Source organism: Sinohyriopsis cumingii, chromosome 1 (assembly GCF_028554795.1).
Source record: "Sinohyriopsis cumingii isolate HCF-2022 chromosome 1, ASM2855479v2, whole genome shotgun sequence".
NCBI lineage: Eukaryota > Metazoa > Mollusca > Bivalvia > Unionida > Unionidae > Sinohyriopsis > Sinohyriopsis cumingii.
In genome coordinates this window covers 170,769,022-170,829,969 of record NC_142961.1, presented here as the reverse complement: position 1 = coordinate 170,829,969, position 60,948 = coordinate 170,769,022, and the positions used below count along the sequence as shown (strand labels likewise).

The 60,948-nt window shown below is 36.9% G+C and overlaps 1 protein-coding gene across 1 annotated transcript; it reads left to right on the top strand.

Moving 5' to 3' along the window:
• The first annotated feature begins 22,511 nt into the window (after positions 1 to 22,511).
• On the top strand, positions 22,512 to 48,417 carry LOC149808378 (solute carrier organic anion transporter family member 4A1-like). The gene is made up of 13 exons (XM_089976395.1): positions 22,512 to 22,703; positions 30,293 to 30,393; positions 31,081 to 31,406; positions 32,528 to 32,749; positions 33,086 to 33,188; positions 33,997 to 34,118; positions 38,999 to 39,120; positions 39,878 to 40,016; positions 40,759 to 40,954; positions 42,404 to 42,557; positions 43,139 to 43,314; positions 44,271 to 44,335; positions 44,825 to 48,417. The coding sequence occupies exons 1-13, from the start codon at positions 22,521 to 22,523 to the stop codon at positions 45,049 to 45,051; spliced, it is 2,136 nt and encodes a 711-aa protein (XP_089832521.1). The 5' UTR covers positions 22,512 to 22,520; the 3' UTR covers positions 45,052 to 48,417.
• Positions 48,418 to 60,948: the final 12,531 nt, after the last annotated feature.

Below are 60,948 nucleotides of genomic sequence, written 5' to 3'. Positions count from 1 at the left end.
ACGAACGCTGACGAGGAAGGTGGAAACACTTACCACGTTCACCGCGAATTTGTACATCCTCACTATTTGCCTCTCAGCAAGTCTTATTTGGACACGGTCAACATTACTAAGAAGGAGATTTGGGACAAAATATTTCATTCACCAAAGGAAAAGTCACGGTGAAACTCCATTTTCGAAAACGGTTCTCTCACGACTCGTAAGTAAGTCATGTATCCAGTGTACCGAGGGGATGCTCGACAGCGAGGACACGGTTTAGGAGACATGTTAAAATCAGCCTTTCGTTCGGTGGACCCGGTGTTGAAACCGATGGTGACACGCGGATTGCACGCCTTGAAAGATGCGGCACTGACGCAAGGCAAAGAATTTCTCCAAAATGTCATCATCGACAAACAAAACCTAAAGAAGCCTTCATGAGGGCTGGCAAAAATGTCTTGATGCAAACGGGCAAAGACATTTTAGGCCGACGAGACACACCTATAAATGCCCTGCACGCTACCGAGTCAGGCATTCAGCAAGGACAAGGCAGAAAGAGACGACGAAGAAAACACCCTTTCACCAGACTTCAAGCGAGAAAGGCCAAGAAAAGAAGAACCGTTCGAGACTTAGACGTTTTCGATTATTGAGAAAGAACAGAACAAAATGATGCACCGAGAGTCTTGCGCCTGTTCCATGAAGGAACTGGATCTGTTTGCCATGCCCCCCACCATGATGACCATGCAAGAATCCCAATGGGTGGAATTTCACCCCGTCTCCTCATTGACCGATTCCGCTCCCATCGAGTTTGAAATCAAAGGACAGCCCGAAGATTACATCGATCTGAATAGCAGTTACTTGTACTTGAAGTCAAAGTTCAAGATAAGACTGGAAGTGATATAGACGGTAACGAGAAAGTAGCTCCCGTCAACAATTTCATGCATTCCTTGTTCAGTGGAGTGGACTTGTACTTGAATAACAAACTGGTCAGTATCAGCATGGATACTTACCCTTACCGTGCCTACCTGGAAAATCTCTTGACGTACGGAATAGACGCCAAGAACACTCATCTCAATGCCTGCGTGCTATGGGAACCTGACGAAGCGGGCGAATTTAATGAAAAAGAGCTTGAACCTGACCCCAAATCAAAAACAACCACCAATGAGGGATTTGTAGAACGAAGAAAGAGAATCCTTGGACCCAACCAAAGTTTAGAACTGATGGATCGTTTACATCTGGACATGTGGTTGCAAGAAAAGTATTTGCTGAACGGGGTGAATGTCCGCCTGAGACTGAATCGTAGCAGTGCCGCTTTCCATTTGTTGGCTGATGCTGATGCTACTAGTGGTGGCAATCCCAAAACCAAAATCGAGGAGGCCAGACTCTACGTACGCCGTGTGGAAGTGTTACCTAAAGTGGGAAACGACATCAGTCAGACGTTGAGCAGAACGACCGCCAAGTATCCCATACGACGCGTGGAAGTGAAAACCTTCACCATTCCTATGGGACAGCGATCCATGATCGAAGATCATCTGTTCCAAGGACAGTTACCCAAACGTTTAATCCTTGGTATGGTCGAGAATGAAGCCTTCAACGGAGCCTTCCTTAAAAATCCTTTCAACTTTCATCATTACAAAGTGTCCAAGATTGAAGTCAGTCGCGATGGCAAGACCTTGTGTACCCGACCTTTCGAACCCGACTTTGACAAGAAGAATTACTTGAGGTCGTACTTGTCCCTGTACGAAGCCACGGGACAGTTAGGAACCAACACCAGTCACGGCATTACGTACGACGATTATGACGGAGGCTATGCTTTGTGGGCTTTCGATATCACTCCAGACCAAGGCAGCGACGAGGGACATTTCCACCCTATAAAATCCGGCCAGATTCGTGTGGAACTTCAGTTTACAGAACCACTGAAAGAGACAGTGAACGTCATCCTGTATGCAGAATTCGATAATACCATAGAAATCAACAGTTTGAGAGAAGTCATTCTAGACTATTAGAAGCTATGGAAGACTGTTATCCCTCTTTACCTAGTGAAGAAACTTTGGACATGAAATGTGAGGAGACTGTGGAAGAAGTGATCATGATGAAGTCAAGATGGCCAGAACAAGAAGCCCATTTAGTCTCCTGTTTTGCCAAACACTTGGTGGAAAAAAATGACGGAATTGATCAAGAAAAATTGTTATGGATGTCAAAACGATCATCCCAGTCAAATTCAACACGATAAATGTCTGATGCTGAGTCAAGAAGAAAAATTGGACGAGTATCTGGACGAAGCTTGGAGTCTCATCTCGAACAAAGACGTGTTGCATCAGTGGTATAAAGACTTGCGTGAACATTCTTGTCCACCATTAACCACTCAAGAGATCCATCGTATCGAAGCTCTCCTGAATCAGAGTGAGGAAACAGAACGAATAACCGTTTATTCGTCAGACATTTTCAAGCAAAAAGTCAGGATCGAATTGACGACTTATTATTACCTGTGAAGAAGAAAAAAGCACACACAAATCAATGGATACCTGGGAACTTTATTACCTTTTGAACCACAGTTCGTATACAGCTTCTTGGAATCCTGTCGTCTGTGCTAAAGATGAACTCCCTCATCGCAAACCTAAAGACCATCAAGCTTACGTGATCAACACGGACGACAGTCATCTCCCAGGAACCCACTGGGTAGCCGTCTACTTTCCTCAAGAAGGATGTGTGGAATATTTCGATTCGTACGGATTGCCCCCTTTGGAAGACGATATCATTGACTTTATGAGACGAAATGCTCAGACTACCCGATTCAATAATGTGAAATTACAAGGCACAGATTCCTTGGTGTGTGGAAAATATTGTGTGTATTTTCTGCATCATCGCAGCCTGGGCTATTCCTTAGAACATTTAGTGACTCATTTTGATCCTCGTTCTTCTGCTAGAAACGATGTGAAAGTAGATCGATGGTTTTGTGACCATTATGCTTATCTTTTGTCTCAAGCTAGGAAACGTAGTGTCCATCAATGGCCTAATGATTTCCAACAGTGGAAATCACAATTTCATTCACAATGTTGTCAGCCCTGTTTAAAGTAGATTGTTAATTGAGAAAAAAATGTTTGTGATTTGAAAAAAAATTGTTTGATGTTATCATGTTGGCTTATTGTTAAAAATGTTAGAGTTGTTGTTTAGTGTTAAGTGATTTTTTGAATAAAAAATGTTGTGTTTTGAAAAAAATGCCTTTGTCGTTTGTTTAGCTATAAGAATGTTGGATTGATGCTCTTTCATTTCTTACTATCCCTCTCATGACACTCACTGAACGTTGCGGCTCGAAAACCGTGTGGGGGATGTTTTCCTTCACGTCCGCGCTTTGACTTTAAGAACCAGGGGCTGTTTCCAGTCTAACCATCCATTGTGGACTCATCCTCCTAAGAAGATGTGCTCCAAACTAGCTAAACTCAACGAAGCCTACGTGAATTTGCATAGGGTCAGACACAGTCTGATACCGAAGCCAGAAGAAATAGAGAATGTGAGAATGTTAAAAATCACTGAAGATCTGATAGAAGAGCTCTTCAGAGAAGAAATGAACAGGGAAAAAGAAGAATGGACAGAGAAGTACAGACTTCAGAGACAGCAGCAACAGCAGCACCAACAACAACAACAGCAGCAGCAACCTGAAGCTGACAGAGGCTTTGTCGATTGTCGTATCGACACCAAAGAGTTCTTCTTCTCTTTCCGAAGAAGCAGACCTATCGCCAGAAAGTCTATCCTCAGAGGACATCGCATTCTTAGAAACTAAAAAAGAATGCCATAGCAAACAAAAAATAACAGCCCTTTTCAGGGCTACCCAATACTCTAGAAAAGAAATAACTATTAATTTGCCAATGTGTAGGTAGAGTAGTGTGAATATAAACACTAACTCTTTTTTAAGATAGTGAGAGTGTATGTGTTTGTGTGTGTGTTTGTAAGTGCTCACGTACGTTGGTATGGATAGTAGATTAAAATCATGTTTTTTTGGTGTTTGAGGTGTATAATTGGGGTTAGATTGGATTGCTTTGCGTATGTGGATAGTCTATTGAAGTGATTTATAAAAAATTTTAAAATAGTGATGGGTAGCATAAAAAAGTGAGTGAGTGTTTCTTTTAGGTCCGCGCATTGTTGTTTTTGGTTATGATCTAGGTAAGATCAATTTTATGTTTTTAGAGGGATGTTTTCCATCACGTCCGCGCTTTCACTATAAATTGAAACTCGTTCGGCAGTCCAGCTACCCTTGTTGATTGATCAACACCAAAAATGAACACGAGACTGGAGAAACTGTTGGAACTTCATGTGCATCTGGGATATGCCAGGCGCATATTAAATGAACTGGCCGCGGAAGCCATTGTCGAGGAGGGAAGGATAAGAGAGGAGGAGGAGGAAAGAAGAAACAAAGAAGAGGAGGAGAGAAGATATAAAGAAGAAGAGGAAAGAAGATACAAAGAGGAGAGAAGAAACAAAGAAGAGGAGGAGGAAAAGGAGAGAAGAAGAAATTTCAGAATCCCAGAGAGCGAAAATTGGGATTCTGAAGCGACATATCCTGCCTCTGCTCTCTCCCCCCAAAAGGTAAAAAGTAACTGGGGGATAAGATGTGTATGTGGCGCCAGGCCTGGAAGGTGCCACCATTAACCAGGTGTCCATGAAGTTCCAAACAAAAAAACAGCCCTTTTCAGGGCTACCCAATACTCTAGAAAAGAAATAACTATTAATTTGCCAATGTGTAGGTAGAGTAGTGTGAATATAAACACTAACTCTTTTTTAAGATAGTGTGAGGGTATGTGTTTGTGTGTTTGAGTTTGTAAGAGTTCAGGTATGTTTGTGCGAATAGTAGATTATGGGTTTCTTTATTATTTCTTAGTAAATGTGGAGAGTATAGTTTGGGTTATAGTATATGAATGAAAAAGTAGGGGGATGTTTTCCTTCACGTCCGCGCGTTGTTTGGTCATGATCTAGGTAAGATCAATTTTATGTTTTTAGGGGGATGTTTTCCTTCACGTACGCGCTTTTCGTATAAGAACCCACAGTATTCGTCGTTCAAACCATTCTACAAAGAATAATCTAGACAAGATGACGCAAGTGACTGATTTATTTAATCAATTGAGGCATATCTATTTCTGGATAATAGATGCAGAATATGCTATAGAAAGGATACAAAAGGAATGGGAGTATGAAGATAAAGAACACTTGGTAACCAGTCAAGTCGAACTTATAAAGACAGCCAGACATATAATAGAAGGAATGATAGAAGATGAAGTCAACAAATCAAGAGGATTAATTGACCCACCTTATGTAAGAGTGGGGAGTTTGAAGGAAGCACTGGATTATGTCATCCAAGTCCGGTGCTTCCTAGAACATATAGTGTATTGGACGGAGTTGTCATATATGAAGAGGGGACTGAACAGGTTGAAAAAAGGAGAAGAAATAATGAAACAAGTGATGACCCAAGAAGTAGAAAACATAAAGGAAAGGTGGACTAAAGAAAGAAAGGAAGAACAGAATAAGAAGAAGAAATTAGAATTCGACCAACTGAATAACAACTGGATGAAAATACAGGCCAAGTTCCGAGCCATGGGTCACCCGGACTGGATACCAGAAACAGAATAGAAAAAGAAGAAAGGAATGATGGACAAAATAAGAGGATGGTGGAAAAAGTTAAGAAGTTAAAAGAAGAAGAAGAAGAAAAACCCAAAGGCCCTTTTCAGGGCCAGCCATATTTCTCGAAAAGAGATAGCCTTTCAATTGCCTACCCCTTTTTTAAAAAACTTTTTTTAAAAAAAAAATCCCATGTTCCATTCCCCTTGTCCCTAAACAAGCCCAAACTCTATTCCCCATGTTAAATTCCCCTTGTACGTAGAGTGACCCACGATTTATTCCCATGTTAAATTCCCCTTGTACGTAGAGTGTCCCACGATTTTTCGCCATGTTAAATTTCCATTGTACGTAGAGTGCCCCAGGGGTCTCTGTAATGCTAATTCCCATTGTACGTAGGGTGTCCCCCCTTACTACTTCCATGACATCTCTTCCAATGATTTTAACACTTAAAAATGTTTAAGTGATACAGATCTACCTTAGGAATAGGAATTCTTCTTTATTGACGACAAGAGCTCTTCGCAAACTCTTCCAATGCTCATATGGAGTTAATAGAATTTCAAGAGAATTTCAATAGCTTTAGCATAAGGACCAACGTTTCTCTTATGCCGGAAGAGTTTTGAGGTAATATGTCAACCGGCCCAATTTGGGAAGAGAATTGGAATACTTTTGTAAGAGTTACCAAACGGCATATGGGGATTGCTGTTGCACTGCTATAATTCTTCCAGTGCATTTCGCTCTTGAAGACGTAAACGAGATGCATATCTTCCTTTGGAATCTTACTTATTGTAACCTATTGGCAAGTGCTCTTCGCTAACTATATACATGTAAATGCTATTCAAGATTTACGAGTGTCAGTGAATTTTGGAAGAATATTAAAATGAGTCTAAACCTTTGCCACATACCTGAACTTTGCTGATTTGAAATTGCAACTGACTCCAATAGTTTTGAGATCATTGGAAACGAATTATCCAATATTTTACATGAATTAAGTGAAGCAAGCAAGAATTATATACCGTTATCGTTTTTAAGGGTTAATTATTATGCAGCAGCTCCACTGCATCTACTCCAATGATTTTGACACTTAAAAATGTTTAATTGATATAGATCTACATTAGGAATAATAAGAATTCGTCTCTAATGACTACAAAAGCTCTTCACAAACTCTTCCATTGCTCATCTGTAGTTAATAGCATTTCAAGACCATTTCAAAAGCTTTAGCGTAAGTACCAACGTTCGACCTATACCAGAAGAGTTTTAAGGTAATATCTTCACTGACACGATTTGGAAGAGAATTGGAATACTTTTGTGAGAGTTTCCAAACGGCATTTGGGGATTGCGGTTTCTCTGCTATAATTCTTCCAGTGCATTTAGCGCTTGAAGACGTGATCGAAATGAATATCGTCCTTTGGAATCTTTCTTCTTGTAACATATTGACAAATGGTCTTTGCAAACTATATAAATGCTCTTGAAGATTTACGAGCGTCAGGGAATTTCGGAAGAAAATTAGGATAAGTCCTAACTTTTGGCACATACCAGAACTGATTTGATTTGACATTTCATTTGACTCCAGTAGAGGAGATAATTTAAAATGTATTAGCCATTACTTTACAAGAATTACGTGGAGCAAGCAAGATTTATATACTTTTATCACATCGAAGGGTTAGAGATTGTGCTGTAATTACAGTATAACTTTTTCAATCAATTCAACACTTCCAAATGTTAACGAGATAAAGATCTTCCTTAGGAATAAGAATTCTTCTTAAATGACGACTAACGCTCTTCGCAAACTGTTCCAATGCTCTTCTGGATTTAAAAGCATTTCGAGATCATGTCAAAAGCTTCAGCATAAGGACCATTGTTCGTCTTATGCCAGAAGAGTTTTTAGGTAATATGGAAACTGACCCAATTTGCGAAGAGAATTGGAAGACTTTTGTAAGAGTTACCAAATGGTATTTGGGGACTGCTGTTGCTCTGCTATAATTCTTCCAGAGTAATCAGCTCTTGAAGACGTAAACCAGATGAAAATCTTCCTTTGGAATTTTACTTCTTGTAACCTAAAGGCAAGTGCTCTTCGCTAACTATATAAATGGTCTTAAAGATTTACGAGAGTTAGGGAATTCTGAAAGAAAATTAGGATAAGTCCTAACTTTTGTCACATGCAGGGACTGTTTTGATTTGACATGTCAACTGACTCCAATAGAGGAGCTCAATTTAAATCGTTTCTGAATTTCGTTACAAGAATTAAGTGAAGCAATCAAGATTTATATACGTTTATCGTCTTTAATGGTTAGAGATTTTGCTGTAGCTCCACTATAACTCTTCCAATCATTTGAACACTTGAAGATATTAGCGAGATACAGATATTCCTTAGGAATAAGAATTCTTCTTAAATGACGACTAAAGCTCTTTGCAAACTGTTCCAATGCTCTTCTGGATTTAAGAGCATTTCAAAAGATTCGCATAGGAAACAACGTTCATCTTGACTGAAGAGTTTTTAAGGTAATATGACAACTGACTCGGTTTGGGAAGAGAACTGGAAGACGTTTGTCAGATTTATCAGAGGGCATTTGGGGATTGTTTTTGCTCTTCTATAATTCTTCTAGTGCATTTATCTCTTGAAGACGTTATAGCCAAACATATTCCTATGGATTCTTACTTCTTGTTATCCTTTGGCAAATGCTCTTCGCTAACTATATAAATGCTCTACAAGATTTACGATCGTCAGGGAATTTTCTAAGAAAATTAGGACAAGACCAAACCTTTGTCACATACCTGAACTGTTTTGATTTGATATTTCAACTGACTACAATACGGGAGATACTTGGAAACATATTAATCAATGAGTCACAAGAATTAAGCTAGGAAAGCAAGAGTTGTATACCATTATCGTCTTTAAGGGTAAGTTATTATGCTGTAACTGCACTATAACTCTTCCAAACATTTTTACACTTGAAAATGTACACGGTACTCAGATCTTCGCTAGGAATAATACTTTTTCTTAAACTACGACTAAAGCGCTTCGGAAATCTCTTCCAATGCGCTTCTGGGATTAAGATCATTTCAGGAGCACTTCAAAATCTTTAGGATAGAAACCAATGTTCGTCTTATGCCTGAAGAGTTTGAGATAATATGTCAAGTGACCGAATTTGCGAAGCGAATCGAAAGACGTTTGTAAGGATTTCCAAAGAGCATTTGGGGATTGCTTTTGCTCTGCTGTAATTCTTTCAGTGCATTTAGCGCTTGATCACGTAAACTAGATGCATATTTTCCTTTTTAGTCTTACTTCTTTTAGCCTACTGGCAAATGCTCTTCGCTAAATATATAAATGTTATTTAACACTTACAAGCGTGAGGGAATTTTGGAAGAAAATTAGGATACGTCCTAATGTTTGTCACATAATTGATATATACTGATTTGATATTTCAAATGACGCCAATACGGGAGATCATTGGAAACATATTGGCAAATACCTTGATTTAATTAAGTCAAACAAGCAAGAATTATATACCGTTATCGTCTTTAAGGGTTAGTGTTTATGCCGTATCTCCACTATATCTCTTCCAATAATTTTAACTCTTTAAAATGATTGATTGATACAAATCTTCATTAGGAATAATAATTCTTCTTTATCTTTTACTAAAGCTTTTTGGAAACTCTTTCATTGCTCATCTGGAGTTAATAGAATTTCAAGAGCATTACAAATGCTTTAGCATAAGAACCAACGTTCGTCTTATGCTAGAAGAGTTTTTTTTATAGGTAATATCTCAACTCATCGCATTTGTAAACAGAATTGGAAGAGTTTTATAAGTATTTGGGGATTCCTATTGTTCTGCTATAATTCTTCCAGTGCATTTATCTCTTGAAGATGTAAACGAAATACATATATTCCTTTGGAATCTTACATCTTGTAACCAATTGGCAAATGCTTTTCGCTAACTGTATAAATCCTCTTCATGATGTACGAGCGTTATGGAATTTCGTCGAAGATTAAGATAAGTACTAACGTTTGTCACATACCTGAACTGTTTTGATTTGATATTTCAACTGACTCCAATAGAAGAGGTCATAGGAAACGTCTTAGCCAATACGTTACAAGAATTAAGTGAAGCAAGCAATATTTCTATACCGTTATCGTCTATACGTGTTTTAGATTATGCTGTAGCTCATGTATAACTCTTCTAATGATTTTAACACTTGAAAATGTGAACAGGACACAGATCGTTCTTAGGAATAGGGATTCTTCTCAAATGAAGAATAAAGATCTTCGCAAACTGATCCAATGGTCTTCTGGAGCTTAGAGCAATTGAAAACATTTAGCATAAGAAACAACGTTCGTCTTATGCCTGAAGATTTTGTTTTAGGTATTATGTCAACTGACCCGATTTGGGAAGAAAATTGAAAGACTTTTGTAAAAATTGCCAAAGGGCATTTTGGGATTGCTGTTGTTCTACTATAATTCGTACAGTGCATTTATCTCTTGAAGACGTAATCGCGTTACATATCTTCTTTTGCAATCTTACTTCTGTAACCGATTGGTAAATGCTCTTCGCTAGCTATACAAATGGTCTTCAAGATGTACGAGCGTTAGGGAATATTGGAAGAAAATTAGGATACGTCGTAACGTATGTAACATACCTGGACTGTTTTGATCTGATTTTTCAACTGACCCCAATAGAGGAAATCATTGGAAACGTAATAGCCAATACGTTGCAATAATTAAGAGAAGCAAAAAAGATTTATATACCTTAATCGTCTTTAAGGGTTAGAGGTCATGCTGTTGCTCCCCTATAACTATTCTAATCATTTTAACACTTGAAACTGTTAACGAGATATAGATTTTCTTTAGGAATAAGAAGTCTTCTTAAATGAAGACTGTAGCTCTTTACATATTGTTCCAATTCTGTTCTGGAGTTAGACGCATTTCAAGAGCATTTCAATAGCTTTAGCATAAGAACCAACGTTCGTCTTATGCCTGAAAAGTTTTGAGGTGATATAAAAACAGACCCAATTTGGGAAGAAAATTTGAAGACCTTTGTAAAAATTACCGAATAGCATTTGGGGTTTGGTGTTGCTCTGCTTTAATTCAACCAATGTATTTATCTCTTGAAGACGTAAACGCGATATATATCTTCCTTTGGAATCTCACTTACTGTAACCTTTTGACATATGCTCTTCTCTAACTACATAAATGGTCTTCAAGATTTACTAACGTTAGGGAATTTGGGAAGAAAATTAGGGACAGTCCAAACTTTTGTCACATACCTGAACTGTTTTGATTTGATATTTCAACTGACTTCAATAGGGGAGATAGTTGGAATTGTATTAGACAATGCGCTACAAAAATTAAGAGAAGCAAGCTATCTTGACTATTTGAAATGCTCTTAGTAAGAGGTCTGTCTATCAAGCATTTGGTGTTTGAAATGCTTTAAGTAAGTTGCTTCTTCTATCTCGTATCGGCTGTTTGAAATGCCCTTAGTAATAAATAGTTTTAGGTAGCACTGGCTGCTTGAAGTTCTCTTAGTAGAATGTATTTCTTTTTAATATTGTCTGTTTGAAATGCTCTTAGTAAGATATCTTTCGATATAGTATTGTCTGTTTGAAATCGTGTTTTTAAGATATCTTTCTGTAATGTATTTGGTGTTTAAATGCTTTGCAAACAGAAAATACTAGATCGAAAGAAATCTTGCTAAGAGCAGTTCATACAGCCAATACCAGATAAAAGGAATCTAACTGAAAGCATTTCAAACGAACAATTCTTGATTGAAAGTCATCTTACTAAGAGCATTTCAGATAGCCAATATTAGATAGAAAGACATCTTACTAAAACATTTCAAACAGACAACACTAGATTCAATAAACATCTTATTAAAAGTATTTCAATCAGCCCATACTCGAAATACATCGTACTAAGATGGTTGCAAACATCCAATATTAGATAGAAAGACATATTACCTAGACCATTTCAAACAGGCAATACTATATAGAAGAAGCATCTTACTAAAAGCCTTACAAACTCCAAATGCATGATAGAAGCATCTTACTAAAAGCCTTACAAATGCCAAATGCATGATAGAAAGACATCTTACTAAGTGCATTTCAACATGTCTATACTATAAAGAAAGACATCTTACTAAGAGCATTTCAAACAGCCAATACTACTAGATCGAAAGATAATTTACTACGAGCATTTCAAACAGCTAATACTAGATAGAAAAAGCAATTTAACAAAAACATTGCAAGATTCAAATTCTTGATAGAAACACATCTTACTAAGAGTTCATCAAATAGCTAATATTGGTCAACAGCTTTCTAAGAACATTTTAAATATCCAATAATAGATAGACGAAACATCTTACTTAAAGAATGTCAAATAGGAAGAAAGACATCTCACAAACCATATTTCATGCTGCCAATACTAGAAATAATTCATCTTACTACGAGCATATGAAACAGACAATAGTAGATCAAAAGGCATCTTACTAAAAACATTTAAAACAGTCAATACTAGATAGAAGAAGCACCTTACTAAGAGCATTTCTAACAGCCAATGATAGATATAATGACATCTTACTACGGGAATTCCAAACAGACAATACTAGATAGACGAAGCATCTTAATAAAAGCAGTTCAAAGCCAAGCGCTTGAGAGAAAGACATCTTACCAAGAGCATTTCAAACAGCCAATATTAGAAAGACAGACATGTTAATAAGAGCATTTCAAACTTACAATACTAAATAGAAGAAGCATATTACTAAGAGCATTTCAAGCATTAAATATTTGACAGAAAGACTTCGTACTAAGAGTATTTCAAGCATTAAATATTTGACAGAAAGACTTCGTACTAACAGTATTTCAAACATTAAATATTTGACAGAAAGACTTCGTACTAAGAGCATTTCAAGCATTAAATATTTGACAGAAAGACTTCGTACTAACAGTATTTCAAGCATTAAATATTTGACAGAAAGACTTCGTACTAAGAGCATTTCAAACATTAAATATTTGACAGAAAGACTTCGTACTAACAGTATTTCAAGCATTAAATATTTGACAGAAAGACTTCGTACTAAGAGTATTTCAAACATCAACTACTAGATAAAAAGATATCTAACTAAGAGCATTTCAAACAGTCAATACTAGATAGCAGAAATATCTTACTAAAAGCATTTCAAATATTAAATACTATACAGAATGACATCTTGCTACCTGCATTTCAGACAACAAATCTATATCGAAAAACATCTTACTACGAGCATTTAAAATAGCCAATACTAAAGACACATACATGCTACTAAGAGCACTTCCAGCAGCCAATACTAGTTATAAGAACATCTTGGTAAGAGCATTTCAAACAGCCATTACTAGAAAGAAGAAACATCTTAATGAAACCATTTCAAACACGAAATACTACAAAGAAAGACATCTTACTACTCGCATTTCAAACAGACAGTATCATATCCAACGTCATTACTAAGAGTGTTAAGAACAGCTTATACTAAATAGAAAGAGAACTTCAAGCAGCCAATACCAGATAGAAATAATTCTTGCAAGGAACATTTCAATCAGACAATACTATATCGAAAGACTTCTTACTAAGAGGATTTCAAACAGCCAATACTAGAGAGAAGTATATTACTAGAAGCATTTCAAACAGCCAAAACTAGAGCGACTGACAACTTACTAAGACCATTTCAAACAGCCGTAATTAGATAGAAAGACATTTAACTAAGAGCATTTCAAACAGTCAATACTAGACAGGAGAGACATCTTCCTAAAGGCATTTCATACAGCCAATATTAGATAGAATGATATCGTACTAAGCTGATTTCACACATACAATACCAGAGACTAAGAAATCTTACTAAGAGCATTGCAAGCAGCGAATGCTAGATAGAAAGACATCTTACTAAGAGCATTTCAAACTGCCAATACTGGACAAAAGAAACATCTTACTAAAATCATTTCAGACAAAAAGTACTATACAGAAAGGCATCTTATTACTAGCATTCCAAACAGACAATACTATATCGAAGGACATCGTACTAAGAGCATTTCAAAGATATAATACTAGATAGAAGAAGCGAAGTTCTAAAATCATTTCAAACGCCACATGCTTGATAGAAAGATGTCTTACTAAAATCATTTCAAACAGCCAATACTAGATAGAACGACCTGTTACAAAGAGCATTTCAAACAGCCAATAGTAGATAGAAAGAAAACTTCAAACTGACAATACTAGACATAAATACTTCTTACAAAAAGCATTTAAACCATCCAATACTACATCGAAAGACATCTTTATAAGAGCATTTCAAACAACCAATATTAGAATATTCATCTAACTAAAACCATTACAACAGCAAACTGCTTGACTGAAAGACATCTTAATAAGTGCATTTCAAACTGCCAATATTAGATAGAAAGACATTTTACTACCGGCATTTCAAACAGACAATACCAGATCGAAAAGCATCTTACTAAGAGCATTTTAAACTGACAAAACTAGATGGAAGCAGCATCTTACTAAAAGCATTTCAAACGACCAATACTAGATAGAATGACATCTTATCGCATTTCAGACAGCCATAGTAGATATAAATACATATTACTAAGAGCATTTAAAACATACAAAACTAGAAGAAGCATCTTACTAAAAGTATTTCAAACGCAAAATTCTTGATTGAAAGACATCTTACTAAGATCATTTCAAACAGACAAAACTATATCGAAATACGTCTTCCTAAGAGCATTTCAAACAACAAATGCTAGATAGAAAGACATCTTACTAAGAGCATTTCAAACTGTAAATACCAGAGAGAAATACATGTAACTAAGACCATTTCAAACAACCAATACTAGATGTCTTTATGTCTAGTATTGGCGGTTGTAAATGCTCTTGGTAAGATTTATTTATATCTAGTATTGGCTGCTTGAAGTTCTCTTAGTATAATGTGCTTCTAGTTAGTTGTGTCTGTTTGAAATGCTCTTTGTAAGATGTCTGTTAATCTGTCAGTCTTAGACCTGCCCTCGTTTTGAAAGTTTTTAGTCCTTGGCCTGTAGCTTTCTTTAATGCCCTCATATCGGCCGTTCCAGCAGCACCAAGTGCGGCTGCTTTGAGTGGCCATAAGCGCCGGTATAGATGCAAGAAATGAAATTATACCACCCGTCTTGGCTGTGTCTTTAATGGCACCCGCAAAAAGAAAAAGTCTAACACCGGTGTTTGATCGCTTGGCGTCATTGAAGTGCCTGAGTTGACGTTCTGTCAGTGACAATTTATTTTGGCTTTGCAACGTTGCTGATTTCAGCTATTTGTTTTTAATTCCACAATTCGTTTTCGATGCTGAGTGTAGCTTTTTAATCTGACCAGGAGTCAGATTAACATTAACGTGACAATATGATATTAGTGATTTAATTAATAATCGTTCAATGGATCACAAGTGATGTGGTTACATGTTTTCCGCTGGGGCATCAAATAATCTCATTCGTCCACCAACGCCTTCAAGCAGCATTGTTTTGTCTAACAGTATAATAGCGATTGCTCTATAACCATCAGCGGGCAGTCGTGCTACAGGAGCTCGGAAGTGTATATCAACGACTGATTGTCTGAACAAATCCAAGTGTTCCGGTGAGAAATGATATAATGTTCTATCTTGCAATACCATGTATCGTCGTAGCAACGTCAACTCTTTTGAGAAATGACTCAAAATTCTTTCCGTTACTCATGTATGTGGCACTGTTAAATAACGCCATGACGCCAATATTAACAAAACCAACTCTATCACCGTATCGTGTATTACCTACTTTTAAAATTCTACCTTCTACCTCAAAGAATGCCTCAGCGGGGAAGAAATGTCTGCTCGTATCCTGAACTTGTAATTCGATTCTTTCACGTGCATCGTGTACACGCGCATCATACGAATAATACTGATAATCACGCACTGATTCATCCTTAAGCACAGGTGCGTCCATGTCCAATGTTGGATAAGATGCACGCTTGAACATTTTATTATATTTGCTGTACACAAAGACAACTTCCCGCTATTAGACTTACAGTTATGTTCCGAGTTTTTCATCAGCTAATTCTTTCAACCGTTCATTTGCAGCTTGATTTATTATTTTACTGACGTTTGCAGACATAACTTCGGTGCTGGGCAATTTTACTAGCTCTAGTTTTACTGGTGGCGATCTGCAAATTAATCGTGCTAGTCTATCCTTTATTGCTGAGAATGCTTTACTAGCAACATCACCAACAGTACCACTACCTTTTATCATGAACAACGTCAATAGCTTTCATTCCCAGTACATCTGCAGTTGGTATTGCTAATGGGGCTATACTTCGGAATAGACAATGAACAACATCTCCGAGTCCATCTAAGTAGGTAAATTTATATGTTGGTAATCGTGAATTTATCACCCTGACTAGTACAAATCCATACGGACCATTATGTACCATCATCTTATATCCTTGTCAATTATCTAATTGAATCAATCACTGCAGTAATCAACAATTTCGTCAGTGAGGAACTGATAAACATTAATTTTCATGATGCCGCCTGTAAATCATCTCTGACAAACAGCAGCTGCTTCATTAATGATTTCTGGGGAATTATTGCCGGTTCTTCTTCCGCTAATAAGAATTTCCAGTCTATCAACATCGGCAAGGACGTTACGGGGCATGAGGTAATAAGGCCACTTCCTCGAGTAGCAATACAACTTCCGGCTGCTCCTTCTTCCTCCTTTCCTGAGACGTTGTCTGCTTTTTTATTCCTTGCTCATGACGATGATTTTCTTTCTGCTTTTGCTTGTTCAAGATGCTTCTTCATTTCTTCTTCTTTTCGTTCTCTTTCTTGCTTTGTTCGTTCAATAAACTCATCTACTGCCTGGTTAAAAAAGTTAAGCTAATTAACAGCTTCCTGATATCTGATCTGCGAAAGATCAAAAGCGACACTATGTACATCCCTAACATAATCAGCAGATTTTAGAGTTTTAACATGTTCGGGTTTTAAATACCTATCTCTATCACGATATCCATGCCGGGGTGGTGGTCGCACTTGCAGTTGTTTCTTGACAGAATCACGGACGGTGAGATATTTGTTAATTGCATCTAATTGCTGTTGAGCTAGTTTAGATGTGCGAGATTCCATAGTTAGCGCAGAATCACTCATTATTATTAATTTACAAATGATTTAATTACGCCACCTGACCGCGTTTGTTTTTCACACACAAAGGGTGACGACCAACAGGGTAATGAACGAGGACACACACAAAGGTCAATAACAAAATTGCGCTAAGCCGCTATGTAGCCCCGGTTTAGTGTTATTGATGCTTGTGTGTCATTTTCATAGGAAGGGTTAATTTCACAAATAGACTCTCCTAAAAATAGTCTGTTCACCCTCCCTGCTACTGCTGGTCAAACCAGATTTGATTCCTGGCTGGCTCTCAAGCATCGGTACGGCTTTCATAGGCACTAGGTGGATCACCTATCTTTATCTTCTCCAGAAAGGCTAAGCCAGTTTGTATCAGACTTTGTACGAATGTTTCATAGGAGGACACGCTCAAGCAGAAAAATGCTCGAGAGGATTCATCTACCAACAAGGTGACTTCCATAGCAACCAGGTAAAGAAAACTCAATTCTCAAGTTCTTCTCCAGAATAGTTAAGCCAAATTTGATCAGATTTGGTGAGAACTTAGTTACATGACTTTCGTTCCAAATCATACATATATCCCAACACAATATCTTGTTTTTGCCGAAGTTGTTCAAAATTGAAATACAGCTAAACAACATCTCATGTCCTTACTTTTGAGGGGTAAAATTAATTTGAATTACTTTGTAATACTTACCTGATATTACAGCATTCATTCGGAAAATATAGTGATAACAATATTTTCAAGATAACCATTTTGGCAGGTCCAATAAGCTGTTTAGGTTTAAAAATACTCATAGTGATACGACCATTTAATGGGGTGTATTAATAACAACATTTCCAACATGGCCGCAATGATCGGCATGTTGCACATTAGAGCAACATCGTAAGAAGTCTTTTAGTGAAAGCCCCACGATGATATGACTATCCATTCAGGAGGATTAGCAATACATTTTTTTTAAGACGGCCACTGTGATGGTCATATTGGATTTTCGATCGGCACAATTTCAGATATCGTAAGAAGTTTTCTGGTGAAAGTCACACGATGATATGACTATCTGTTCAGAGGGATTAGCAATAATAAAAATTGTAAGACGGCCACAGTGGTGGTTGTATTGGATATCTCACCCGATTCCAACTTTCGTCTCCGTCACTGTGCTGTAAAAGTGGCACTCGTTGGTTTCTAGGTTTGTATTCCTCACATGATTAAATCGTTTGTTTAATTTCTCCTGCCATTCCTGGGCAAAACATCTTTCCTCTAGCTCGCCTCATCATACGATCGTAGCGTAAATGAGCGCTGTGGAGAGGATTTTTCATATCCTTTTTCAATGATTTGGGAATTCCAATTGCCTCTCCTTTGACAATTATGCTATCTTGAACGCTAAGGGTATTCTACATATCAATTAAGAGTTTAACGGGTTTTTTTTGTTCTGAGTTTATCGTGGTATAATCTGTCAGTTGCCGACTCACACAGCAAATAACGCCCTAAGGGCGTTGTGTAAGCTGTGTGAGTCGGCAACTGACAGTTTATACCACGATAAACTCAGAAAAAAACAACATTAAACTCTTAAAATTGAAATTTAAATTATTCGTTATGTTATTCTGTTTGCACCATTAAAACAGAAATCTTAACTGAGCGTAGTAATACATGTTTGGGGTTTTCTGTTACGTAACTATTTTGGCACTTGGGATTGTCCTGCTTGATCGTAATAAGGTCATCATAATACCAGTCCTTCAACCAATGGAAGCCAAATTTATTCAATTTATAAAAAAAATTGTTAGAATGTTGTTTTCCTTTAATGTTTACTTCGTGTCTGCCTTACATGGCAGTGTTTATCTTATGTTGTACACGTGACTCTATATATAGAAGTGGGTATTCTTAGAAAAGTAGTTCTCCTTACAGTTCATAAGAAATAAACTCAATTTATTTTGACATTCTGACCAATGGAAATTTTACTTTCCTTTACCAGCTACTGATATTGCAATTATACTATGGTAAAGCTGAGTACGGCATTTTGTCTCTAGTTTCAGGCCAGCCCTCAGTAATGACTTCCATAAGTAAATGTATATCAGCGTCTTCCAAAGTTGCTTTCTTGACTTTTTGCAATCTCGCATCTGGGAAGTTGTCGAACATAATGTTCGGGATCCTTGGTCTTTCATATTCTATGTCGACAGCTTCTAGATAATTTCAACCTACGGTATCAGCGAAAACAATATTTATTCCTTTCACAACTCTAAATTGGATGTCATATCGAAACAGTTTAATCATGATATCTTGTAATCGTTTTGGGGCTTTGCTTGAAGGCTTCTTTAGTATCGCATCTAACGATTTGTGATAATTTTTTATTATGATCTTACTTCCGTGAGTATATTGGTCGTAACGTTCTAAACCATAAGGCATTGAAAGAGCCTCCTTTTCAATTTGCGCCCACTTTTTTTTCAAACGGTTGCAGTGCCCTCGATGCAAATTCACCATCCCGAAGTAAGATAGCACCCAGTCCATTCTTGCTACTGTCTACTTGCACGTTAAAATATGCCAGCACTGGTGCTTCGGTCATACTATTCTTAATTTTTTGAAAGCGGCCTCGCATTCTTCAGACCAATTCCAGATCGAATCTTTACGTGCGAGTTGACGAATCGGTTTCAGTTCATTTGCATGGTTTGGAAGAAATTTTGCCATATACTACACCATGTCACATTTCCTCTTCAAGTCAGAACTATCAGTTGGTGTGGGCATTTCGTATATTGCCTTGATCTAAGTATGATCTGCTTTGACTCCTTCACTGGTGATTTTTTGACTATGAAAAACGATTTCTACTTTCTTGTCATCATTTAACATGATATTCCGTTCGATGCATCCTTTGTACACGCTTGCAATTATCTCTCGTTGTCAAGTTTTGTTTCTTGTTCAGAGCTTCCACATCCAGCAACAATTATATCATCTGCAATAGTGAAAACACCATCCAAATTGTCAAAAGTTTAAGTGTGTTTTCTTTTAAATGTTAAGTATATTTTGCTTTGTTTGTTTGTTAGTTTTATTTTATTTCATTACAAGCTATTTTAGTGTAACATTGTATGTTGGACTTTACTTTGTCCAAAATTAAGTCCATCTTAGCTTGACCCTAACTGATTTTTTAATTTTTTTAAAATTATTGTGAACAACTAATGCATAGCTAAATTGTTCTCTATATGTATGGGTTTAAAATCAGTAATATTATTAATAGAAGAAGTAAATATGTTTATTTGGGTCAAAGTTTTGAAATTTCCTAAGTGAATCATACATAATCCATATTATTGTTTTGAAAACATCAGGATCATTCTAGAATGTTATTTTCCATTAGATAATGTTTTTTTTAAATTATTATTATTGTTTTTTAATTAAAGAAAACGCAAATTGTGACATGTGACATAATCTTGCAGCTGTTAGGACTTGGTCATTCGTGCTTTAAGTTCTAGCAGAATCAAGTTGTATGTTGTGTCCATTTTTAAAAAAATATTTCTGGCTGGAATCTTTTTCTTCAAATTACTGAATTATAGTGATTATTTTCTCTGGAAATACAAACGTGCTCTGATAAAATTCTTGGATAAAGACATTCACTGGAATTTATACTGAATTCAAACCTGGAATTATGTTACTGTGATTCAACAAAAGACTGTTTACACATCAACACTCTATAAATTATCACAGATATGTCATGGTCTTAAATTTTCGGATTTATTCTGGACTTGTACTGAATTTTATTCAGGACTTTAAATTACTAGGACTTGTCTGTAATTCTTCGATTATTTAGGGATTTAATTCGCAATGCCGTAAGTTCTTTTTTCTCATTTTCACTTTGCATTCTAGGGCAACTAATTATTTGTTAAATTTTACAAAGCAATATTTTCGCTGAAAATTCGCTGTCGATTGTAAGAGTTACTTCCCCTAGATCATCGTGTTTTGTTGTGTCGACCAAAGCAGTAAATCTGTCACTGTTAACTGCAATAAATCCAATTTGCTGAATGGTTTTGTATGCTAGGAAGGGCCGACAAGAGGGAGGGGCAACTGGAGATATATCCCGATCAACACTTTTTAATTTTATAAAAGATTTCTTTTTTTAAAACAAGAACTAGGAATGGCCCTGTTGTTTCTTACCCCATGGTCCGTGATTTTCAGATCAGCTTCTCTAAGTGGTTTCATGTGTGACTTATTCCACATTTTTACGGTTAGTGTTGTCGGCTTGAATGTTCTTTACGAACATACTTCTTTCAGATAGTGCTCATGTCGGCGCCGCTATCTAACTGGAAACACACTTCACAATTGTTGACATTCATTAATGCAGAAATTTTACTTTTCTGACTGGTTTATATGTTATTAAGACAATTTGTTTGTTCTTCGTGCGTTCTATTAGCACTAAATAAATGGATTTCATTTTGAAATTATTTTCCCCTTTGCACAGGTCACATGTTTTGCCACAGGCCGGACCATTTTCCTTCTTCAACTCGTGTTTGCGTTCCCAGAAATTGCATTCCTTAAATGAAACGCTATCTTTACCCTAAATGGTGAGGACGGTTTATTTCGAAGTTTGCCAATCCCAGGTTAACTGTCAATATCTCTTTCCCTTTTGCTTCTGGTTTGTACTTTATTTCCATGGTTACTTTATTCATAGTCTCTCTGCCTGAGCCGTCTTTCGCCAGTTGTTTTGTTCAGGGTTAACTTGTCTTCTCTGGTTAAACATTCCTGGTTTTCTCGTAACTGTGAAAACTATTTTATGTCTTATCATTTTATCCTTCCAGTTAGGAAGCTGTCTAAAAGTTCTTGGTACGGTACATTCCAGAACCTAACTGATTCCAGAACCTGAGGTTTTTCAAGTACCTTGTCGGGTTGTTGTTTTTTCGTCATCTGCGTCCCATACAAAATGATCACAAATATCCAAAATATGCTGTCCTCGAATATGCAAAATTACTGCCATTTGTACCTCATCATCTTTATTAGTTGCTCAACTTGCAGTTAGGTAAATCTGCACTTGTTTGTTTCCAGTGCTTAAAGTTTTCTGATACGTTACCGTTGGTTACATTTAATATTAGCGGTAAGCGGAATGTGTGTAGGAGACCGTCGGCCATGTTATCGTTAGTTTTCCCGTCACTAGAACATTAGTGTGATGAAGGGTGCAAAATGCGTAACTTCTTAAATCTTTTACCTATAAAACTTCAGAATTATCGATACGTCCTTAGTTGGTCACCGCTGCCACCATGTTGATATATTGTCCACTAGTAGGAGACATGCCAATCAGCTGCTTACCAGGCAGATAAATTCAGACGTGTTCTGATTGGCTAGATGCAGGTCAAATTTCAGCAACGACGTTATTTCGTCTCGTCTGTCAGTGGATTAAGACATGACGAATGCTATGCTCAGGATTTTTGAGAAACTAAATCATATTCCTTTTGATTTGATGCAGGTATATCTCGATGAAAGGTCGTTCAAGTTTGCTGGACCGGCTAGTAAGCGGCTACCTCATGCCGACACCAAATGGAGTTGGCGAATTACAACTTTTCGATAGGGAATGGACACTGACCCTACACCCCAACATAAACGTCCAAATATACAAAATGGGCTGATAAAGGTCAGAGGAAACTCGGACTAACGTGTTATCGGCAATACAACTTTATTAAGTCATGGCGTACGTACAACACATTACATCATAATCCAATAACAGAAATCAGTGAGCCTAATATGCTCTGTTTAAAAATATACTACATTAATATTTTTATTCAATAGGGGATGTGTAACAGATACAAAGCCAGATTACCTCTATGCATCGCGTAATGGGAAAGAACATGTTTGATACGGAGTACGAATATATCATATGCCATATTAAACTTGTTCTTCCTGCCAACTCAGAACAAAACATTTATTTGGTTTTGTATATGTACTACGTCTGTTTGGAATTCACACCCTGTGAGATACAAGAAACAACCAGTATGGAAGAAGTAGAGGTAAGAAACTTGATGATTCTCAACCGTAAGCGTGGAGCATAAATTGTACGGTATTTGAACATTAAGCGTGGTGCATTAGTAATGCAGTATTTCAACTGTAAGCGTAGTACAATAGTAACATTTCATGACGTACCAGACATATGTGATACTTTGTGGTTAATGGGAAATTAACATCACGGCCTCTATCTCCATACAAAGAGAACACTTAATGGGAATAGTGACTCCACTGTCTTTCTTTGCAGGGAAATATGGGCTGAGTTGGGATATTAGCATTATGACCCCAGTGTCATGTTTTCAGTGGACCGCCGAAATCAATGGGAAATTAACACTATGACTCAACGCTGTCTTTTTTGCAGTAGAATATGTGGGGTCAATGGGTTATTAAAATTAAGACCACATACTTTAATGTTTCCAATGAAGATGCAGTCAATAGGTCATTTACACTTTGACACCATAGTGTCATTTTTCAATGGAATATGGCGTCAATGGGATATTAACAGTATGACTCCATAGTGTTTTTGAAGGGAAATATCGCGTCTTTGGGATATTGACATTATGACCCCGTTGTGTCATTTTTCAAGGGAATATGTTAGGTCAAAGGGATATTAGCATTATGAAACAATAGTGTCGTTTCTGCAATTAAATATTTGGAGAATGTGATATTAAAATCATGACCCCTTAGTATTAGTGTGAATTGTTCAATGAAATATAGGTATCACTGGGATATTAACATTATGACCTCATGGTGTCATTTTGCAATGGAACATGGGCTAAATGGTATGTTAACATTATCACGCCACAATATATGGGTCAATGGAATATTATCATTATGACCACGTAGTGTCACTGTTACATTGAAATATGTGGTCACTGAGATATTTAAATTATGACTCAACCGTGTAATTTTTCATTGGAATATGGGGTCACTGGGATGTTAAAATTATGACCCAATAAAGTCGTTTTTGCAAGAAAATATGGGGTCACGGGGATATTAATATTATGACCCCATATTATCATCGGTGCAATGAAATAAGGGACCAGAGGGCTAATAACTTTATGACCCAAAATAAGTCATTTTCGCACGGAAATAAGGGGTTTATTGTTTTATAACATTATGGCAATCAGCACTGAAACATATTAGTGTAATTTTTTATATGGAATATTGAGTCAACGGGAAATTAACATTATGACCCAATACTGTCTTTCTTTGCACTGGAATTTGGGGTTAATGCGATATTAACATTGTGTCCACAGTGCCTATTTTACAAGGGCATGTGTGGTAAATGGATCAGCAGACAAATGGCTTTTGGATTACTGGCCTTTTCCAACTCTGAACCCTCTTTCAGAGAAAAAGTTCTTTGGGACATTTTTTGTTGGATTATTGCGCATTGTCAGTCCATATCGTAGATATTTTTTTATTATAGCAGATGGTATTGTATCTTCTAGCAGGGTAAAGATATATATCTTTTATTTTTGTGCGAATAATGTCTTTTTAGATTGCCGTTTTAGATTCCTTTACGAATAACAATTTTAAATATACATTTTTGTATTACGACATACTGTCATTCATACATAATGATAAATAGTAAATACACTGTCAAAACAATACCCAATAGACGATTCATTTCCAACAATGCTTGAAAATAAGTTATGGTGGTTACAGTATCTGAGTCAATGATTTTCCAAGCTTATATCCTTTGGTAGAAAATGCGGAGTGAATGAGTTCCATCCCCAGAAATTTAAACAAGAGGTTTCTGGGTGAGTTGGGTTATTATTTAAAGCTTTTTGTTTTAAACTTTCACGTTTTCAAAATTGTTAACGCTTATGGAAGACTTGTTTGTTTATTAACCGTTGTTTTCCTGCTCATACAGATTGCCAGGTTCTTAACCGAGAACTGAACAAAAATTCAAAAGATATGCGCTCCCCCGTACCTCGCGTTAAAAAACATTCTGGTTGTGCAGTATGTTACCATACGTGTACTAGTTTCCCGTCAACATACCATAACTTCAAAGGTTTGAAAATCTACTATTTACAAAATATCATTAAGTAGGTAGAACGTATTGGAATGTGTTCAAAGTAAAACAAAGGCTTTATGTTGTAACAATGTTCGATAATACTTAACATTTCTCCGATATATGGCCTTTCTCTCTCTCTCTCTCTCTCTCTCTCTCTCTCAATATGGAGGTAAATCATACGAAATTCGATCGCGCGCTTTAAAGTGAAGGTCGGTGCGACACAGCAATAACGAGTATATACATTTCGACTTTGAAGTCAGGTTGGATACAGCTAGCAGCGAACAAATCAATATAGGACATGCGTTTCGCTTGAAGGTAAATTAGATTCAAGACAACTAGGGCGAAACTAAATCTGCTGTTCGTTGCATAGTTTGCATTTGATGTAGACAGCTGGTTTTAACCTGGAGATTTATGAATCTTGCAGTTTATAGGAGTTGATGATTATTCCACTGTATGAAAAATAAGCTCGTTGTAAGGTTTATTAGTATTCTTCTGTTGGAGTGGGATGTTACGTTATCTTCTTTAAACTGTAAAACTAAATGCATTGAAGCTGTGCATCGTACATCGAGTGTCTGTATGTCAAGAAAAGAACATTTATTGTCTATTTCTGTGGTTCTGTGGAGTAAATGGGAGGTAATTTTGGTCCAGACAATTACTGTTTTTATATGTGTAAATGAATGGAGGCAACAAATAAATTAATGGATTTAAGAACAAATGAAAAATTCTTGGATCTTTACAACTAATCAAAGAATGAGACAGGGCTATAATATGCTCACTCAAACACACACACACACACACACACAGATCTTTAAAACTAATCAAAGAATGAGAGATATACTCCCCTACACAGAGAGACAGACAGACAGACAGACACACACACACACACACACACATGGAAACAAATACTCATTCTTGCAAACCAAGATGAGACGAGAGAACGAATGATTTGGCGATTGTGGTCCTAAAATTAAGATATATAGAGAGAGCCTATTCCAACCGTTAGTGAAAATCGCACCCTATTACCCATGAATCATTTTCGCATCAAAATTGCCAGTAAGTTGACTTGGAACAACAATAGTCCTGATTTTTGAAGCCTTGCACTTCACTGCTTTGGTTACAGAGATTATATGGGTGGTATGGATACGTACCGGTAGTTTTGTTTTTAACGAGATGGTAGAGAAGTTAGAGGAGGATTGGGGTAGTAGGAGGATTTACCTTGATTACAAAGGTTTCACTTATACGTCGTCGTCTTTATTTACTTCCTACCCCTTGTGAGAGCAAAAGTAAGTGCTTGTCAGTACATGAGTAAGTTGATTACTCAAACGGTGTGGATTTGGTCGGGATATTGTGTGTGTATTCCAACCCTTTTGCTTGATTCGTAGGCTTATGTGGTTGGAATATTGTGTATGTAATTTCAACCCTTTGGCTTGGTTTGTATGTGTTTGTGGTTGGGATATTGTGTATATATTCAACCCTTTGGCTTGGTTTGTATGTGTTTGTGGTTGGGATATTGTGTATATATTCAACCCTTTGGCTTGGTTTGTATGTGTTTGTGGTTGGGATATTGTGTATATAGTCCAACCTTTGGCTTGGTTTTTAGGTGTTTGTGGTTGGGGGTATTATGTATGTATTCCAACTCTTTTGCTTGGTTCGTAGGTGTTTGTGGTTGGGATATTATGTGTATATTCCAATCCTTTTGTTTGGTTCGTTGGTGTTTGTGGTTGGGATATTGTGTGTGTATTCCAACCATTTTGCTTGGTTAGTAGGTCTTTGCACCAGTAAGTAGATGATTGGGTACTGATCACTCCATCTTTGCTAGCCAATGTTCTGATATATTGACTACATAGACCCTGGCAGATCGATTCGATATTTCAATGCTTTGGGTCTATGAATTTCATTTCAATTTTAAGCCACTGCATCCGATCAAACTTAAGTTGTTCAAATTTTCCTATACAAATGCAGTAACCTTTTTATTATATGCTTATTTTCTTATTCAACCTGAGGTTTAAATATACAAACAAATATACACTACAAGAAACAAAGTAACTGCATTATGATGTATTACAAACTAAATACACAAGCGCAGATTCATCAGTACATAACAACAACATTATTAATCCGCACATAACTCCGCCCAGACACATTTGAACTTAGTCGTGCGCTAGACATAACTTTCAAAAGAAAATGGCGTGTTGGTCTAATTAAAATTGAAATTTGGAGTCTTATTGTGAATGAATACGCAATGCCACTTTTCCATTTGATCTGGAATGAATAGATTTTGCTATTTTTGTCGATTTTACGAAATTTCGTGATTATGAACAGGATTTATTTGTGCCAATTCTACATGAAATACATCGGATTGAAGCAGCGACGGAGAAGCGTGTTGATATCTGCAAGTGTGTTTCTGTGCTGTCATCGAATGTTTGAAATCATAATGTGGGGAAAGTATGAAGTATTTCAATTGCAATTATCACACAGATGCTATGGAATTTAATGTTTATTTCATTTTGAGTGCAGTAAGGAGGATGTAATAATTGCACTTGGAATATAGTCGAAATTAAAGTATAATTTCGAAATGTGTAATCATGCTTGAGAACTCATGACATGGTTCATGTTATTCGGATTTGTAGAACTAAGAAAGTACATTTTGATGAAAATCAGGATGTAAAACTGTAAATATATTTTTTGCCATTCTTATTCCCAGCTAACGAAGACAGTTTATGCCTTGTCACTTACATGTTATTTGTAGGTAATCAGCAATTTTATGAATTCTGGCGCCTATCGCCCGCCTAAATCCGAAATATTGTATCAATAAAGTTAACGCGGAATGTGCCAAAGCAGCTGGCATATGTCAGTCCACAAAACATCTGCTTTAGTTCATTCAGAAACAAACTGAATCAACCAAGACGTAAAGGACTTACTACGTGAGTGTCATGATTGGTTTACAAATCAAAAATGATGGCGTCTGTGCAACAAGATAAGCGGGTTGGATTTGGATTTACAACAGAACACTTATGAATGACTTGAATGACACTTATGAATGACTTGAATGGGAAAAGAATTATGATTAATACGTGCGTGTATAAGATCCAAATATTGGACAAATTAACATAATCCTACTCTAAGTAATGTACCTCATTCTGAACCATAGCTGCTTCTGAATCAACCAAGACGTAAAGGACTTACTACGTGAGTGTCATGATTGGTTTACAAATCAAAAATGATGGCGTCTGTGCAACAAGATAAGCGGGTTGGATTTGGATTTACAACAGAACACTTATGAATGACTTGAATGACACTTATGAATGACTTGAATGGGAAAAGAATTATGATTAATACGTGCGTGTATAAGATCCAAATATTGGACAAATTAACATAATCCTACTCTAAGTAATGTACCTCATTCTGAACCATAGCTGCTTCTGAGACAGCTGAAATATTGCGAATTCGTTAAAATCTAATTCCAAATCTCTTCACCTTTATTATGCGAAATTTTTAAAATCTAATCCAGATCTCTTCACCTGTCTTGTTTCCCGTAAACTGTGATCGATACTTCACTGCCACACTGATTTATGAGTATGGGTCGCTCGAAGGGACTGGAGCTCTAATGGCTGAAAAAAATCTCCAGGAATCTTTGATAAGTCGGTTTCCTCTTTTCATTCATGAGTGCAGAAACCATCTCTTATATATATATATATATATATATATATATATATATATATATATATATATATATATATATATATATATATATATATAAAGACTGATTTTCAAATTGGCCGCTTTGTCGGCCATTTTGACGTCAGAAGGCATCATTGTACGTTAAGGACCAATTAGACATCGTCAAAAGTCTGTCGATATGACGATAGATTTAGTAAAATCAGCAATAATATGATTTTCAAGATGGATGCCATTTAGAAACAAAGAAGGCACAAGAAGTCTTCTGGTGAAAACCCCATCTGTATGACTTTTCATTTAATAGGAACAGCGATAACAAGATTTTAAGATGGCGGCCATAGCGTAAACAAATCTCTGCTACGAGACGGATGACGGACAACAAGCATCTCATAAGATCTTCATTGTCAACAATTATGTATATGAATGTCGTCTCTTGTAAAAGTGAAATTCGTGCTGATTTTTGTCATAAAGGTAGCATGTATGATAAAGCAAATATGCACTCCCTTGCACTTTACATTTCTCTTGTATCTAAAAGTCAGCAAAAATTACACTCCGTAAGTTGTGCAAGTCGCTGAACTATCGGATTCCTAAAATTCTCTTTGACTGGGTAAGCTATAAGCTTCACACGTTTTCTGAAACGAATAAGCTGATGCGGCAGAATTGTCATTCTGATGACGTACTCATGTACGGTCGGTTAAGTAGAGAAGAGATGTGAGCCTCGTTCTGATTCGAAATGAACGAACACTGTCATCTTAACGTATATCCATACTTGGCCGTTTCGATGCGTTCAAAATTGCGTATAAATTAAGAACAAGCTTGCTTAGAATTAGTTCGTACGCTCAGAATCAGAAAGTGTCTGTCTCTCCTTGCACGTAAGAATCGTCTGTGTTCGTAAACCTCTTTAAAGAATAGGTACCTATTAATGTTTGAGATTTTAACGGTAAAGTTAATATTTTTGCAACATTTGTTCTGAGTTCATTATTTTTAATGTTTTAATGTAATGGAATATTTAATTACTTTAAAGAATTTACATTCATATTCATTTATATTTATGTTAAATATTATTGAAAATGACAAATTCTCTACCAACTTCATGTTTAGATTTAATGTGGAAATACAATATTCTTTAAGTAATAGAGAATAATGTTTAGTAACCTATTCCAAATTTGTATCTTATTTTAAATTTAATAAAATACATTTCTTCGAAATGATTGTTTCATTAATGGCAACTATTGAATTTTATACTCTTGACTATAACGAATTTAATCGAGATTTAATTATCTGTATTATATTCTAAACTGCAAAAATTATCCAAATGTATAAAGTTCGTAAGCTCGAAGGAAAATTGTAATCTTATAAGTATTTCGTGCATTTTAAATATAAAAGCTTTATAGATGTATCTCTACAGTGTAGTATTATATATATATTTCAATTATTTAAATAAAATTCGTTCGTTCAGAATCAGAAAGAGTCTGTCTCTCATTGCAGTCGATTCCTACGTACCTCTCGCATCGTCATTTCCCCACGACGTAGCCGTATCTACACCGTTATGAGGATCACCCTTTGTTAAGACAGCATGAACTCTTTCTTCTCTCTCTCTCACCATTGGCAAAAACATTTCTTATTTTATTAGTAATTCCTTCTCATAGAAAGAAATGAGACGAAGGTTATGACATAAAATCCTTTATCATAGCATAATTTAATAGCGGTGAATGAAAGTAAACTGCATCCAAGCAAATAAAATGAAATTATCAACAAGTATTTGAGGAAGCATTCGTTTCAGCACGTTACCAGGTACACAATCGTCAGTATTCGGGAGTTATGTTGTTTATTTATAGATACATTCTATACGTCAAGCAGAATTTACGTGAACACGACTATTTTTTTAAAATAAAGGTATCGGTTTCTCTCACTGGAACGACGCCTGTAGAAGAGTATGGACACACGGTAAAGTTTCAAGAGGATGGACAATATGGATGCTTTTCCCTAAAACCCAGGTAAATGACTTTATGAACTACTGCATCTTTGAATGTATGGATTGTACAGAGGATGTCTGACAACATGTATTGTTTCTTCTGCATTTATGAGTTTGTAAGTTTTATGAAAACCTCCTATTCTTAAATAAACTATCATCAACTGCCAACTAGCAGAACATTATTTGTTGAGACTTTTTTAAAACCTGCATATTTGTTTCGTGAAAATAATGGGATAATTAACAGTTTGCGATATTAGCAAACGACCGAGACAGTAACAACATTATTCCACAACGAGGTGTGATGAAGCTGTTATCAATGCAGCTCCTGTGTTTGTTGGCATTACCATGTCAGCCAAATTATAAATCGCACATTAGTAAAAATTCTGAACATGAAAATAAAAATGAATATGCTGCACGTGCATCTATATAGGACGATCCTTCCGACAGTCTTTTCAGTAAACGATATTTATCGAAATGTACTTTGACTGTCTCCTTTGCCCGTATAAAAAGTTATGAAGGAAAACCATCTTAACATCCACTATAATTCAAATGATCTTGCGGAGATCTTCCTATAAGAAATCTTTTACCGTATTGTAGAAATTAATTTGTGAATTATGTCTTTCTATAATTTCTTTATGCATCCGAATACTTTTTTGGATCAGGAAAAGTCAGAAGCATGTGGTGCTAATTCCATTAAAATGATTTTCAGATATCTACAGTTCTTCAACACTATCAGGTGGCACGTGTTTTGGCAATGTGTTTTCAACTTTTTCGAGGGCTTTCAAGTGAATGGAATAATAAACGCCATACTTCCCGCACTGGAGAAAAGATACGCTTTGTCAAGCTTTCAGTCTGGACTTATTACCAGCAGCAACGAGTTCGGTGCCTTTTTGTGTTATTTCTTCATTGGATATTTCGGGGAACAAAGGCATAAGCCGAGGATCCTAGGAACCGGTATAGTTCTGATGTCGATTGGATGTTTGATCTTCTCTCTTCCACAGTTTATTGGCGGCAAATATGAGTATATTGTTTCCGGTAAGGATGTTCCTCTTTGATATTCACCTGGGAGAGGTCTTTCTCATTCCAGTCCTGTCATTGCTAAGGTTTTCCATGCTCATAGTGTCGAATGGTCAAGCACGAAACATGCCAATATCACAGCGAAGCACAAATTTATGTCTAACTTGCTATCGTCATTAGGAATTATCTTTTCAGTATACGATACTGTGCCTCCCCCATTTGCAAGTATGTTTTGTGGGGTGCTTTTTTGTTGTTATCTCTTACTTTAACCAGACGCAATGCATGAATCGCCATCCATTTTAAATGCAAAAAATTTAGCCTCTCTCTCTCTCTCTCTCTCTCTCTCTCTCTCTCTCTCTCTATATATATATATATATATATATATATATATATATATATATATATATATATATATATATATATATATATATATATATATATATATATATATATATATAAGTGTGTGTGAGAGAGATTTGGATTTTTAACGTGGCTTAAAAAAAATGTTCAGTCATATCGTTACGATGTCTGCAGTGTGACAGTGATGCTTAGCACTGGGGCACGATGTCGCAGGCATTGATCATGTCCCACCTATATACATGATATATGTTGGCAGTCAGCTTGATGACGGACAATACATTTCAAATGTCTGACAACCCTGCATTGTGTTTGTAATCACTTAACGTCTCACCGTTTTGACATTTATAGTATTATTCCGGAGTTTTATATGAATCGGTACATATTAAAGTGTAACTGACATAAGGCAACAGGTTAAGGTCCATTCGGCAGGCGGCCCCACCCTTAATAAATGTGGCAGAAACAACAATATAATTTCCTACAGTATGTTCTGTTCAAAATGATATGGTTAAAAGTTTGGCCTGGAAACGCGTTAATTTCGGGAGTTTCGCAGGGCTTCGCACTATGGCCCACTGCTTCGCACTATGGCCCACTTCTGCGGTTCCCTCTCCCTTGGACATTTCTTTTCGCAGTCCCCCACACACCCGAAACCGCGCTAGCTTAGTCGTTAGAATGTCGGAATCGTAATCTAAGGGTCGCGGGTTCGATATCCGCACTGTTTGGTACCTCGGTGTGTCACTCCCATGTCTCACTTAAAGTAATAATTCTCTTTCCAATTACAGACATATCAAATGCGTCTGACAACCTATGCAACAGACAGAGTTACGTCAACTTATCGAAACGTGAATCTAATATGGGTGAAGCACATAATTCAAATACTGCCATGTATTCCTTGTTTCTGATTGGTCAAATTTTAACTGGAGTCGGGGCTTCACCAATGTTCACGCTCGGCTTAACTTACATAGACGAAAACTGCAAGTCGAAAGTGACGTCACTGTACTTCAGTAAGTAGAATTAGCAGGCTATTCTGTGCCTGCATGCATTATTTTATTCATGCAAATCGCATATTTACGTTTGATTTCTTTCTCTTTTCGCCATTGATCTGTAATGTATTAATTATCCTAGTCGTAATTGACCTAACGATCCTAATATATTATAAAACTGTTTAGCAGAGATAATTTCAATCGGATTAAAAGTAAACAATTAATACATCATCAAAATTGCAAGACCGTCAATAAAAGAGAAAGAACCTGTAAGGTAAATTAGAGGTCAATATTTATATTTATCCATATTTACGTGCATCAGAGCGCAAAACTTAAATAATAATATTACTGTTACAGGTTGGACGTTCTGTTTTGCCGCAATTGGCGTTGCTGTTGGTTACATCGTCGGCGGTCAGGTACTGAGCCTTTTCGTTGACATTAACAGAGTTGACCCATCCAGGTAACTATTTATTGTAGCAAAGAAATTAATAATAGACAGCTTCAGAGCATTTTTGCGATGCCTATTATCTTCAACGGGATGCAAGAAAAGAACTGGTGCATAAAAAGAATGAGGATATTGTTCAGCATGCATTTGCACGTGGATATATAAACAAGTATGCGCTCATGCGCGTGCACGTGTGTGTAATGTTAATATACAGTTTGAATACAGTCTGTCGCATGCAAACGTTTGCTTGAGAACTAGGAAAGAGTCTGAGCTCGAGGGTTTGAAGTCCTTTCCAAGCTCTCCAGCAAAATGTTTACTCATAGCAAACAGCGTAAATAAACTGCATACCATGCCCTAAAAATGATATTGTAAACACGAAACAAACAAACAAAACAAAAATGTACTCAAACAGATGACGTCACACAAACGCTTAACATCAAACAAACCTAATAAACCCAGTAATATAATAACTTGTGATTGTGTGTATATGTGTCAATCAAAAGGTTGTTATTTTTATTGTCAGTATTATATATCTAGAGATTGGTATCTAATATCTGAATTTTTTTATACCAAAATAACGGAATTTACAATCTGGGGAATGAGACTCAAATTTCTTTTTGTCTTCATGGTTCTATTCCGAATGAGTTATGGGATACAAAACTTGTTTCTCTTACCTTTATCTATAACAAAAGACTCACACACTCAGTATAGACTAACTGAAATTTATCGTTCAACAACGTAAAGGAAATCATAATCTACTAAATAGAGAGCATTTTAATATTTCTATAACTGTTTGACCTAATGAAAGCCTGACCCATTTCAGTGTCCATTTAACCTCCATGGATCCCCAGTGGGTTGGAGCTTGGTGGATTGGTACAACCATTTCTATCGGAGCTTTTCTGCTCGTAGCCTTTCCAATCCTTGGTTATCCGAAAAGACTTCCAGGTACGATATTTTAGCTTGCTTTACAGCCTGAAATGCTGCATATCCTCTTCATTATTCGCAATGAATTCATAGTGAGAGGTCTTTAGACAAATGTTAATGTAATCGTGAGATAGTTTTTAAATAAAATTATTTTCTCTATCGATTGACAGTAAAAGCTTTGCGATGATGCAATGGGAAATAATTTGTGTTCAATATTTTCTAAAAAGATCGAGAGAATAGTAATTTTCTTGTGGGTATATTACGTATCCACAAGGCATTGGACTACATTGTAAAGTCCATTATCAAACTTTCGGACGACTGGAAATAGTTGGGATGAATCGGATAATGACTTGAGTGAACAGTGGCATTTCTAGAATGGCTTTCAATTTATTAAGCCTTTGCTCTAACGTATAAATGCATGATGAGCGGAGCCAAAGAGTCGGTCAGTACACATGCAACATCTGGATAAGCGATGTGTCGGGGAGTAATATTGTTTATTCGTACATATTATACATGTTTGAGGGGCATGGTGTAGGTTATGATAAACATAGAATTCCAACAATCTGGATTCCAGGCACATTGTACTGCTTTTGTGTGAAAAATTTAAAACCAAATTTGCAAGATGTTGCAGTGTCATGTTCCTTACATTTCTGATAAATTCTTCATGCCGATGCTCTGTTTTGGCGAATATTCACCTGCTTTCAACAGGTATTTTGGAAAGTGGTAGTCCTGGTATGTTTCTACTGGTAGTTTCACCTTAAGCACTAATAACGTTTCTCCTGCAAATACATTAAATGGTTATATTACATTAAGATAACTTTCTTTGTTATTCTGAATCCAGCTCTCCCTGAAAGAAGGAAAAACATTTTTCTATCTACGAAGGGAAGCAACTCTTATAAGTTATCTCCCATTCAAACCCCAATATCGCTAATGGTATATCAATTTTACACTTTTGTTCCGCGTGCTAGGATATCCTCCACACAATCCAATTAATTCTATAAAGTTATATACAATAAAGTTTAGTCGTCCACGTTTCTTTTTCAGTAACACATTAAGTAAAACATTTTATGCATACAACATTTTGGTCATATTCGGTGAGTTTATTTCAATTATATGTATGTAGTAAAGGACACTTAGGAAACGTGTCTGCTCTGTACTAGTTGCTTTTAATCACACACGTGTAAGGTGTCTGAAATGTGGACAGAGAATGCATGGTCTATTCTCCTTAGAAAACAGTTCAAGGCCAAAAAAAGAGCAATATCTATTTCTTCTCAACATGAGGTACTGAGCCTACGTACCACTTCATAATCTCTGACAGGTCTCATTGGGAAGCCGAGATACCCCCTCAACCACACCCCAACCCCAAGAGTATTCCAAAGACAACGTCAGATCATAATGTAGTTGGAATGAGAGACGATTACAACTAAGAGTTTTAATCGAGACGATTACAACTTAGAGTTGTAATCGTTCATGCTTTCTTTAATAAATAAGGCTTTCTCGTCGAGATTGTCGACAACAGAACAGAAAAGTTTTAGATCCGCTCACGAAACGTTTTATTTCTAAGTCAAATAACACACTACCTATGGGGACTGAGGATAATGATTCGTACCTATATCCTCCCGTAAGGTGTGAATATGTAATACTCCGTTCGTGCACGATAATGTTTTTGCCAGACGTGTGTATGTATTATTCAACTTGTACGGACATAGGGATGCAAGGTGTATACCATGTGGTCAGTCATCAGCTAGACGAAGGAGATGAAATGGAAATGCCTGAATTATCCGATAAGGCAATGGAACGGACCGAATTGAGCTTTAAGGCAGCTATAGAAGAAATATATCGTATACTATCTGCCTCCGAAGGTACGCTTTCACTTACCGTCTTTCCTATATTCAAGGTCTCTGTTGATGTCGATAATGACAAGGATAGTCCATCAGTTATAATATTGCCTCAGCCTTCATTTCCGTCAGCCACTTGCCAGCTAGCGTCTCATCTTATTTGTATAAGTCGCCCTCGGATGGAGAAATTAAAGAATTGCATTGTGTAGCCCAAACCATATTCAAAAGTGTACGTGTGCAAGATATACGACAATGGTTGCTAGGATAGTCGACGTGCACGTTACACGAGGCATCGGCTATGTAAAGAATCAGAAGTCTCAAACATGCCGTTAAACACTGCATCCCCTTCTCCAATATCATCTCTGCAAGAACTACAAAAGAAACTTCCAAAGTGAGTGTGTTCCGGAAAATGTGTTTCTAAAAATCCGATTGTGTTTTACTGTCAGGTCCTTTTGGTGTAACGTATCACTGGAGCAGCTTATGGAAACTTGAGTTTTCATCAAGGAGATACATAACAGTGGACTATTTTATTTAACAGTTGTATTTGCTATCTTACTTCCAATCCTTCGTTGACTTATGCTAACAATATAAACAATAGCGGTAGACCACCAACTCCAGTCAAAACAAACCTCTGGAACCCTAGAAAAATTACCTTTTGACACTGATTGACATAAACACAAGAACCATCGAACTGTAAGAAATCAATTTTTAGTGTACCCAGTGACAGTTCGATGGATGTGTTTTCTAACAATAAATTATTTTGTTTGACGGCCAAATTATCTTGATTTGTAAACTGGATAACGAAGTTCCTTGGTAGGACGGCTTTGACTGAACTCAATTTTTCAAAACAAATCTTAAACATCGTTGGATTTGCTCCTACTAGGAAAAGAACCCCTTGGTCACCAAGTCATACCTATAAATTTACTTCACACTCCTATCGAATGCATTGACTCATCCTCTATGCCACAGCAAGGACAAAGCAGAACGACATGTTAAAAACGTTTCATTTTTGAATAATAGTTAATTGACTCTGAAAGTCAAAGTCTTCAAAAGCACAAAGACCAATCCAGGCTCCGATGTCAGAGCGACTCCCATTAATATTATTATGCATTTGTTGATCAGCGGAAAGAAATTTTGCTTGAACAGTAAAGTGGCTAGAAAATGTATGTTTACTTATAGAATCTCCTGAAGTACGGAGAAGAAGCCAAGAGCACACATTATTGGCGTGGAAGCCTGGCATGTTAGGTGCATTGAACGACATAGAGTTGACAGAAGATGGAAAATTGAACGACCGACAGAAGAAGAAAAAAAAAAAGAATGGCGGAGTTTATAACTGATGAATTGTTAACACTTTGACATGTGGTTAAAAGACAAATGTCGCTTGGACTATGTAGATGTAAGCTGAGACAGAATTGATGTAATACCGTGTCCCATTTGATGACTAACGCTAAAGAGTATTAAACTAACATCAAAGATACTAGATTCTAAGTGCGACGTGTGGTAGCCGTACCAAAATTAGCAGTGACATCAGTCAAACGCTGACTCCAACAGTGGGAGAGGCCCATCACGCAATTTAGGATATAGTGCTGGAGCTGGAGGTGCAGTAGCAGCAACAACAATGTAAACACCCAGAGCAATTCTTAGTCCCTCAAGGGGAGAGCTTGGAGCTAAATGCTGATTCGCCCAATTTTAGGCTATCGATTTCAATTAATCCATCCGGTGCAGATGGATGTTGACGAACGAAGCCATCCAGTTATCTCAGAAACATAAATAATACTTAATCACTGCCAATAGTATATTTATGCGTGTAGGTTTGATTGTTTGTTTGCATGCATTCAACAACAACAACAAGCACCGATCCGGTGGTCTAGTGGTTAGAGCATCCGCCTCGTATGGGGGAGGTCATGGATTCGATCCTCGACCGAGTCATACCAAAGACTTATAAAAATAGTCCTAACAGCTGCCTCGCTTGGCGCTCAGACTGGTCGGCCAGGTGTCAGGATAATGTGAGTGGGTGGGACATCATGCTACATGTCTGCGGCATGATGCCCCAGTGCTAGACATCACTGTAAACTGCCACACTGCAGACATCGTAGTGATATGACTGAAAAATTGTTAAAGCTACGTAAAAAAATCCAAATCACACACATACCCTTTTCAGGAACGATAGTATGTTTGTATATGAGTATGCACTCCTACCCTTTTTCCTCCTTACACTCCATGCATGATAGCGTATAAATATTTGTTAGTGCACAATGTGTGTGAATATTCCTACTCTTTTCTCATCAACACAGTCGTGGATTTCTATTGAAAATAATTACTACCTTGTTTTGTGCCTGATTTATCTTTTGTTCCGTACACTCCATGCATGATAATACGTAATTATTTTTTGGTGTTAGTCTGTGTATATTCCTACCCTTTTTCTCTTCTTACACTTCTCTTTATGGCTTATAAGGATGGTAGAGGTTGTATGTTTGTTTTTATGGAAGTGGTATGAAAGTTATAGAGGGAAAGTGATAATAAAAGAACTTTTTAATTTGTGTACGTAATGGATTTAACTTCTATCTTATTCGTGTTGTTTTACACCGTAACCTTGTGTGAGTTAGTGTAGGTGATGGTCAGGAAGACTTTGTGTTGGTCAGTAAGTGATGTTCAAGGTTAGTAAGTGCAGTGCTTATACATAAAGGTACGCATTACGTTAAATTCTCATAAGCGACATTGAGCTGTACTCAGATTACTCCAGAGGAATTTTTAAAACTAAATTTCCCTTGTACCATGGTGTCGTTTTTGTACTTTAGGGCCAGATAAAACCGTATTTGTATGAAGGGAAATGTCATTTAAGGATCAATGTTACATTCCGTTTACACACCAAGTGTGATACTAATGTTACACCTTTGTACTAATGTTAAATTCCCGTTGTTCCCCAATGATCATATTATAATAAAGGCACAATGTTAATTTCGCCGTGTACCCCACGTGCCATATATGTACCCATGTGATGTCGTATACTAACTACATTACCACCAAAAGCTGAAATTCATCCGTCAGATTGTGTATTTTCAGGATATCAACAGCTGCAGCAGATGCGCCAGTCAGAGGCACACACGGGTACCGACAACGGGGTTGTGACACAAGCCGGTTTTGGAAAATCCATCAAAGACTTTCCTAAGGCTCTTCTAATATTGGTATGATTGAACGACATGTAATTAATAGTATTTATGAATTAAAGATACTTTCGGGTATTACTATTCGAACCGTGTTAATGTTTCCTGTTTAACTCTCTTAACGTTGTTTATTACAGTTCAGAAGGTTCTCTTGAAATCTTTTCAGACCCGAGCCTTGACTATTTGTAGTTGCCTTAACATTTGTCAGTGCGGAGCCTTTTGGTAATGTCAATTCAGCTTCCAATAATAATTACACGATAGTTTATCAAAGCAACAAATAGTGAGAAATGGAAATTAAGTTGTTAATATATTATTATATTGTACCCCATCCCATTGTGTTGTATAAAAATATGGTAGAGTAGGTTTAAACTTAACCAGTAAATACTTGAAGCCAAGCACGAATTTTATTTCTACCCAAATCGACCACATTAGTCATTGTATATTGCAGATTGGTAAATGCACATACAATTGGTACATTTAGTTTTATGAGATGGGTACCACATAAGTTAACTAAACAATTTATTTAATTTTTCGGAGTACGCAAAAACAACTTCCTACCATCATATACTTTTCAGGTCAAAACTTCAACTATGGAAAAAGATATGCTAAGTAATATACTTGTATTTTGATAAATGAGTCAAAGACTCATTTTCCCTTATTACTAGATATGAACGTCATAAGAATACCCGACACAAGAAGTTAAAACCATTTAACTAAATTTAATGTTGATTGTGGTAATGCCTAACACACACCTGTAGATTCTCGTATCGTTATCCAGTTGCGGAATACCCCATTTTTGCTAGTTTCCCTCGCTGGCACGATGGAAGTCCTGGTCATCGAAGGGCTGGCCACATTCGGGATGAAGATTTTGCATCAGAGATTTAATGTGGACCTTCCTACTGCTGGCATGGCCTTTGGTAATATAAACCTATTTTTTAATTTTATTAAATAAGTAAATAAATAAATAAAACTAAAAGGTTGTTCAACGCTAAATGGTCTTTAATAACTTTAAAAATACATAAAAGTCGTTGAATCGAATAATCACTCTTGAAACTCATTTTGGTATTTTATATTCAAACCTGATACGAACGAGGAGTTTAGTCGTCAAACAATGAAATCAAAAACCGCATAAAAGATTTCGAAATAGTAGGAAACAAATTACAGGCCAACAGGGCCTGCCTTTGTCAAACTGGTTCGATTTGACCCAATCAGGCTGCGCGCTCACAGGGGCCGCACGGATTAGTAATTTTTAAAAATATATCTATAGAGAAAAAGTAACTTTAAAGCGATGGGAGAAAATTTTAAGTTCAATGTCATATAAAACTTGTTTAAAATTTTATGTTAATATGCCGTGGTCACAGGGGGCCCCGAGCGTAAATCGGGGGGGGGGGGGGGGGGCCAAAATGATCCAAACCGGGCCCGCATTTGCTAAGGCCGTTCCAGAGGCCAAACGATAAAACTGAAGGGTATTATGAAACCAATTTCGGGACATCATCTTAATCAATATAGCAAAGCTATACATATTAAACGAGAAACGTGATTACTAAGTGATAATTTGAGCATGCGAAATGAAGCGATTAGCTGGATATAATATCCATTGTGCATGCTATATTACAATTTGATATCAAATATAAATAATGTAGTTTATCTTTTGCTCAGGGATCGTGACATTCATTGGCTCTAGTGGGGGAATGTTGCTAGGTGGATATCTGGTGAAGCGGTTCCAACTAAAGTATCGCGGGATAATGCGGATGTGCGGCAGTTTTATGGTGATCTCACTGCTGTTGTCTCCAACCTTCCTATTGTACTGCCCCTCTCCGTCTATTCCTGGAGTATCTGTACTCTATCCCGGACAGTAAGTTATCTATCACAAGGCAATACACTGTTTTAAGTCTTGGTGTGAACTAACAAAACGCTTCTGGTGTGTTTTATAACAATAAACACCGCCCTCCTTCATTGATTTGAATAATATACTTGCAACATCCATGCATATTTTCTAACTTCAGAATATCATTTCCTTCAGGAATTTTGTGTTATATCGTTTCTGCAGGAATTTTTCTGTTTTTATTTCTATTCGTATTTCTTAACAACTATGCACGTTACGTAGATTAATGGACTTTAGAAGATAACTAAGGGCCTGTTGGTACATGGTGTTATGGGTATATTGCCATTTTTAAGCACACGATATATAGCATTTAGTATATTTTTTATATATGGAAGAACCCGGGAAATAGCCTTTAATAACCACCGACCCAGGGGAAGCTTTTCGAGACATTAACGTTGGCCAATCCCGAGACTAAGGATTCACTGGACAGTTTATCTGGCGAATTTTCATCCGACAATGACCAATTGCAGAAAAATGAGAATTTTACACTTAAGATTAAAATTTAAAAAATAATGATTTTTTTTTTTGTAGAAAGCATGCATGTGAGATTTTGACTTCGACAATCAGGTTAATTCCTTGAACAACTGGTGGCTTTTATACTAAACCAATTCTGCCACCAACCCCTCTTTTTATATTCATTTTGACAGCAAAGCGCTGTTTTGAATATTTTCATGTAACAAGGCAACTTAAAGAATAAGTATGCATGAATAAAGTTCACTAGTACTATAACAAATCAACAAACTTTTCATCACTCCTCAACTATCTCGAATTTTATATATTTACCTCTGTAGCAGACACACTTAAGTACGTAAGCCTAGTCAGCTGCTCATTTGCAGCCCAAGTTACGCATTTGATCTCCAATGCTAGTCTAACTGTGACAGGCAGTCACCAAGCAAGCCATTCCATTTTCAAGCCTAACTCAAAGTAAATCTAAATCATTTTACAGATTTAGCTTCTGTATGAATTTATAAATGCTAGGTTTATGATAATTAGGTTAATGTCTTGTACCTTAAACATTAGGACTATCCAGTGAGACCCAAAACTCACAAGGACAGAGGTAAGATGTCAGTCGTCTTTACTAGCGATCGCATTAGGCCACTCAGCCACATAGACAATAAAGAACATATGCCACAAAATATGCTTATTAGACTGAAATTTCCAATTCGGTATTTGTTTCTTGACAATTTTATTAAAATTATTATTTAAAATATTTTGTCTTTGATTTCTGTCCCAGACCTTGCCAGTCATTACTGAATGTGTAATGTTACGCAACTCTTCCTACAGGGTTCAAAAGGAAAACTAAAGATATTAGGATGATATAGGGAAAAATTGATATGGGAACAGTGATGTTTTTATTTCTTTGGTTGTTTTGTTTTGGTTTGTTATTTCTGCTGACTAAAACGTTTTCACTCTATAAAGAAACACTTACGAGGGATTGTCGTCTACATGCAATGAGGAATGCGGCTGTACCACCGCTAGTTTTGAACCGGTATGTTCTGGCAGGGAAGAGATGATGTTCTTCAATCCATGCTTCGCTGGTTGTAGTCTGGTGATGCAGGCGAATGGAAGTAAGGTAGTTGAAATTCATATAACATTCTTGCCTACTGTTTATAGCTGCAAAAATGTAGAATCTACACACATTTATTATTGTCGTAAACAAGAAAAAAATATACATCACAAAATATGTTGCTCGTTTGACTGAAACTCTGTGCTTGGTATTTGTTTAATGATACCATTTTTTAAACAATATTTTGTGTTTAAATTTTGCCCCTGACATCCTCGAAAGTTAAGTGTTTACTATGGTACAACGCATGTTCGTAAGAGATACATCGTGTACATTCAGATCTTCAATGGAGACTTTATGTGGGTCAGAATTTGTCCTTTGAGTTATCGGTTGCTAGGATATTCTAGATACAAAGCTTAATGAAATTTTATGTTGGGTCATGTAGAAATCATTCAAGTGATGCCATTGATGTAGAAATCATTCAAGTGATGCCATTGATGTAGAAATCATTCAAGTGATGCCATTGATTCGAGTTATTGATGTTCATTTTATCGTAGTAAATGTAGAAATCATTCAAGTGATGCCACTGATTCGAGTTATTGATGTTCTTTTATCGGATTACAGTTACAACGTTCTTTTTATACTTCCAGATGTTCAGGGACTGTACATGCTACAGTGAAATGTATACCAATATAACAAACCCCTACATGATGAGTGGGGTGTGTACAAATCCATGTGACTGGTTGTACGTGTACTGTGTACTAATATTTTTTATTATGATCATAACCTTCGCTACAATGTCACCAGGGACTACAGCTACATTCAGGCAAGCATATAATAGTGCTGGAAATTTAATCGAACTTTTCTATGAACAAAAATCCCAATATCTTGGTTAGCATTTGCAAAATAAAATGTGTATGTCAGACATGTCTATCCACCTTTGAAATTTTTAGAAGCCAGGAACAATATTTTTTGTAAGTTATGTCTAAATCGCGTACTTGACCTTAACGCATAATTAGAAGTCAAATGTTTCCTCTGATGGTAAAAGAAATTACCGTTTTTTTATTCTATGAAATAAAGAATATCTTTTGTAATCTTACTTACAAATATTTCAAAGAATGCTGTACGATTATCCAATGTAATGAATAGATTTAAATGACAAGGTTGAGCAAAATGGCAAATGATGCATGTTGCATTAAGGTACAGAAAATGGTTTCCTACGAATCTCACACACAATGCAAGTTGCTTTAAAGTAGAGGAAACCGTTTTCTACCAATCTCACACACGATGCAAGTTGAATTATCGTCCTACCAATCTCATACACGATGCAAGTGGAATTATCGTACATGAAATGGTTTCCTACCAATTTCACACACGATGCAAGTTATAATATGGTAGAGGAAACAATTTCCCGCTCATTCATTTTCTATATCCATTTTACTATGAACCTATTCACTTTTGTATGTTGCATTTATTACATAATTTTATGATATCATTCTAGTGTGTTTTTATCTAAATAACCATTTTATTCAAAGAACGTTTTAAGGGAATTAGGTAACAGACAGAACTTAGTTTTGTCCTTTGGCTAATTAAAAGATTATTGTATGTGTGTATGAAATAACAATACACCCGAGTCAATTAAATAAAATATTATAAAAATTTATTGAATATGTCATGCATTTCATTTTCCGTCATATAGCTTCATTAGTCGACTTTCTTAGTATCCATGAGAGAGAGGAGTTTTAATTTTATCATGGATATCTTGTCAATTTTCTGTTAAAGGTGTGTACCAAATGAACAGAGATCAGTGGCCATAGGAATAAGTGTTTTGATTGTGCGATTACTGGGTAAGAAATATTTTTGATAGAAATATTACAACAGTGTTTCTTTGGCATGTCATGATATTTGACACACGAACATTTTCAATGTTTTTTTTATTATAATTTTTTTTTATAACCGCAATATCTCGCAATACAATAGATAATCTTTTCCTCGATACATTCAAGTTGTCACATTACAATAAGCTCCAAATATCAACGTGCACAATCTATATGTATGAAGTTAAGTTCTAGTCAAAGTTTTTGCCATATCGTATTCAGCGTTAAATGTTTACTTCGATATATTCAACATTAGATTCAGATCTACTGCTGTTAGTATGACGACAATAATTATTGTGCAAAATGTATGGTCGCATGCACAGTTATTGTGGGAATGTATTATTTTAAAGAGACACGCATTGCTGATATAAAGATGTAGTAATTTCGCCAAAAAATAGGAAACGAAGAGCCTTGTTGTTTTTAATACAGTAAGAATATTGATGCATTTAATATTTTCAGGTAAAACTCCTGGTCCAGTTTTACTGGGAACCATCATTGATAGCACGTGCCAGGTCTGGGAAAGCAAGAATGGAGGTGACATCGGCGCGTGCTGGGTATACAACAGTTTCGATATGGGCGTTAGATTAATGATCTGGTGGATTGCTCTCAAAGCCACAGGAGCAATTCTTTTTTTAATAGCATCATTTATACATAAACCACCTGGAGAAAATGTACAGGATGATTAGAAAAATACATTCCAAGAGTAATACCGATCGATAATCTGTTTTGATGAAGGAACTACATTGAGAGGGTATTAAACAATTTTTTCTGATAGACGTTCATATAAATAAAGGTGACACACTCTTATCTGTTGAAATTGCATCGAGCACTTTGATAAAACATACTGTAAAGTAAAAGAAACATGAGGACGGAAACCGACCAATGGTCTATGGTACGGTGTTGCAGGAAACACTCAGAGAAAGGATTGAAGTTGTGGAAAATACTAATTTGTTTCTTATTTGTTCCATTTCTAATTATAACAAAAGTAAAACAGAAGAACGCATTTTAAAGATGTTTTTCTTTTAGTACTTCAGGTTAGGATTTCTGTTATCAGTAAGTTTACTGGGGATTGATATGTATGAATGTGATAGCTGGGTAGATTGGTAATTACTATACATTCGCAGTCTAAACTATTTTTAAACAGAATTTGATGCTTTAGAATATAGATACACATTAGAATATGGATTCCTGATGAGCTGTTAAAGAAAAGATTTCAAATATGCATGCTAGAATGACTCACCTACCCCACAAGGCACGATATTTGGTGGTCACAATTTTAGAAAAATCATACTTTTATTCGAATTTAATATGGAACATTGGTAACTACATCTGTAGCACATTCATTATGTTTATAATTTCTTTTTACCTCACCTGTGCCCCACCCCTCCAAAAATAAAATTCGAGCTTATGGAATGACACTGACATATTTGATCATACTTGGCAGAAACGTTCCTTATGACATGTTCTTCAACAATAATTTGTTCATGGTGGTCACCATAAGAACGGTGCGTTTTCTATACCAACCATATAGAAACCGTTTCTGTAAAGTCTTTAGAATAGCAGTGTTCACTTTGATCAGAGATGTTATAAATGTTTCTTAGGACCAGCTGTATCAAAACTGTGCCAAGAACGTCTCTCCCAACAACGGCGTAACTTACTAAGGAACCATGTGGAAACATATTTTTGATTTCTGAAGAACGGATTAGCCAATTATGATCAAAATTGTTCATGAATATTTCTTAGAGTACGGTCTATAAAGAAACGTGTCCTGGGTGGCTCAAATAGTAAGGTGTCTTTCTTATCAACCATATGCAAAGCCCATTGTCAATTTCTTTAGAACGCCTTATCCAAGTTTGATTAATCACGGTAGTAATGTTTCTTTTGCCATGCTTGAAAAAAATTGTGTTAGGGCTGGCCACCCAAGAAACGGTATAACATAATCAGCAGTCATGTCGTGCAGAAACTATGTTCCACTCTTCTTTAATAGGACTGAGTGAGTTTTGATCAAAGTAGTAAGAAATGTTTCTTGGGACATGCTTGCTCAAAACTTTGTTTAAGATGGTTCCCATAGCAACCATATTGAAATCTGTTTTCGACTTCTTCTACCAGAATTGTTCATTTACAGATGTCTGTCAGCAGTTTATCTAAGCCTGACCCTAATTTTAACATTTCCGTAGTTTATCAGCCTAATACTGACAGCTGTACTGTCTAACATCAACAGTTTTGAAGAATCACAGAATATGCCGATAGTCATATCTGATACAGATGATGAGTAATATTTAGCTTATTTCACATTCTTTCTATACCAACCACAGTCTGCATTAATACTTTTACAGATGCTTACATTGGATGCAGTATAACATTCTTAGTGATACAGTGCATTTACGTTCCTGATAAATTATTACGTCTCTAAAACGATGGGGTTTTGTTGACAAATTTTAACAGACCGTTCAAATCATTACTTTTAACCGTTGCTTACATTTCTTGTGGAATTTCTAGGAGAAACTATGGTGAAATCATTGCAGAAAATATGTCTGTTCTCCAGATGGACTAAGCCAACATCAATACGAACTTGCTAGGAATATTTCTTGGACTAAGTTCTATCAAATTTGTCTATGGTGGTTATACTATCATTCTTGTCGCTTCGGCGGTAACCATGTGGAAAACCAATTTTCAATTTTTTCATATAGACGAGTAAATTTTTGACCAATCTTTCAATAGTTGCTTCAAATGAAATTTTCTGTAAGAATCGGCACTGGGATGGCTTTCTCTGTCCACATTTTGGCTCCATAAGAACCACACAAAAAAAATCTGTTTGGAACTTGTTCATGTTAACGGGTAAGCTATTTAGAGTAAACTGGGTAGGAATGTCTTTGGTTATCCCATATCAAGTGTTTGTGCAGGCTGGCTTCCTTAGCGACATCGTTACTTTCATATCAACCGGCTGAAAAAGATTATAAACATCCATAGCACGATTGAGCTAAACCTGATTAAACTTTATAGGACAGTTAATTTAACATGTCTAACAGGATTTGTTTCCCGCTTGCCAACAGTGTAGTTTCTAATTTATTCGGTGGAAAACCTATTTAACTTCTCCAAATAGGATGAACCAATTCTGATCTAAGTTTGTAGGAATTGTTCATAGGACACATTGAAGCAGAATATGTTCTAGATGATTCTCCGACCAATAATATGGTTTCCATAGCAACCAGATGACGATAAATCTATATGGACTTTTTACCCAAATGGCTGAGCCAATTTTTAACAGACAGTATTAGGACACGCTCTATCTGACTTTCTGGTCTAAACTTTACTATGGTGCAACTTCTGTAACAATTAGGTAGAAAATCTGTCTTCGACTTCTTCGATCGAGTCTTATCATGACAATACAGTATATACTTCTGCTGACTGTACTCAGAATTGAAATTCATTTAAACACTATCTCAAATATATAGTTTTGTAGGGTTGGAGGCTGGCAGTTACCTGGCCACCATAAGGATCGGTCGCACTAAACTTAAAAAGAACACATTTAAGGTTTTATAAGCGATATATTTGGAACCTGTGTGATACATTTAAAAAATTTCCGTGAGCTCAGAAAATGTTTTACAAGCAAATCTTTTTTGATACGTTTAAATGTTGCATAGCAATGCATAACAATTCTATAGCTGAAAATTTTGAAAACTGTATTTTCTTATGAAATTTTCAAAGCTATTTTTTAAAAATAAAAATCTCCTTAAATATATTTATTAATTTAGAATTGTTTAGATGTGTGATTCTTTTTTAAAAAAGGGTTCTAAAATGAATAATAATTGTGTATTAGAGGTTTCAAAATGTTTTGGATATATACATTGTGTGTGAACATTCTAAAAATTGTCTGGTGACAGATTCGTTTACATGTACGTGGACAGGTGCTTATAATTTTAAAACCTTTTATGTGATTTACGTGTTACATAAACCAGACAAATAGCATGTAGTAATTAACATGCATGTACGCCCTTTATATCTGAGAATGATACTCGTGGGTAAATTTATGTACATAACCTATCAATTAACACGTGTTGGTCTTTCTTTGTAATTAGGTTTTGATATGGTTTTTCAGTTCTGAAGATCTCTTGTGTTCTATTTTGTAATACAGGATTATAAGATATCATGTGCTCTGTTTTGTAATACAGGTTTATAACATCTTTTTTTCCCCATTTTAGACAACGTCTTAAAGATATATTAATAAATGATTAGAATTCATCTGTAAAGGCATATCACAATAATAAGTCTTATGATATATTTTCCGTTCGGTTTTATACATCCATTTCTTTACCTACAAGATGCATTAAGCAGACTCCGTTGTTCCGCTTATGATTTGGCTATAGAGAAAGGACGGCATAATGGTACCCCCACTCCGCCAAATCAACATATATTTATGTTATGCGATAAAAGCCAAATAGAAGATGCATATCACTTTGTTGTAAAATGCCCCTTTATGCAGATCTTAGAAACAGATTCATACCAGATATGATTTACCAAAAAAAAACATCTGAAGAAATTTTATTTTTTCTGATGAAGTCTAAGAACCACTCATAATATCTCAACTTGCATAATCGTCTTTTCATCATTCCACACAAGAGATCAAATGTACACTTAACTCTATTATTTTTCTACTATTCTTCCGTTTCATATTCCAACATATTTCTATTTTTTTCTTTCCTTTCCACCTCACTGTGTTAAATTTATTTGTAATTTGGCGCCCTGCATCGTGGCAATATTGCTGTATAATTGCCATATTATGGACCTTTTGACCAGCATTGGCAATAAACTATTTTTATTGTCATTCTCATTGTCATACAGAAGATTTATCTGAGAAAACCTCAGGCTGATACCCTCATCCATTCAGCATGAGAACTGATAACAAGATTTTCTTCAAGATGCCAGCTGTGGCGACCATACTGGGTGTCCGAGGGGCACCATTATCACTAAAGATCAACAAGACCAGATGACGAATGTATGTATAAAAGATTCATGGCAATCCTTCACGTAGTTTAGGACGAGTTGCTACAAGACACGTGCTAACGGACGGACGGCAGACAGCACGCCATCTGGTCCGTCATCAGAAGAGCAAATAACTAGTGTCAATGTGTGTGTATATGAATGTTGTGCACTTGTAAGAGTGACTTTTAAAAAAATCATTGTGTTGTAATAACACTCTGAGGGGGCATGCTTTCGAAACGTTTATAGAAATATTAAATGTACGTTAATAGCATTAAATCAAAGTTAACTGCATCAAAGAAAATAAGATAAAAGTTGTCAACGGGTAATTGAGGAAGCAATTGTTTCAGTACGTAACCTAGTACTCACCTTGTCACTGCATATAAAGACTAACCAAGGTTGCTTTCATTCGGTAAAGTTTCAAGGTGTATGAATAATATATAACAGAGAGAGAGAATTACAAATATACACCAAACAAAACGGAAAGGGCTATCGCTGGATAATACCGGAGAATGCTTGATAATACTAGGCATAATTAATATTCAATACAAATAATACTATCATACAGGTTAGAAAATTTTAATTCATGCTCTAGGGAAGATCTGAACCCAGGTCCCCGGGGTAAACTGCACACACACATCGCCTTGCTGCATGCACGATATATACCATGTCAAAAGTTTCACAGATTGATACTTTGATTGAATGGATTTATAACAATATATAATGCGGCAATGAAATTGCCAGGGCAAGGTGTGTTTGTGATGTAAGAAGATAGATTATATCACTATCTCGCCTTAGTGCCTCATGTCGTTTCGTCAAAGAGAACAAAAAGATGTATACTTTTCAAATGAATATTCACAGCGCCTTGATAAATTAAACAAGTTAGGGATCGTGTTTGAAAAAAAACGACGGAAACTCGGCGAAGTAGATAACAAGAAGCGAGAAAAGTAATTGTGTGATATTGTGCAAGTTAAAGTGAAGTCTCTGACGTTAAGCAAACCCAGTGACGCCGACATTGAAATGAGCAAACAATCAACTAAAACTGTCACCTACGTCCGACTTTCATGTGGTATATGAATTGGGCTACAGTACCGCAGAAACGAAGCAGAGCAGCCAAATGGGAAAATGCTCCGAAGCTGTTTCTGAGTCCATTGAAGCAAAATTGACAGCTGAAATATAACCTACTCCAAGACATTTGGTATTATTGAATACAAGCGTACAAAGTCTGAAAATATTAGAGCTGGTGTAATACCCAGTGATGTGTCATTTGAACTTAGTTGAGCTGAGACCGTCTTGATGGAAATTCTCTCTATGTTAATTTGACAAAGATTCCAGAAGTAAAAATCCTGTAGGGCCCCGAGTGGCCGAGTGGTCTAAAGCGCTCACCGTTACGGATCACTGCCATCTCACCTCTGCGTGGGTTCGAGTCTCGGATTCGGCTAATGTGGGTATGTGAGAAAGCTTGCCAGTAGCTCCTCGTGGGTCGGTGGTTCTTTCCGGGGTTTTCCCGGGTTCTTCTTCCACCATTAATACTGGCCGCCATGTATAGCCTATTGTGTGCTGAAAAATGGCGTTAAACCCTACAACAGCAACAGCAGCAACAGCAACAATTCTGTATGTTTGCATCAACAAATTAATATCACCATACCACAGATGTATGGTGAGTTACTTTATAAACTCCGCGAAATTGTAACATATATTTTAGACTTTCACCTCCTTATTCAGAGACTATTGTAAGCACACGAGGAGATACGAGGACTTGAAGTCAAGTAATCAGTTAAATAAGGTTGTGTGTACGGCGAAAGTACAGCATCATTAGATCGCAATCTTTGCTAAGGCACATGCAATGGAAAACGTGAACTCTGCGGTAAAACATGTAATTCTAAATATTGTAAAACATATTTGCTTGTGTAATGTGTTGGCCCCGGTACTCCAACATGTCTTAAATGCTGTATCGGTTTGCAATCAGCTTTGCACACTTTGTGGATCTGTCGCCGAGTATTATCATGCGCGGGGGCGAGGTGTGGAACTTGTCGTGTAGGAAATATCCATTGATGTTGTTAAGGAAAAACACTGGAGTAAATGAAGTAATATCCAGGATTGAAACGTTTGAGGACTGTACGTGGAACATCGTATTCGATCAAAGAAACATAACATGGGTGTGCATCATTGCAGGAAAATACGTTTGTACGCGTCGGACACCAATTGATGGATTTTCCCTTATGTTGTAACCACTTACGGGCATTGTGCGATCGTAAAATAAATTCGTGGGAACGACTTGTAATTCCTCATGAACGAAAGCTCTACAAAGAAATCTTACCGCGAGAACTGAATTGATCCCGATGGTATGTGTGTTTTCATTTACTTAACGCTGTGATGATCAACGGGACAAGTATCATCCATTTGGGAGACAGCTCTTCACAGTTCATCATTAATTCTTGCGAATATTGATGCCCGAATAGTCTTTATATCGTACCATAATGTCTTGGTCGTTATGTATGCTGACACGTCCACGTGTAAGCAGTGCAATCTTAGCTTCCATTAAGTAAATAACTTGATACCTTATAAGCAAGATTATGTCGGTAACATGCAGAATCGATGTGGCTACGGGTTCATCTCTGGGCTTGCATAACTTATATCGGGGAATATGCTTTCTGCCAAGATATTTGCAACATTGTGCCCCGGGAGAATTCGTTAATGCTTCAGCTATATCACCGCCGACGCCTTTGGTTAAACAGTTTGTTCAGAACTTTTCTCTATAGAAACAGAGGTTCGCACGAACGAAACATTTTTGGCTCCACATCGGACACGAGTTTATGCGATTCCGACTATACCGCGACGTGTTACAGCTCGAGTTGGATTTGCGGTACGTGCTTACATGCAGTATTTACACCATATGAAGGAATGGCTGAGTTATGCAACAATTGGCATTCAACACGACACAGAGAAGATGTCACTGTCATTATTAACACCTCTGCGTCGGTGAAGCCTCGACCGCAAAAGCATGGTGATACGTTACCATGACCGGTTAGTCCGCTGTTCATTGGACCAGTCGGATCCTGGGAAACTCAACTGCTGCTGAATATGATCATGCGATGGTTAAGGTGAAATCGTTTGCACCTGATTGCACCATCCGTTGACGATTTACCGTGTTTCGATATGCATCAGGGTTTCCCGGAAACGCTTCCCTCGTCGAAGACGTCTTCTTCCCTTACCTTTAGGTGTTTTTCAACGATCGATTAAACATCCACCATTTACAACCTTGACATGCCCGCCGAAATATTTTCCCGTGGCCGCTACCAAATAACGTCGTGATCTATATTGGACAACGTCAGGCCTACCTGCCTAAGGTGATCAAGTGCAACTGGAATGTGGTTATGATATTTTGTGGGGTCGACGCGCATGGCTTTGCATGCTTTCATTGAACATACATGGCTTGATACACTTTCATTGAACACAAACATATGGGAACTAATCGGCGATGGCATGGGCTGCCTCAAAGATATGCCTTAGCCGCCGCAGACCACAAAGAAAGACCCCACAACAGGCTTTGAATCAACGTTTGCACCGTTCATCCAGCCAGCGTGAATACGAAAAACAAGTTGAAAGGATAACGAGGACAGAAGAGAAACCAGGCCCTGTTGTCAGGGGGTGGCCAAAGCAACAGAACGAACAACGAAGATTAATAATTGCCAGAGCAGATGGATAAACTCCACGAAGACATTGGATAAATCGAGGAGAACTCGTGCTGTGTGAGATTAAATGATGCAGCCATGGACGAAATAAGTCCCAAGATTACTACAAAAAACAACAACACTCTCGCGAACAGTGTGAATATAATAATAAAATACATCATACATTTCAAACTGGAGACTTTGACCAAGGCAGCCCAATGTTTGAATATTTTATGAAACGAGTACAAGATGGAAGACGAAGCGAGGAATCAGTGTTACTCGTCCACGTAAATCCAAGCGTTAACACGTGAACCCGGACTTGGAATTTCATCCAAACTTGAACCGTAAAATGCACCAAAATATGTTCGCTTGTAAAGAGAACACCCGGAACTACGCTGAAAAATTGTAAGAAAATGCTTTTGCACGAAGAAGAGAGTTTTAATGGGGACATCAAAAAAGTATTGCAAGTAAGCAAATGTGAAAGTCCATCTGAAACCAAATATGAACAATCTCGGGAGGTACCAGCACAAATCAAAACCAATTAGAAAGATGAAACTGTTTTGCATTATAAACAACTTCAATATCAGTCATATCGCTTATATATCTGCATTATGGAAGTTATAGTGAAGTCTAGCACTTATATATTATGCCGCATACATGTAGCATCATATCCCACATAGTCACATTCTCCTGAAACCAGGACTCAAAACCGTGATTTACTGCATCCGAGTAGGACGTTCTAACAACTAAGACTACCGGAGTGGTCCCGACAAGAAGAAATTGCGAGGATGTCTGCAGAATCTAGAGGAAAACAACCAACGAAAGGAGAGGGCCTTGGTCGATCGTGTGACCCCCGCGATCCTGTCGAACGGCTTGAAGCACTTGTGGGGCCAGTTCGCACCGTCAGTAAAACGCCAATGAGGCAATGGATCAGCGTCTATTTGTCAGAGATTGCTCACCGATATCATTATGGACGCATAGACATTTCGCGCATTATTGTATGAACTCGATAAAGACTTTGATGATGTACACAATGTCGACGATGAAGTGCTTCCTATTTTATTTGAAATGACTGTTGAATTGGAGCATGTTGTTACATATTCAAACATTAGCTTTGATTTTATCACGTTGTCGTCAACGATATTCGACTCAAACGTGGTTTTCTCCACACCAAACGTCTCAGGGAATGACAGTTGACCTAAGGTCCCACCGCGACCGTTCAGGGTCTTCGATGTGAACAAATCATTTACGGTCTTAGCAGAGGGAAGTGGAGAAGGTACCTGAAATTTTGTTGGATTATCCACGGGCGCGTAAGACACTGACTCAATCAATAAAGAGATCGAACGGAGAATTATGTTGCTGACCAAGAAAGACTCTAAATCTATATTCGCGAAAATGAACTCCCACCCAGCGCTGTCATCTGGATCGAATATGCAGAGTAAGTGGTTAAAGAATCTTGTGCATGGGATACAATATCGAACAAGTCATTGGCATGATCACCATCGCGATGCAGGTTAATCTAACATGTGACGCAATCAGCGCAGCTTACGTTCAGATTTATCCTCGGCAAGCTTCGTTTCCCAAGGTTACATCATTGTTTGGATACTCCCCGACTTCGAACCTTGGTGATCCTCTTTTGATTACTCCGATAGCACCCATGTATCTTCAATACCACAATCCGTTGCTGGAGCACATTAATTTTACCTTTATTGGACAGGACGGGCACGCGTTAGACGAGAACGAGGCAAGAATAAACGAACATAAACAACATGGACACCAAGACCAAATAGACGCAAAGACAATATATGTCGACCATCCCAAATCTCTCTGGGAGAAATAATTCCAATATCATTCTCCTCAACTTGGAGAAGACTCTCCAATGCGTGCACTCCCGCACCAAATGATGAACTCGGGAGCTAGGCAACCGTTGAAAAGAAACATTCAGATTTGGAGAAGAATACACTCAAATAGACTCAACAAAGTGATCCATCTGAGTTACAATATAATTGAGATTAACGTGATCGAATATAATGACAGTCGTACGTGGACATGTCATACCGGTTTACTTGCCATATTACAGAAATGATTACGGTGATTTTATCCACGGATTGTTGACTGGCGTTTTTACGAAATCGAAAAAGCTTGTATGCGCCGACAAGTATAACGATTATGACACCAATACCCAAATTGGATTTGTCAACAACGACATAATGGCATTGCTTAACAGCACACGGTGTCTCATCAAGGAATGGAACTCGAAGAATTTATCGACAATTTTGACATTGTCACGATATTTATATGACTTGCCAGATACAGCGACGACTGATGTTTTCGTGTGCGGTTCCTCATAGCTGTATATTTGGGTTTTATTGAGCTAGACGCAAGGTTATTTTGGGGGCCAAACACACAGTAGTGTTAACCTGCAAGAGCAACACCAACGATGCAATTTGGCATGCTGCTGGTATGATGCCAGCAAAGTAAAGTTCTCAACATCAACGTTGTGGATATATTCCTGGAGAAGTGTCAGTGCAGTCATTTGTATACTCTCCACAGACTTGACGCCAAGCACTATTCAGAGACAGATTGCATAGGAAATAAGTACATGGTCTCAGCGCATCAAAACATGTGTCAGCAGTATTTAAAAATGCAAACTGAGATACTGACATGCAAGCCATTAGTATCCTGATATCTGAACGGTTAGAAGTGTCTGAAATTTATCTGCGGTTAAACGGTGATATGTAACTATAAGAAGAATTGTGTTTATCTTCAAAATAAAGTAAGTCGCACTTGCATATCACAATATATGGTCGTACATTCACTGGCATCAATACATTGACACGGGTCTGCAAATTTACTAGCAAGATTTTGCTAAGTTTGCCAGATTCATTACATTTGGAACACCTAGAGTTGTTAAAACAGCCTGTGGTTGATACGTATTTTCCTGCAAGTATAAATGAAGCTCCCGAACGGCGGGTACAGATGCATTACTGTGGTCCTCTCAAACAAGACTCTATTGTTGGAGGAAACAGGTGGCCGAATGAGGGTCATTGATGCGCCTGTGGAAAGCTAATAAAGCTGTATCACACTTGTTACTGAACAATAATGTGATATCACGAAATGAGGTTGGTCTTAGCCAAAACCAGCTTCCAAAAATAAAGAGCGCAATAAGAAACGAGTGCTTATTTGCATTAAAACTTTCTGATCCATGTTAACTTTAATTATTCACGTATGGCTAACCCAAACAAAACTTGATTAGCTTAAAGCAGCCAAACAAAATAACACCTCGTTAACGTTAAAGTTGACGAAATAAGAGGTAACATACATACAATATTGGATGGAATCTTTCCATTTCTAACATTGATTCCATCGTTGTAAGCATTTGCAGGTCCAATGTTGCAAAGCAGCTGCGTTGAGCGCCTATGGAATTGCATCCGGGATGGCTCTGGAAAAGCAGATGGTTGACGCACAGTATCTCGTAGACGAGTAGAAACAGGAAAAGGTCTTCGATTATCCGGGACGCCATGCAAAGCTATTCGATTGTGGTCTTGTCACGCGATGAATAAGTCAGTCAGATATTTCCGATGTGTCTTTATGTGGTATGAACTTACGTCAATCAACCCCGCATGTTGGTACCGCTATCTTCAACTTTGACTCAACAGTTCACATCAATGTTTCTGAGGCTGCAATGAAACAATAGGTGCCTTCGATACCACACATAGTAACTAAATGGGGAACAGTTTACGGAATATTAACCAGCGAAGGAGAGATAAAATGATGACCATATAAGAAGTGGACGACTTATTTTCGCTGTTGTTGGAACGGAGATGTTTTGATAGATGTAAACCTTGCATATCAAAGATGCATGAACCTGGATAGTATTTATTCATCTTATTTATTCATCTTATTTATTCATGCCATGAGTATTTTACTGTGTGTGGAGTGGGAAGACCAAACTTGAAAAATGATCACCAGAGTGATAAACCTTTTGACGATATAATCCATGTACATACTAAAATTAAGGGGCCTAAATCGGATCCTTGGATACACCATCTCTAATGCACCCCGGCTCCAAAAACACATATAAAACCATTTTAATAAGCTGCGTGTGATGTCAGTAGGTTTAAATTATGGACGAGTCCTTAGCGCCACACGTGATCATAACTTTGCGTATATCGCGAAAATATTTTAATATTTTCTTACGTGATCTACTGCTTGGAAAAATGTGTAATAGAAATACGCTGACTGTTTGGTTGTAGAATCACCCTGAACGACGGCAGATTGGAATGGTGTAAAAATGTGATTTTCACAAAAGTGATTGGGTTTCTATCCTATGGACAATTTGCCATTCCACTAAAATGACATTTCTGGATACGCTCCTGTCATAGTTCGAGTAAACATTCTCTTTCTAGTTGCAAACTTTACAAATGCCACCTATGCAACAAACAGAATCAACTCAACAGTTCGAAAAGTGAATCTAAAATGAGAGAATTTTGATAATTTATGCTTTCTGTTTGTGGTTGGTCAGAATTTCATTGGAGTCGGGGCATCACCCACTTCAAGCTCGTCTTAACTTACATTGACGAAAACTGCAAGCCAAAACTGACGTTATGTGTTTAATTTTGTTCTTTTTTTTTTCGTCACTTACCTATAATGACAGAAATTTGATTATCCTGTACTATTGAAAACTTGTAAGAAGCGTTAATTTGAATTAAATTTAATTTAATTTTTTTTATACATCTTCAAAATTGCAAGATCGTCAATAAGCAGAAGAAAAATAAACACGAAAAAAGAAAAAAAGAAGAAATTCATACAGGACGTTCGGGGTTGAGATTTCCATTTCACCATCGCCGGGTGCAACGGAATGTAAAATTAATTATTATTATTATTATTATTATTATTACAAGTTCTACGTTCTGTTCAGCCGCAGTTGGCGTTACATGGTCGATGGACAGGCACTGTGACTTTTTGCTGACATTAACAGAATTAACCCATCAAGGTAACTAATTGTTGAAGGAAACAGGTGATTATTATAAAGTTTGAAAGCAGTTATTCAATGCTTTACAATACAGCCAAACAAACTCTTGTATATCCTAATTACGCAAATGAGAGACAATTCACGGCATTTTACAAAGGGCTGCGAGAAAAGACACGCAACATATTAAGAATGATTATTGGTGTCATAAGGCATGTGTATGTAAATCTGTGTGTGTGTGTGTGTGTGTGTAAACAGTTAGAGCCCGAGGGTTGAAAGTTCTTTTCAAGGTTCTTCAGAAAATATTTCCACACAACAAGCCGTGTATTATCATTATTATTCCATGATCAATTCCTAAGTACCATAAACTGTATACCATATATCCAGAAAATGATATTTAAACACGAAACAAACAAATAGGAACAGCTAACATAACAGAAATCCATAACTTTAAACAAACGTAAATAAATTGAATGATATAAAAATATTGTATGTGCGTGAAAAGCTTATTCTTTTTAGTATAGTCAATATAATTTTATCATTCTAGGGAATATCTTGTGATGTCTGAAAAATAAATAATGGTGAAAATAATATTATGGGGAATGAGATTCATATTTCTTTATGGATATGGTTCTAATTTTTAATGAGCTAAAGAATAATTTGGCAATATAAAACATGCTTGTCGTATTTTTGTCTGTAGCATGATATTATCCAACATAGACCTACAGCTATAAAACATTTTCTTTCAAGCAATGGATGAGCATTTCAATATTTATATAACGCATAACGTTAGCTACCATTTTAGAGTCCCTTTAACCTCCATGGATCCCGAGTGGGTGTATGCGTGTGTATCAGGCTGTCGGTATGGCTGACTGTATGTCTGTATGGGGATGGAAGCAGGTGCGACCATCAAGGTCATACAAAGGCGGAAGTGCTGATTTGTAAACTTGTGCGCATGGTGGATCCATGAAGGTGGGTGGGTGTGGCCAATACAAGCGTGGGCCAACCCAGGAATTCAGGAGAACTGTGTGGTTTGACAATGGACATATGAACCAGGTCAAAATGTTTCGTTTGCAAGTTTATACAAGTATTAATATGAGTCATACGTGGTTATGAATCGTACGGACTGTACAAATGACTGAGTCACAAGTCATATGTTTGGTACAATTGTTATGTTAATTACAATCGATCATGTTTGTTTCAATTGTTTATGTTGTTTCAGTTGAGTACATGGAATATATGGTGTGTTTCAGTTGAGTACAATTGAGTTACCTTCATTACATGAGATTATATGAATCTTACTTTCATTACATGAGATTATATGAACCTTACTTATGAGAATATATAAATCACATTTTTGTTTTCCCATTTGTGAACATTTGTGTGAAGTAATTGAATGAGTCGTGTGTGTAGAGCTTGAAAGAATAACTGTATTAGTAGAGGATATACATATTTTTATTAATTCTTTTCATAAGCTTCCATCTTTCATCACATTATTTTGTGTTGTCATTTGATCCAATCAGGTCAAATCCTGATACACTTTACTCATGAGTAAAATTATTAAAACAAGGAACCAAAAGTCAATCAGTACACACTCCATCTGGAGGTGCATTGTATAAGGAATTTCAATTGTTTATTATTACATATTAGAAATCCTTGAGGGACATGGTGTTGGTTCTGATAAACGGAAAATTCCAACAATCGGTATTTTGATAATTAAGGTATATTGTGCAAATTAGCCTTTTGTGGGGACGCATGGAAGGCCAGTATCGCCTCAGGCAAACTCCCTATCAAATTAATATCAATTGTCAAGTTAGCCAGAAAATGCAGTGTCGCGTTCTTTATATTTTAGATACCTTTCTTATGCTCTGTTTTGACAAATATTCAGTTGCTTTTAGAAAACATATTGGAAATTTATGGTCCCTTTGAGTTTCATTTTAAATTTGAGTTACTGGTATTTTTCACCTAGAGCACTAGGAAAAAGTTTTCCTTTCGGAAAACTGAAACAAAAGTTCTCTGGTTATTTAATTTTCAAACAGCTCTTCTTTCCTTCATCTTCAACCAACCGCTTGCTTGCAGCCCATTTTATTTTTGTTTTATATTTCTCCTTTCTTTTTTAATCTTATTTTTGTAAGTTGTTTGTTTCTCTCCTCCAAAACTTATTTGGTAAATTTCCCCCGTGTCGGCGTATGTTTGATCGTAAAACAACTCCATCAGGCCAAGCAGAAGACAACAATGCTTGCGTCCCTTGATACAGTAGTCTCTAGCGCGTGGACACCATGACTGAGAGTAAATCCCTCCTCAGCGGATATTTTCTGGATGAGTCGAAGAGATCGTTGAACCACATCATAGAGTAGAATTCATGTTTCTGTAACGAACATGAGGTTCTATTTTGATCTGTGGGATGTGTATGCATACAGCTGAACCCACTTCTGACTGAGGGCGTCTACCTTCCATGTTCTTTGGCCTGGGACTGGAGAGATATAACATCGTTACTTGTTCAACACTCTTGTAGGAAGTATATCATTGGTCTCCCACTGTTAACGAAAGGATCCTGCTAATCGACTGGTGCATATACAGTTCTGTGATGACCATCCGTCCTTGTTGTGACTGTTTGTCTTCCGGAATATTTTTCTTGCCCGGTATGTGGAGGACTCTTACTGATCGCTTCAAAGCTGTCCATCGGAGGAGGTTCCCTTCAAAGTAAAGAGATGAGACATGACCGCCCCATTGGAGTCTGAGATAACCAGGAGCGACAGGTTGGCAGTGGCTGCCAGAACACAGCTGTTTTATGAGGTTTATGCACCCAAGTAATACTGGAAAAACGGTCCGCATTTCTACGTTGTTGTTATGATGAGAATATTCCTCAAGACATCAGTCACTGAATCTAAGTGTGCATTCCAGCCTGAATCTGAGACTTCGATATACTTGAAAGTGGGAGATTTTATGGCGTGTAA

Coding starts and splice junctions, on each gene's coding strand:
- LOC149808378 (XM_089976395.1), top strand. CDS start 22,521: ATGCATCGCGTAATGGGAAAGAACATGTTTGATACGGAGTACGAATAT. Junction 33,189..33,996: donor AACAGAGTTGACCCATCCAG/GTAACTATTTAT, acceptor GACCCATTTCAG/TGTCCATTTAACCTCCATGG. Junction 39,121..39,877: donor CTAAGGCTCTTCTAATATTG/GTATGATTGAAC, acceptor ATCGTTATCCAG/TTGCGGAATACCCCATTTTT.